The following is a 72,089-nucleotide window of genomic DNA, read 5'->3' on the forward strand; positions in this document are numbered from 1 at the left end:
TTAATAATCCTGAAGCTTGTCCTTTCGACCTTGATCATAGTTCAGTTTGTGCTGGACAGCTCCCTAAGACAGTGGTACCCACTTCCAGTATCCTTCATAAGAAAGCCATTACTTTATGTATTTCATTATGGCTGAACTATTGACTTCTGATTCTCATGCCTTTCCAAAAGCTTAGTTAGTATGGTTATGCTAGATATTTATGCCCGCTTCCTATCTCTTCAGCTCAGGTGTGTGCTTAATTGGCTGGCTTCAATAAAGTATCGGAAGATAGCATTTTCCATAAAAAAGAAGATCGGAACAAGAGATCATGATGTGAAGATGGACAGAAGGAAGCTCAGAGGAAATATCAGAAAATGCTAAACTTTCAAAAGGGAAACTTTGATAAAATGAGAAAAATTGTTAGAAAAAAACTGAAAGGAGCAGCTACAAAAGTAAAAAATGTCCAAGAGGCGTGGTCATTGTTAAAAAATACCATTCTAGAAGCACAGTCCAGATGTATTCCACACATTAAGAAAGGTGGAAAGAAGGCAAAACAATTACCGGCATGGTTAAAAGGGGGGGGGGGGGGGGGGTGTGTGAAAGAAGCTATTTTAGCCAAAAGATCTTCATTCAAAAATTGGAAGAAGGATCCAACAGAAGAAAATAGGATAAAGCATAACATTGGCAAGTTAAATGTAAGACATTGATAAGACAGGCTAAGAGACAATTTGAAAAGAAGTTGGCTGTAGAGGCAAAAACTCACAGTAAAAACTTTTTTTTAAATATATCCGAAGCAGAAAGCTTCGGATATATTTGATCGAGGGGTTAAAGGGGCACTTAGAGAAGATAAGGCCATTGCGGAAAGATTAAATGATTTCTTTGCTTCGGTGTTTACTGAAGAGGATGTTGGGGAGGTACTCGTAATGGAGAAGGTTTTCATGGGTAATGATTCAGATGGACTGAATCAAATCATGGTGAACCTAGAAGATGTGGTAGGCCTGATTGACAAACCGAAGAGTAGTAAATCACCTGGACCGGATGGTATACACCCCAGAGTTCTGAAGGAACTAAAAAATGAAATTTCAGACCTATTAGTAAAAATTTGTAACTTATCATTAAAATCATCCATTGTACCTGAAGACTGGAGGATAGCAAATGTAACCCCAATATTTAAAAAGGACTCCAGGGGCGATCCGGGAAACTACAGACCAGTTAGCCTGACTTCAGTGCCAGGAAAAATAGTGGAAAATGTTCTAAACATCAAAATCACAGAACATATAGAAAGACATGGTTTAATGGAACAAAGTGAGCATGGCTTTACCCAGGGCAAGTCTTGCCTCACAAATCTGCTTTCCTTTTTTGAAGGAGTTAATAAACATGTGGATAAAGGTGAACCGGTAGATGTAGTATACTTGGATTTTTAGAAGGCGTTTGACAAAGTTCCTCATGAGAGGCTTCTAGGAAAAGTAAAAAGTCATGGGATAGGTGGCGATGTCCTTTCGTGGATTGCAAACTGGCTAAAAGACAGGAAACAGAGAGTAGGATTAAATGGACAATTTTCTCAGTGGAAGGGAGTGGACAGTGGAGTGCCTCAGGGATCTGCATTGGGACCCTTACTTTTCAATATATTTATAAATGATCTGGAAAAAAATACGACGAGTGAGATAATCAAATTTGCAGATGACACAAAATTGTTCAGAGTAGTTAAATCACAAGCAGATTGTGATAATTTGCAGGAAGACCTTGTGAGACTGGAAAATTGGGCATCCAAATGGCAGATGAAATTTAATGTGGATAAGTGCAAGGTGATGCATATAGGGAAAAATAACCCATTCTATAATTACACAATGTTGGGTTCCATATTAGGTGCTACAACCCAAGAAAGAGATCTAGGTGTCATAGTGGATAACACATTGAAATCGTCGGTTCAGTGTGCTGCGGCAGTCAAAAAAGCAAACAGAATGTTGGGAATTATTAGAAAGGGAATGGTGAATAAAACGGAAAATGTCATAATGCCTCTGTATCGCTCCATGGTGAGACCGCACCTTGAATACTGTGCACAATTCTGGTCGCCGCATCTCAAAAAAGATATAATTGCGATGGAGAAGGTACAGAGAAGGGCTACCAAAATGATAAGGGGAATGGAACAACTCCCCTATGAGGAAAGACTAAAGAGGTTAGGACTTTTCAGCTTGGAGAAGAGACGACTGAGGGGGGATATGATAGAGGTGTTTAAAATCATGAGAGGTCTAGAACGGGTAGATGTGAATCGGTTATTTACTCTTTCGGATAGTAGAAAGACTAGGGGACACTCCATGAAGTTAGCATGGGGCACATTTAAAACTAATCGGAGAAAGTTCTTTTTTACTCAATGCACAATTAAACCCTGGAATTTGTTGCCAGAGGATGTGGTTAGTGCAGTTAGTATAGCTGTGTTTAAAAAAGGATTGGATAAGTTCTTGGAGGAGAAGTCCATTACCTGCTATTAAGTTCACTTAGAGAATAGCCACTGCCATTAGCAATGGTTACATGGAATAGACTTAGTTTTTGGGTACTTGCCAGGTTCTTGTGGCCTGGATTGGCCACTGTTGGAAACAGGATGCTGGGCTTGATGGACCCTTGGTCTGACCCAGTATGGCATTTTCTTATGCTCTTATGCTTCTTTATTAGAATCACCTACCAGCAGAAGTGGCAGTCACCAAATCAGTGATGGGAAAGCGTACTTGGGAGAAATTTAGAGGTAATTGGCGAGGACAGAAGGGAGGGAGATGAAAAGAGATTGTATGGAGTCTGCAGTGGCGCAGTAGAGAGGGGCAACTAGGAAGATCGGGTGGCCCAAGTGGTCCTTATCGGCTGACAAGCTCGGAAAAGTAGACTATGGCAATAAATCAAGATTATAAACCTCTAGTACTACAGAAATGATTAGGAGGAGTAGTAGTAGTAGTACTATAGGGTCAATTTTCAATAAGCCACCTAAGAGACAAAGTCCATACAGTTTTTTCAGCCCACATAAACCAACCTCATAGTCAAACACAAAGTACACACAGGGATGATAACTTTCATACTGGCACTCGTGCACACATTTGCGCGCATACGTCAGCCCACGCCCAGTTTTGCGGTCCTTTTATAACATATATGCACATATTATAAAACAGCCTGCCCAAGAGCACCCGGGTGCCAGATTTTAATTGGGCGCACACATGTGCACGCAAATCCCACTTCTACTGTGTAAATCAGGGAATTTTAAAAGGGGTGCGCCCTGATGCCATTCCCAGTTTTAGCAATTCGTCTCCAGTTCGCCCAGTTAACAGATAAGTCCTCCAACCCCACCCTGGTTTGATAGCCATCACCCCCCACCCCCACCCCCAGTTAGCCCCAACTCTTAAAACCCTACAGATCTTTCTAGTTTTTTAAAATTTTATAACTTACACGGAATCCATAGTAGAAGTAAAGTTACACAGCAGAGGACCTCGATGCACGTCAGATCGCTTAAGCATTTACTTGTACATCCCAGCTTCATGCCCCGAAGTGCCCATGCCCTGCCCAGACCATGCCCACACCCCACCCCTTTTTGAAAACTTCTGAGATGGCATTTGCGCACGTCTGGGCGGCTTTTAAATTCAGCTCGGTGCGCCCAAGCCTGACTTATTCATGCATTCCCTGATTGACGTGCGTGCAAGGCTTTTAAAATGTACCTTACAGTTTGTGTTTGCAGATTGGGTTGTTATATGAATAGAAAGTATGGGCCTGATTTTCAAAAAGATTTACATGCTTAAAACTGGGTTTTACACGTGTAAATGCACTTTTCCCGTGTAAGGGGGCTTTTGAAAACTGCTACAACATATGCCATTGAATTATTGATAGGTTTTACCCGCATTACATGCGCTTAACACAAGTAACTAACTTTTGAAAATAGCTATGATAGTTTGTTACATTTGCATGTGTAACTCCGTTGAAAATGTACCTGTTTGTGCATATTTTAAGTCATTTCAAATAAAAGCATAAGAAATGAATGTTAGCTATACACATGCATTTTTTAAACACTAGGATGGTAACTCTGAAACAGGCATGTGGATGCATGTGCTAATATTTCCATCTGTAACTCTTTGAAAATTCACCCCATCCTTTTGAATGTGTGTAAGTATGCACATATGTGCAAATCTCATTTCCACGAAAGCCTTCACTCAATCCTGGTAAACTTACACAGATACAGGACGTATCCTGGGTGGGCAATTTTACAACAGGCCATTTCCCTGGGTAAAGCACCCTTGCACCTGTGGCAATCCCTTTTAAAATTACTCTCTCTTATTTTCAAAAAGTATATACGTAACCAGAACGCCCATAGCGTGCAGACCTTATGGTATTGTTTTCAAATAGGTACGGTTACACACGTCCATAGGGAGGGGAATCTGCAAACAGCTGCACAGTGGTACATTGTAACATGCAGACTTTGCCAGGTATTTTCAAAACAATCCTACATGTGTTAATTGACTTTGAAAATATTTGGGTAATTGGCGGAGTATGCACTGACATTCATGCATGTAAAGTTATGTTTCCTCTTCAGAGGGCATAGCTTACCTGCATAGATTTTAAAATAAAAAAAAAATATTTATTTTTTTATTTATTTATTTACTTTTATATACCGGTGTTCGATTTTACATATCACATCGGTTTACATTTAAACAAAATTTGCAGGAACTTATGCGTTACCTTTGTCAAATACATTAAACATTTAAATATGCACACAAATGCTATCTCTATCCCAGCTCCACTCTCTGAACCTTTTGTTGCCCTGGAGGTGGACTCTTGGCCTGGTACAGGATTGGCACGGCCCTCTGGTCGGACCCAGAGAGCGCCTACCACCAGGAGACAAAGCACACAAGGAGACAGAGGCTAGCTGGAGCTTCACCAATAACTGTCCAGGGTTTCCGCAGGTTGAGCCCTTGGGTACCCGGACTGCCTGGACTTAGGTGGGCCTCGCAGGGTCTCCCGGAGAGATAGCGGAGAGGTGTGCCCACCACGAGCAAGGGTGCGTGGCTAATGCAAAGTGGATGAGCTAGACTTGAACCGGAAGCTCCGGAGCCTCAGGAAGGTAACAGTTCAGGGAGGTCCTCCGAGCGAGGCAGGCAGCACCTATGGGTCTAGTCAAGTGAGAGCTGCGGTTGGTTTCCAAGCAGGTAGGCCCAATGGTAACAGGAGGCCAGAAGAGCATGTCCGAGTGAAGCACAAGGGTCAGAGCCAGAGTATCAGTCCAGGAGAGGTCAGCCAATGCAGGGGTCAAAACCAGAATCAGCCCTGGCGTAGTCAAGGCAAGTGGAGGTCAGTTCCAGGCGGCAGACAGAGAATGGTCAGGCAGGCAGTGGTCAGTTCCAGGTGGCAGGCAAGAGAATGGTCAGGCAGGCAGTGGTCAGTTCCAAGTGGCAGGCAAGAGAATGGTCAGGCAGGCAGTGGTCGGTTCCAGGTGGCATGCAAGAGAATAGTCAGGCAGGCAGAGGTCAGTACCAAGAGTCAGTCCAGAGAGGTACTACCTGGGAAGGATACAGGAACACAAAGAGCCACTTGGAATGGAGGACACAGGAACACAGAGACGCTGGAACAGGAGACACTGGAACACGAAGGCAAATTCATTACACCAACAGTGTTGACCTGATGCAGTGCTCGGTGGGCGTCCTGCCAGACCAAGACTCCAGCTACCGCGGGAAGGAGCCAATGGACGGAACGGTACTCCGGAAATGGACAGCCAGGGTCGAGATCCGGGGCGAGCAATCGATAGGCAGGAATGACCCGATTGCCAAGGCGAGGTCCTTAGGAAAGGGCCTTGCCTTAAATAGTGCATCTACGTGATGTCATCGGGAGGCACCCCCACGGGTTTTCCCGCCATGGGCCCTTTAAAGGGCTGTATGTCAGCCGCGTGCACGCCTAGGGGCCTAGCCGAGGACACCGACACCGCAAAGCCCCGATGGGAGCTCCACCGTGGCGAACTGGGAGCCCGAGGACGCTGTGAACTGTCTGCGGTTGCGAGAGAGGGGTACCCGGAACTGGTTGACGGAAGCGCGAGGTGAGCAGGGCCGGCCGTGGTGCCAACGCGGCCGGGACACGCAACACCTTTCTGCCCAGTTCACCTAAACGTACACATTTTTATAGGCTCTCGGTCCTGGGTTATTTTAGTACACCTATTTTACGTGCATAAAAATGAGATTTTGGCTTTGAAAATGACCTCCTTAGCTGTATAATAACCTGAAACTGAAACACAATTTATGCAAGTATCTTGTGTTTGAAAATTGGCTTGTGGTGTATGGGTTTCAAAGTAGCCATATAACTTTGTGGTTTGGCACCCTACTGAAAGTTTACCGCACTGTATATAGTAGTGGGTCCAATTCTCTTCTTGTGGCTCTCCACCAGTTACCTGGGTCCTATGAGATCTATTTCCACACACAGACCCTCACTCTTTATGCCCCTCTCTCATCCACATTTTAGCTGACTTGCGCACATTTCCAAACTATTCCTCCGTTTCATGAGGAAACAGAATCAAACGCACTGGCAAAATCCAAGCGTGTCTTGTTAACACTACTTCCATTGTTTTTGTCCTTTCTAATGTTCTTGAAAATAAATGTGTACGTTAGTTTGGCAGGGCTGATGTGCTGAGCTCGGAATCCATGCTGAGAGTCTGTTATTCTTTCTCTTTCTTTGAGAAACACAGTTTATTCTCCTTTGATACTAAGTCCAACATTTTTCTCTGCACAAACCTTTGGCTAGCAGGCCATTAGGGATCTGGTTTAGTTCTTTTTGCTTTATTGAAACGGAGGCCGCACATTAATCATGAACCAACAGGCCTGCTGTAACACCTGCCTCTGAAATTAATCTCGGGGTGGATTTCATATCACCTCTGAAGGTTTCCTGAAAACCCCCCTCAGTGTGGCTCAGGGGTCTTGTCTGCATGTATCTTCCTTAAAAAAAGAAAGAAATATATATATATATCTCAATCAATGCTTCTTCTGCCTTACTCCTTGAATCTGACCTCACATCTGCCACCTCTCTTCCTAATCTTAATGGGCTTTTTCCATCTTTTTCCCTTTTCATTTCACATATCTGCAATCTCCCTCCTAGCACAGTCACCATACTGTCTGTGCCTGTCCCACCTGTGCACGGAAACTGGAACCAGAGCTTACCTGGTTTGAAGTAGAGAGGCGTTTGCCTTCTACACAAGTGTCAAAAGAGGTTTTCACTCCAAGTTTAACAACCCTTGAGGTAACCGATCTCTATCCCTGCACCCTTAATCCTTCTTCAGCTGAAACACTCTTGTTTCACCCCTTATGGCATCCCCAAGTCTAAATTTCAATATACCCAAAATGTCAATATTTGTCTTGATTCCTTACTCAGAGCAATGATCACATTTCTCCTATGCTCACACAACATCATTAGCTCATTGGCTTTTTCAGGATCTCGTATGAAATTATCCTGATGAGATTTGATTTTTCATTTTTTTCTTCCATTATGTGCCTTTCGGCAAAACACTTGATACATCAGACTCTCAAGTCTTCAAAATTCTCCCTTTGATCATTCCCACTTCTGTCTCTAAACATTCACTATTCCTCCTATAGCCCCCTTTACTCCTCAAGCTCTTGTCACCTTACCATTCCTTCCCGTGACCTTGCACTGGTGGAGGAAGAGAATTTTCCCCTCTATTCCTAACATCTGGAACAGCCTCCTAATCTCTTTCAGGTGGCTGTTTCTCTTTTCAAATTTGTTTATTCATTCACAGATTTTTGTACGGCATCCGGATAATAAAACAGGGACACAAATAAAAGTCAGACACTGTAACCAGGACCAAAGAGTAAAGGGAATCAGGTACTGAGGTAAAGGGATGAATTCTGTTTGAAGAAATGAATTTTTAGTTCAGAGCAGAAGATCGCCAAGGGTGCATTCCCATGGACATCGGGAGGAAGTTTATTCCCATGTAGGGTAGTAAGATGGCCCCAAAACAGAAAGCAGCCAGTCTGACTCCTGGGGTGGCCAAGATTTAAAGCCAGGAGAGCGAGATGATGTTTAGTGGTAGGTGAAACCAAATAGGTAATGAGGGTTAAGCCAGGGAAAGGTGGGTGCTCGGAGGCTGTGCTGTGCGCCGCCACCCGGAGAGCTTGGGTTTAATTCATAGGCCAGAGCGGGGCTAGGGACCCTACAGATGCAGCATTCACAGCCCTTGGTGGCAGGAAGGCTTCCCCGACCAACGCACAACGGTGATGCTCACTAGTCGGACATGAGGCCCATGGGTTGCTGGGTTCCTGAAGGAGCCCTGGTGCGCGGCCCCGGCTGGGCTGTTTCTGGAAAGGCTAGGTAAGGTGATTGGAAGGGCAGCATAAAATGGGGGATATCACAAATGAAGGTCTTCTCTATGTATTTCCCTGACAAGCAAAGCGGCTGGAAGATATTCCTCACCTCAATGCTCTCAATAGCCCACCACCTCCCTCACCCCTCTCCCCATACCCCTCAACCTCTCTCGTTCTCATCATCTGCTTTCTCTTATTTTGCCATGTTGGACTGCACGTTTACTCCCAGCTCAGCTTCACTCTAACTTCCTTGGCCCCTGCCTTTCTTTACTTATTTTGTCCTAGTTGTTGTCCCCTTAGCTTCTCTAATTCCTGTTTCTTTCAATTTGGGAGCCCCTGATTTCCCCAATTCCTGCTACAGCTCAAGTCAACCCTACCTCTTGACATTCAGCTCTGGGTTCTGCAGCAGGCGAGCCTTTTGGGCCTCCTGGGACCACTTTCAGTACCTGTTACATTATTATTTTACCATCTGCCTGCTTTCTTTTTAAAAAGGTTCGACAACCTAGTTGTAGGTGTTGCCGTTTTATTGTACTAAATTAATACATCTTTCGCGACTTATCCTCCCTTCCTCCGGTCAGAAATTTGTGAGATAATTATTGAGTTTTCAGTGTTGTCCACCAGAGCAGTTGTCAATACTTGAAGATGTGCTGTGTTTACAGTGAATGCCACCAGTGCCAGTTACTTCTCTGGTCTTGGAGCAGAGATAACAAAGATAGAAAGAAGGTGAGGGAGACATAGAAAAGGGAGAGGTTCCCAGCATGAGAAAAGAACTGGGAGGCAAGGAGGTGAGTCTTGAGCTAATCTATCCTTTAAGATGACAGGACACTGCTCTGGGGAAGCTCACACTACTATAGTTTCAGCTGGCACTGACAGGGCACTGCTCTGGGGAAGCTCACACTACTATAGTTTCAGCTGTCACTGACAGGGCACTGCTCTGGGGAAGCTCACACTACTATAGTTTCAGCTGTCACTGATAGGGCACTGCTCTGGGGAAGCTCACACTACTATAGTTTCAGCTGGCACTGACAGGGCACTGCTCTGGGGAAGCTCACACTACTATAGTTTCAGCTGTCACTGACAGGACACTGCTCTGGGGAAGCTCACACTACTATAGTTTCAGCTGGCACTGACAGGGCACTGCTCTGGGGAAGCTCACACTACTATAGTTTCAGCTGTCACTGACAGGGCACTGCTCTGGGAAGCTCACACTATTATAGTTTCAGCTGTCACTGACAGGGCACTGCTCTGGGGAAGCTCACACTACTATAGTTTCAGCTGTCACTGACAGGGCACTGCTCTGGGGAAGCTCACACTAGTAGAGTCTCAGCTGGCACTGACAGGGCACTGCTCTGAGGAAGCTCACACTACTATAGTTTCAGCTGGCACTGACAGGGCACTGCTCTGGGGAAGCTCACACTACTATAGTTTCAGCTGTCACTGACAGGGCACTGCTCTGGGGAAGCTCACACTAGTGGAGTCTCAGCTGGCACTGACAGGGCACTGCTCTGGGGAAGCTCACACTAGTAGAGTCTCAGCTGGCACTGACAGGGCACTGCTCTGGGGAAGCTCACACTACTATAGTCTCAGCTGGTACTGAAGGGCACTGCTGGGGAGAAGCTCACATTAATTGTTTCAGCTGGCACTGACAGGGCACTGCTCTGAGGAAGCTCACACTACTATAGTTTCAGCTGGCACTGACAGGGCACTGCTCTGAGGAAGCTCACACTACTATAGTTTCAGCTGGCACTGAGGGCACTGCTCTGAGGAAGCTCACACTACTATAGTTTCAGCTGGCACGGACAGGGCACTGCTGGGGAGAAGCTCACATTAATTGTCTCAGCTGGCATGGACAGGGCACTGCTGGGGAGAAGCTCACACTTCTGGCGTGCTGGTGGACAGGTCCCCAGTCTCTTCACAGCATGCTAGAAGCTTGGAGCAGAAACCTTACAAGAACTATGTGATGTCTTTGGCTGCTTTCTTTTCCCAGGCTCATAAAGAAAAAAGGAAGAAAGAGGAGAAAAGGACATAAAGTAAAGATGACATGAATAATGCACAAAGGCAGCGAGAGCGTGAGAAAAGGGAGGAGCGCTGAGAATCCAGAGAGTGCGAGGGAGAAGTGAGGCAGCCAGAGCCCATCCGAAGCATGAACGGTCCAAACACCCAACATGGAAACAGAGAAACGGACGGCAGATCAGGACCCCAGGGCACCTCCACTCTGCCCAGTGCATCTCAGGAAGGGGCCTTCTGTGCTTATTTCCTCTTTTTTCTTCTGGGTGGGTGTGACAGGCCAGCAGCTTCCAGCTCAGCTCGGAACCAGGGCTGGGATCTGGCAGCGTGAGTCTTCATTCTCAGCCCCTCCGGGGATTTATGCCCTATTTTATATCCTCTCCCCCCGACTCACTAAACCCAGAAGCATTTAGCCAAATAAAAAGTTATCCAGCTATATGAATATTTGGGCACTTAGCTAGTTAACTTATCCGGCTAACTCAGATATTTGGCTGGCTCTGGTTGGCCTGTACACCTGTCCTAAACTTTATCCAGCTATCTTTAAGACAGTTGGATATATCCAGCGGCGCAGCTGACCATACATCCTAAGTTAGCCAGATAAGTTTAACCAGCTAACTAGCCAAACCACACAGCGGCTGAATATGGACCGCGAAGTGTCGCCATTGCATGAGGACTGCTACTCCTTAACCTCAGGGACTGTGAGCACTGCTTCTGCACAGGGCCTGGCTAGCTTTTTTGCTGCCCTGGGCGAACAAGTAGTGTACTGTCCCGTCCCCCCCCCCGTCCCCCCCGTGATTTATTCATCTCCCTCCAGTAATCTAAACTTTAAAATCTGACATTCCTCCCTACCCGGGTCCACCCCCTCTCCTCTGGAACTCATGGCCAATGCATGAGTATTAGATGCCCTAGCACCCCCCTCCCCCTCTCTGCCCTCTACAAACACACAATTACAAATTATGGATCTATAATAGCAGATTTTGCATTAAAATAACATTCAGTGTACGATCTTCTGAGGTGAAAATATCCTTACAACAATCTGTATATTATATTTACATGCAAAAATACCCAAATGTTATTAGGCCTATTGTAATACATGTTGAATGTGGGCTTGACCCTCAGAAAGCCAAGAGTAAACAATTACAATATAGCAAACCTTCCATGCCAAAACAGTACTAACTGCTAGCATTCAAACAAATATTGATCTTGCCTATAAAATAGTGACACTGCAAATATAACGCCAGCTCCTAAAATACCAATATACCTCCTATTAGGAAAACGAAACAAGCCAGGCTGCTATACAACCCTACACAGAAGCTACACACCAGCAGAATACCTTACCTGGGTCACACATGCAAAACACTGACAGTCCCTCACCAAATACAGAATAAAGAGACCATAAAGTAGAAATGGAAATGTGCAGACAAAAACTCAACTGGACATCGCAAAAAGCCAGACTCTTTTTAAGTGCAACAATCCAAAAACAGAAACCACCATTCCTCATAAAACATCAAATAATAAAATCAAGACGTATAAAATATCAATCATAATAGTAAAACCATATTAATAACAAAAAGAAATATTTCAAGACAGCTGAAGAATAAACATCCAGTATTTAAAAACTCATTTAAATTGTTTTTTTTTCAAATTTCCCAAACACCAGTAAAATATTTCCAAACAGCAGACACATCGATCACCCAATAATTAAAACTAATGAGATTCCCCTACTCACAAGCCATCAGTGCAAGGCATCAGTGGAACCGAGGGAAACCTTAGCAGCTGCGTTTTGGTTGTGGGGTTCTGGTGAGGAGGAAAAGGAGGCTAGGGACTTTCTTGTGATAGAGAGAAGACCTATGGAGAAACAGGGGACCTACAAGAGAGTGCCAACATCAACCCAGCCCTTCCGTCAGCCATCTTGGCAGCGTGCAGCTCAGCAGGGACACGAGACTGGGGCTCATAACTACAGAAACGTGGCCATTGCCCTGCATTGGTGGAGAGCAGCTGTTTTTACAGGAAAAACTTTCATACTTTTATATAGTGTCCCAGCGGGTATTTTCTCAGGACTGTGTTTTTCTCTGTGGTCTAGAAGCGTGGTGGTAGTGGTTTTGGTGCGAGCTCTCCTGACTCTCTGCGGCAATTTTCAAATAGCAACCTCTGCGCTGCACAATCCACAGTGTAAAACTCACCAGGGAAAGTTTTCAGTCTGACCAGCAGAGATTTCCGGCGATGACGAGTAGAGAGCTGGAAATGTAGAGATAGAGCTCCACGGCCCCGCTCCCACACCCTGAGAAATAAAAATCAAAAAAATAAAAAATAAAACACAATTTTTACGCTGCCTGAGTTTTACCTTTCAGTTGCTGTACTAACAGTTGGTTGGTTGCCGACAGTCTCGTTGGGCCGAAGCCGAGCTGGGGGACCGGGATAACGGACGTTCTCGCCTCTCAGTCTGAAGAGTCTGGTGCCAGAGTTTCTCTAAAGTGGAGGTGAGGAAAAGCCTCTGAGGCGGGTGATCGCTCCCCCTCTCGACTGGATTTCAGCGCCCGCTTGTTGCCCGCTCCCCCCCCCCCCCACTTCTTTGCCCCACGGTGTGGGCATTGGGGCATGCGAAACCGCGACGCTCGTTGCGCACCCGATCGAAGCTGCCGACGGCCACGTGTGGTCAAAATGGTGGAGGCTCCTGTGGGGGAAAAAGTGCTCACCTCCTTCACGGAAGACGCTCTGCAACAGCTCTCCCAGAGAGTTACAGAGGCCTTGGAAGCCCGATTGGATGGCCGGCTTATCAAACTGCAAACTTCTATGGAGGATATTAAGGCGGGCCTAGAGGGTCATTCCAAGCGGCTGGAACTGGTGGACACCACCCTGTCGGATCATAGTGACCGCTTGGTTGCGGTGGAGCAGCGGGTGATGGCCCTGAGAGCTCAACAGCGTGAGCTTCTCGCCAAAATGGAGGAGTAGGAGGACCGCGGGCGGCGCAACAACATAAAGATTGTCAGTTTGCCTGAGACGGTAAAAGAAGGTGAGCTAAGGGACTTTGTAGAGAAATGGCTCCCCGCCAAAGTGGGCTTAGCTTTGGAAGCTGAGAAACTACAATGTGAGCGAGTGCACCGGTTGGGACTTTTGCGAGAAGGAAATGGCAGGCCGCGACCGGTTATGGCACGTATCTTGAACTGGAAACATAAAACCCAACTGTTGCGGGCCTATTGACAACATGCTACTTTGGAGTATCAGAGCTGCAGAATCTTGTTGTTCAATGATTTCTCAGCTAGTACCGCAGAACAACGAAAAGTGCTAGCGCCTGCCTGTACGGAACTCCACAAACGAGGTATCAAGTTTGCACTACTCTACCCGGCGAAGCTGCGTATACAGCACGACAACAAAGTCCTATTCCTCACTTCTAAGGAAGAGGCGGATCGTTTTATCTCGAATCTGCCAAGAAGTGGAGAAGAGTGTGGCTGAACTGTATACTTTGCTGACATTTAGTATGTGGACTGGGTATGGGCCTAGTTCAAACGGCTACAGTTGTTCTTCAAGTAGACAGTTCAGTGGATCGAGCTTTTCGCTATCATAGGCATGTTATGCCCTTTGTTTCTACATCCTTGCAAAGTGGAGCCTCTCATAAGACACTGATGCCTTCCAGGAGTGGCGATATTCTTCCAAATTAATAGCACTATAATCTGTGCTTGTTATGAGACCTCTTTTGAGACTTTTGGATTTCCATCTGTGCTCTTATGCCCTGGGGAGCGCCAGCTGGTAAAGCCTAGAGCGGATTCTTTGGGGAGCTGGTGCAGGGGCTGGTTGCTCTTTTGGTTGGGGTTTTGTGAGTTGTTTTGGTTACGATGTAGCCAACAGCAATTTTCGGGGAGGGAGCAGGGCTGGAGGGAGGTGACCTCTAGCCCAGTTGTTCTTTATGGGGCTGGGGGAGGACCTTACCTCTCTTGGAGTGGTGGTGGTAGGTAATGCAGATAAGGAGGGATGGGAGGTGGATGATTGGATTGCTTGTTGGTATGTCTGGTATGTATGTTTTTGGGGGAAGGGGGGGAGGGGAAGAGGGCATGGGGAACCTCCACGGGGTGTGGTTGCTCATCTCTGTTGGAGTGCTACTGGATAAGGTACAGAAATTCTGAGGCCCAGGCTGGGGGGCCTTGGAGGATGGTAAGCATTTGTTTCAATGTTAAGTGTTCTCTAATAACTCTATGTAATGGCGTCGGTTAAGATAGTCTCTTTGAATGTGGATAGCCTCCACTCCCCAATTAAACGGAAAAAGATATTCAATATGTTTAAGCATATGCACACACAAGTGGCAGTTTTGCAAGAAACACATTTGGCAGATACAGAACATATTAAGTTGCAGCGAGAGTGGGTGGGTCAGTGCTACTATTCCTCTTTTACTCCCAGAAGCGAGGGGTGGCCATCCTCATTCATAAAAACTTGCCATTTCATTGTGAGCAATTCTGCAAGACTCTGAGGGGAGGTATGTTATTGTGGTGGGTCAACTACATCAACAGAAGTTGGCGCTTTGCAATGTTTATGCCCCTAATGTATATTCTCCTACCTTTTTTAACTCCTAACTGATTTTTCCGATTGTCGATTTGTCGTGGGCGGTGATTTTAATTTGGTTGCTAACAAGCAGCTAGACAATCGCCCCCCTAAGCTGACTTCGACAAGGGATCAGCAGATGGGGATCAATCTGTTGTGCCACGAATTGCAACTTTTGGATGTCTGGTGGGTGTTACATCCTGACGATGCAGAGTATACATTTTTTTCTAACCCACATCAGACATACTCGCGGCTTGATTATCTTTTGGTATCGGACCAGTGTTTTCCCACTGTGACTGATGCTTCTATTGGAACGATTTCTATTTCTGACCATGCTCCGGTGACAGTGACATTGCAATGTGGCATACCTGCTCTCTCCCCATTCTCGTGGTGGTTGCATCCTGATTTATATTTAGACAAAGAATTTCATAAATATTTGCAAGGGTGCTGGAAAGAATATTTAGAATTGAATGTTACCCCAGATGTCTCCCCTGCGACGGTGTGGGAGGCGGGAAAAACAGTCATGAGGGGCGCTATTATCGCCTATGTAGCCAAACGTAACAAAAGATGCAATGCCGAAATATTGCGACTAACCGCTGTCCTAAAAATGCGCAGAGGCAGCACATGGTGGGGATGACGGCTGATGCCGAAGCCCACGTGGATAGAACCCGGGAAGCCTTAAATACCTTAATATACCAGCGGGTAACTAAATCGCTCCGATACTATCGCTACCAGCTATATAAACATGGTGACCGAGCCAGTCGCCTTATGTCACACATTATATGCCCTCGAGGAACCCGTGCAGCTGTAGTCGGTATCCGAGATAGCCGGGGAATGTATCAGACTGCACCTGCAGATATTGCGGCCCGATTTCTCGAATATTACGCAGCCCTGTATGGCCCTAAACCTATGAACTTGGAAGCTGCAGAAGTCCTTTTTCGTGACATCTCGTTGCCCCAAATGTCCAGAGAGCATGTGTTGGCCTTAAATTCCCCCATAACTGAGCAGGAAGTCTACTCTGTGATTCAGACACTTAAATTGGGTAAAGCAGCGGGTCAGGATGGGTTGGGATCTGAGTTTTACAAAATTCTGAAATTTACTGTCTTATCCCCTCTACAAAAGTATTATACTGGGATGTTGTTGGATACACATATTGCGGCCTCTTCTAATCAATCGACTATCTTTGTTCTTCCTGAACCGGGTAAAGACCCCCTGGAAGTGGGCTCTTATTGTCCAATATCTTTACTTAATGTAGATATAAAAATTTTGGCTGCTGTTTTGGCGTCCCGATTGAATCAGGTTCTGCCCTCTCTTATTCATGAGGATCAAACGGGTTTTGTAAAGGGGCGGCAGGGGGTAAGAAATGTTAGGCGTCTTCTGGCTGCGTTAAGTTATAAGCCAAAGGCAGAAGCACTGATCCTAAGCCTGGACGCCGAAAAGGCTTTTGACTCCCTCTCCTGGGAGTATATGTTTTGGGCACTGCAGAAATATAACCTCTCTGGAGATTTCCTTACATGGCTCCAGACTCTTTATAGTAATCCCAGCGCCACTATTTTACTTAATGGGTTGCCTACGGACTCCTTCCAGCTCTATTGTGGGGTCAGGCAGGGCTGCCCCCTTTCCCCACTGTTGTTCATATTGGCCTTAGAACCCTTGGCTATGGTCCTGCGAATGACATCACAAGTTACTGGGATTAGTGTGAACGGGCAGATGATATTCTACTTTTTGTGGGGAAGCCCCGTACGAGTGTCCCTGTTATTATTAATTTATTTGAACAATTTCGCTTAGAGGCGGGTTTAAAAATAAATTTCGCTAAGTCGGAAGCCTTGGCCCTCAGTGACTACCTGCCTGCTACTTGGAATGGCCCCTTTCCATTTAGGTGGGCTCCTGACAAGTTGAGGTATTTGGGCATCTGGGTTCCGAGACGACTGGACATGTTGTATGACTTGAATATTTCCCCCTGTATAACACGCTTGGAGGAGCAGCTGAGAGTGTGGACCCCTGTTGCTGTTCGGCCGTTGTGCATTGATAAAAATGGTGCTTGTTCCCAAGCTTTTATATCTCTTTCACATGCTTCCCTGTTGGCTGAGGGCAGGAGACCTTAGGCACCTGCGAGCTCTTATTCACAACTTCCTTTGGAAAGGACGGCGAGCCCGCATGGCTTATACTATTTTGGAAGGCCCCCGGGAGCAGGGCGGGTTAAATTTGCCTGACTTTCGGTTATATAATGTGGCCTGCCAGATGCGGTTCATAGGCGAATGGCTCATGGGAACCTATCACTGCTGTGCGCAGGGGATGTTGGAGAGCATGTCGCGCCTAGCTCCCCTCTCAGTATCATCCAACGGCGCCCTGGGCTAAGAAGTACCCTTGCATTTCCCACGGCCCTATTGACACCATGTGTTCGGGCCTGGAGATGGTTGCGCCGCCGTGCAGGTCTACCGGGGGTGGCCTCTCTTTTGCTACCTTTTCTTGGTAATGCTGGTTTTCTGCCAGGGACTGAGAGTAGGGGTGTCTACCAGTTATGAGCAAATTGTGGGGTGGTGTTTGCTTTTCACTTATTTGACCCTATTTCTCATGTATTAGTGGACTATGATACTTTGGCTCGTACTTATCAATTACTGGCAAAGCAATTTTTCGCCTACCTACAGGTTCGTCACTACTTGCAATCCTTCTCCTGGAACTCTGGGGCGTTAGCAGCGGAATCAGTCTTCGCCACAAAATTGTTTGATACTGCTTGTGTGGCTAATACAATTACCGGATGGAAAAAGCTAGGGCAACAGTTTCGTAAAGCTACCTGTTTGGACTCCTTGGCATCCCGCTGGTCGATTATGATGGATCTAGAGATCACCTCAGCACATTTGAAAACCTGCTTTAAGGCGCTTTATATGTGGTTACCTGACTTGGGATTACGGGAAGTTCAATTTAAAATTCTCCATTGCTTTTATTATGACGCTGTGCGAAGGTATAAAATGAAGTTGGCTCCTACTTCCTTGTGCAGCAAATGTGGAGTAGCGGATGGGGTGTTATACCACCGCTTGTTTACCTGTTCCAAGCTGACAACCTTCTGGGGCTCTGTGTTACAGACGATCAATAAATGCACAGATGTGCCTATACCTGTTGCTGGACGTATTTTGTTGGCTAGCTCCATACGGGAGGCACTCCTGGTAGTGGTTCTAAACGGAAATTTGAGCGTCTTGCTATTATGCTCACATGTCGGACCATACTGGCGGATTGAACTGATCCGGTGACGACACCTACTTTTGCAGCTTGGACAAACAGAATGGTATTACTACTACAAATGGAGTTTATGGACTTTCTCAGTGACACGCGGAAACCAGACAAATTATACTGTGCTTGTTGGCAAGCCTATTATGCGTTACTTCCTAAAGATGTGCAAGTTGGGTTGATTACCACTGGTTATAAACTTACCTGGTCTTAAATGGAGGTTCCTGGGACGGGGGGGAGGTTATGAATGGTGAGTGACTGGGGTATGACTGTAGATGCAATTGTGGGGTGGTGCTATGGAAGGGGGGGGGGACAAGAAAATGAAAACACTGGCAAAGGAGTACGCATGCTGAAGGATCTCTAGTTGTTTTTGTATTGGTACTGTTGGGTATGCTTTGCATGTCAGCTATCGTCTTGATACTGTGTTCCTGATTTCTGTGTTTGTAAGTTGTGCTCCTGGCAATAAAAATTATTTTGAAAAAAAAAAAACTAATGAGGATTTAAAAAAAAATTCCCACTCTCCATATCTGGGGATTAGTGGTGGAGGGAGGGCAACCAAACTTTCTCCTCTCTCTCTCATATATGCACACACACTTTCACTCTCTCATACATATTCATGCTCACATGCTCATGCGTCCTCTCGCAGATGCACATACTCCCTCTCTCCCACTCGTGTGCGTGCACAAACACACACATTCTGTCACACACACACACACACATGCTGTCTCACACATACGTGCTTCACCTTTTCTTTTCTTCCAATTGCTCCCCTGGGAGCTCTGGGCCCGTCTCTTCACTTTGGCCTCTATCGGGTCAGGATCACAAGGTGGCCTACACTCCACTTGAGCTGCTGGTGGGATGTGGTCCACCAGCAGCCTCTTCTCTACTTAGGCCATCGGTAGACAGATGGGATTCACCAAGCGGACCATGGCCTCACTATTTCAGCTCTTTCTTTTACTTCTCATCCCCTTACCCTACCACCTCAGCTCTTCCTCCCCTTTCCCTCACTGTCTTTCCTTTCCCCCACTTTTCACCTTCTCTCCCTCCCCTTCCCACACTCAGTTCTTCCCTCATTTCTGTCCCTCTAGAAATTCTCCTTCTCACCCCTTACTAGCACAGATAATTCCTCTTTCTCACCTTATATCCTCATTACCTCAGCTTTTTCCCCTCCCTCCCTCCATCCCTTGCTCTTTCCTCTCCTTCCTATGTTTTCATCACTTTCTTCCTTCCCCTACCTTCTCACCCAGTCACTCCCAGGCTCTTCCTCCACCCCACTCCAAGAGCTGGGACTCCGTAGCACAGTTTATTAGTGTCGCGCTTCTCGCTCATGCCGCACGAGCCGGCAGGAGAAGCAGCATTTGAGTGACATCATTTTCTACTGTTGCAGAGCCAGTCTCGCGCTAGGAGCTGTGAAATCTTGCTGCTCCTCTCGCGAGACTGACCCTGCAGCAGCAGGATAGGACGTCAATCAAATGCTGCCACTGCTCCTGTTGCCAGTTTGCGCAGAACATGTGCTTTTTTTTTTTTGTCCCCTACATCGGATCAGGCAGGGGGTTTGGCAAGCCTCCAATGCATCCCGTGCCTTTTTTTCTTCAGCTGCCTGCAGGGTGGCGTCCTCCGGGTGGCCCTGCAGCCTCCGCTCCCTTTTGGTCGCCGGTGGACCCAGGCCGCCGCCTCTTCGGAGTCGCCGCCCTGTGTGAGTGCACGGCTTGCACAGTGAGTTGCGCCGGCCCTGCTTCTGCAGCATCCCCAGATCCAGCAGAAAATCTGACCTTAAAACTGAACCCAAGTCCTCTGCACTGCCATTGGGTCGGCCCCTTTCCATCCTTTTTGTTGTTATTTTTGTCTTCGCCACCTCCCCCTGCGTGGCTTTTCCAAACTTCCACAAGCCTCTCCGTATAGTGGTATTTCCTGATGTTACTACCCCTGAGCCTGCGCCCCCTTGGAGCTTCATGTCGTGACTCTATGTTCTAAAACTTCATTACCAACGGAAAAGGTTTGCTTCTTGTGCCTTCTTTATACCTTTGAGGTATTTGAATGCCTCTGCGACATTGCTCTGTCTCTCTTCTCCTCTAGGGTTGATGTAACCCAGCGATTAAGAAGTGTGTGCCCCAGAAACACCTCTAAAACAAGGTCCCCAGGGGTATCCAGGATGTAATTCTGGCAGTTAGTTAGAAAGATCTAGAGTCTTTCCTCTGAGAGACAGAGGTAGATAGTCAAAGAGCCACCAAGTGCAAAAGTTGACCAGTTAATTTAAACCAGCTAACTTTGGATATTCAGACGTAGCTAACCGGCTGGATTTAGTTAAATCTAAGCGTACAAAACTTGTGCAGTTAGATTTAAGGCAGCCATTTGTGTGGCCGCACTTAGGGGAACATATTTAAACAGTGCTAAATATCGCCCCAGACAGACGTCGACCTGCCTCTTTTTTTTTTGTCCAGCTAAATCTGAGGGCACAATGATTTTGAATGGGCAGATTTTAGCTGGAAGGGGCAGGGAGGGAGAGGGGCAATTCTTAACCAGTTAGTGTAAGATGGTTTGGGCCTTACTGTAATGTTGAATTACATCTATCTCTAACCTTAACCATTTTCCAGCAAGGGGAGGATCTGGGAGGTTTGTATCTAGGAAGTGAATGAAAGGAAAGTGTTTCTGCCAAAGGGGATGGGTTACAGAGGAGGTATTTAGGGTGCTTCCATGAGCAAAAGGGAGGAGTTCAGAGAAGGATTTCTGAGGCTGAGGAGTTTGAAAGTCTTGGAGATCGGCCTTTAAGGACTTCAGGGCTAGATAGGTCTAAAAGTTGGTTCTGGCTGGAGGAGCAAAGGAAGCTCTTTTAGTAGGAACAAAAGGCCACCTTGGAGGTAAAGGATCCCTCAGTCAACAGGGACGCCTTTCTGCCATGGGAAGTCCACAGCTAGAATTGTGACTACAAGAGGAGAGATTTTTCCAGCCTTCACCGAGGCCTAGTGGAAATAAGGGCTCATGGTGGGGCCTGATTGGGAGAAATTCTTTCGGATTGTGTTCAAGTATTATATGAAGAAGGCGAGTGAATAATATTGTGAAATACATTTGTAAATTGTCTGAGAAGCTGTTTCTGATCTTAAGCACTGGCTTGTGCTATTTTAGCCTTCATCTTTTTTTGCCTCTTTGGACTTTGCATTTTTCGACTTGAAATAAATTTCTCTTTCTTCTATTTGGGAACAAAAATCTGGGTGTGGATTTCCATTTTTTGTTTTCAGTGTGCGTGACTTCCATTGATCACCACAGCAGAAACTATTCCCTACTGGAAGAACCCTGCAGGTAGGTTTTCCCATCCCTGCAGTGCCCGAAGGTGACTCCCTGCAACGTGGGGAGGGCAGCATTAAAGCAATTAAAGCTGATTTTAACCACATAAATCTTTGGAATACAGACCCCAGAAAAAGCCTACAGCATGTAAAAGAGAAGAAGATGGCATGGAGAGAGGGTCAGGACCAACTGAGTCCCTGGCAGGGCTTCTAGGGAGTCCGAGCTCCAGACTAGAAAAAGATGTCTCAAGTCCATGAGTAAACAGAACCAGAATCTAGGAATGTGCTGTCATTTTAAAACGAAAGGGAAACCACAACAACAACAATTCGTATTTCCTTATTTATTTATATTTTTATATTCCGCTTTTCAGACTTCAAAGTGTACATCAAAGCGGATTACATTCAGGTACTATAGGTATTTATGTGTTCTTTCCAATCTGAAATGACACAAAACCCAACAATATTTTCTTGAGTTTGCATTCTTGTTGTTCCAGACCTGGCCTTGCTATCTTAATGGGCCATCAAGCCAAAGAGACTGCGCGGATCCTTCCTCCACCCAACAAGACTGCACAAGACTGTAGAACGTTAGCATTGCTCTTGGTCTGCACCTACTCTGGCATATTATTATGTGTCGCCCCCCCCCCCCCCCGAAGGAAGCCCCATCATAGGGCAGATAACTCCACACTCCCACAGTAATTTGCACCCCCTTGCAGGCCCCCAGCTCCAAACTGTGAGCCTTCATTTACAACTCTTAGGGGGATTTCTGCCCCATTTTATGTGTAAATGTTTTTATTGAGTTAACACTGAAAAGTTACATGAACAAATTGCCCAGTATTTATCAATACAATCCAGGCATATTACAACAGTTGATAAACAAAGCATCACAATGTTCCTCTTAGTAAATTCTATCATCAAGAGGTATTATTAACCAGATGTTTCTGCCCTATTTTATATTCCCTCCCCATAACCCACTTAGCCCAGGTCACTGCAGAGACAGGTTATGACCCCTTCTCCCCCAACTATAATATCACTGTATCAGAAAAGTACTGGGATCACGACCTTGAGAGAATTGTAGAGAATGAAAAAGCTGTGATCATCTGGAACATTCCTATTCCAATGGATAAAAAGCTTGATGCGAGAAAATTGGGAATTGTCATAAAGGAGAAAACTGCAAGAATGTCATTGTTGAAAGAATTGACTATGCTGTGGACTGTATGGAGACAGTGAAGAGTCTGAGGTAACAAATGATGCAATCAGAAACCAAGAAAATGTTACTCAACCCCACTCATAAAAAGATAAATAACACCTTCAGAAAAAAGATAGAAATTGATGTACTTGCAGAAACTATAAATAACAAACTAAACTAAATCAAGCAAATGCCTCCTACATTTGACTCTTGGAATCACTGTTATGCACCCCGTCCGCGCCCGGCCCTGCTCACCTCTCTGGTTCCATGGCAGGTCCCGGGTCGGCCTCCCTAGTGGTAGCGAGCTCTTCCAGGTTTTGGTGTCCTGCGACGGCAGTCGCCGGGTCTGCCACTATGCACCAGGTCTCACGCTGGAGCTTGGTGTCCTCAGTGGCGTTGGCCAAGCCCCTACGCGAGCGCACGTGCAGACCACCCGGCCTCTTGTAGGGCCATGGGTGGGTCCTAGCTCCGCAGTGCGCCCTGATTGATTCCCTGATATAAGAAAGTCCCTGCCTGTACTTCCTTGCCTTGGCAATCGGGTTTGTTCCTTGCTAGATTGTCACTGCATCTGAACCTTGTTCCAGTCTTGTTCCAGTCTTGTTCCAGGATCCTTCTGTTCCAGCCTTGTTCCAGCCTTGTTCCTGCATCCTAGTATTCCAGCGTCCTTCTGTTCCTGTGTTCGTCTATCCGTCTCCTCAGGTAGTACCCCCGGATTGTTTCACTGGTACTGACCTCTGCTTGCTCCTTGACATGCCTGCCTGCCGCCTGCCTTCTGACCTCAGCCTGCTCCTAGACTCGTCTGCCTGCTGCCTGCCTTCTGATCTCGGCCTGCCTGTGACCTCGTCTGACCTCCGGAACCTGACCCCTGCTTTGTTGACCACTCCTCGGACTGACCCTCGGATTCTGACCCCTGCCTGCTTGACCATGTCTCCAAATTCTGGCTCTGTTCCTAGCCTTGTCATCACCTACGCTGTTCTAGTCCTCCTTGCTCCATCTGACCTCCAGTCTCGAACCTGACCGCTCTCCTCTTCTGTCTGTGGGCACGCTTGTCTACCATCTCTCCAGGAGACCCTGCGAGGCCCACCTAAGTCCAAGCGGCCTGGGTCCCTACGGGCTCCTCCCAGGGGGACCTCGGGCTTCCAGTGGTGAAGCTCATCCTAGCCTCTGTCTCCTCCAGTGCTCCGCCCCCAGGGTGCAGGTGCTTCCTGGTCCCTACCAGGGAGCTGTTCTCCACTGCCACAGGACAAGGATCCACCCCCGAGTGCAACAAAAACTATCCAAAATGAAAGGAATTCTGCTAAAAAAAGAAGCATGGTACAATGAACAGTTAAGAGGCACCAAACAGACTCTGAGAAAATATGAGAAAAAATGGAGGAAATGCCCATCTGCTGCATCCCTAGAAAATACCAGGAACTAATCAATAAAGGAAAATAGGATTACTATGCAAAACAAATTCATGGGGTTATATTTAACTCCAAACTGCTCTTTGATGTAAAACACCTAATAAAGGACACTTCATCATCCATATCTAGAAACTATTACTTCTCCAAGAACGCTTGCAACGAATATGCCACATCTCTGCTAGATAAAATTAATAGATTGAAAACACAATTCCCCCTTTGCATGGTCACAAAAGAACTTGAAGAAACAAATAGTCTGAATAACTGGACTGAATTCAACAATATATCAAATCTTGAAATTAGTAAAATCATAACTAAAATCAAACCTGCTACTCATCTATGTGACCCAATTCCAGCTAGTTCATTAAAACAATTAAACAATTAAATAACGCCAACTATTGCAACCATTATCAATCTTTCGCTCTCAGATGGATTTGTCCCAGATAAGGCAAAACAAGGAGTGATAAAAACAACCTTTAAATATAAATCTGGGAGAATTGATGATTGGGATAACTATCGTCCAATTTCCAACCTGTCTTTCCTCGCAAAAGTTCTTGAAAAAGCAGAGTTATCACAACGTGAAAACCATTTAGAAGACCATGATATTCCATACCCAAACCAATTCAGATTTAGGAAAAATCGCTCAACTGAAACCATACTCATTTCTTTAATGGACTCTGTCCTAAGAGGATTTGATAATGAAGAATCCTACCTCCTTGTACTAATCAACTTAACAGCCAAATTCAATACTGTAGACCATACCCTCCTATGCCACCAGCTAAGCAAAATTGGAGTCAACGGTATTGTTAACAAATGGTTCTCTTCCTTTTTATCTAATAGGACATTCCAAATTAAACTCAGCAACCACATATCAGATACATATCAATTTGATACAGGTGTCCCACAAGGCTCTGCACTATCGGCAACACTGTTCAACATTTATATGCTCCCTCTGTGCTAATTACTAATGGGACTAGGAATCACCTTCTTCTTATATGCTGATGACTTTCAGTTTTACATCCCATTCACCAAATCATTCGGAAAAACAGCATCAACACTTTCAAAATATATGAAAGCTATACAGCAAGAACTACCCCATCTCAAACTAACATTGAACAACAAAAAAACTGAAATAATCTGGCTCAGCAGAAACTCTTCCCTAGTTAAACCTCCTATTATATACCTGGATAATATTAACATCACCCCCTCAAACCAAGTACGGGATCTAGGTATACAGACTGACAAAAACCTTACAATGAAAATGCACATAAATAAATTAATTAAAACAGGATACGCCAAGCTGCGTATTCTACATAGGCTGAACCCTTACTAACTTTCGTGGACTTTCGCACTGTGTTACAAACACTAATCTTCTCAAAAATAGACTATTGCAACTACCTATTACTCGGCCTTCTGACAGGGCTAATAAAACCTTTACCGTTATTACAGAATGCCGCAGCAAGACTTCTGTTGGGAATAAGGAAATTTGACCACATTGCCCCATCTCTGATATCACTGCACTGGCTGCCAGTACAGTTCAGAATCCATTAAAAAGCATTAACACTAATTTTCAATATTATCCACTCAAGTAACCCCTGCCTGATTGGTATGTCTCTACAACCATACACACTACAATGAACACTCAGATCACAAAATAAAGCATTATTGATTGTTCTAACAATGCGTCATCTGTCACAAATAAGAGAAGGTGTATTTTCCAAAGTGGGCCCAAAGATGTGGAATTCCCTACCTGAGACATTATGTTTGATACAAAATAGAAAGAGTTTCAAACATGAACTAAAAACCTAGCTATGCAGAAATGCGTTATGACCTAACATAAAAAACTCCAGAAGACATAGAACCACAAAGATATTGCTAGAAGAATAAGTAACAAGCAATGAAAGAAATAAAGCATGCTAAGACAACTCACTGATAATATATGAATACCACTGAAATAGAACTTAACTATTACATTCTGCTATCCTAGTCTATTAGTCATTATGTACGAGGAATTCTAAGCAGATGTAGATATATATCAGTCTTGATGTGTTGACCTATATATATGTATGTTACTATTGTAAACCATTGTGATCTTCATTAAGAACGACAGTATATAAAATGTATAAAGAAAGAAAGAAAGAAAGAAAGAAAGAAAGAAAGAAAGAAAGTGTGGCAGAAAGATACAGAAATTGTCCCAGTTGTATTGGGTGCCGCTGGCCTGATTAAAAAGAACTTCCAGCCATGTTTAGATATGTTAATTTACGTATGTTGCCTGACTATATTACACCATGTGAACTCCAGAAGCCAGCACTTTTTGGCACAATGAAAGTATTAAGAAGGGCATTAGCAGTAAGTTTGAGAGACCAAGAACCTACTCTGGGCATATGAGTGAAGTTCATTCCTGTCAAGGTATGTGCAAAATTAACCCGTTTGGAGACATTACCCCAAAGGATGGCTGGGAAACCTTGTATCGCCAAAGCTGTCACCATTGTTACAGCTTCTGCCGCTGTCCAGATATCCTGATCCAGAGTGAGGAACCAGTTTAGTGTGAAAGTTGTCTGCAGGTCAGTTCCCTCAGGAAACAGATGGTGGAAATGAGAGAGGAAACTGCATGACTGAGAAGAATCCGGAAGAAAGCAAATTTGCTTACCTGTAAACAGGGTTCTCCATAGCTAACAGGATGAATTAGCCATATTGTGTGAGATGACGTCATCCGATGGCATGGGCTCAGTGCTCAGCAAAAGACTTCACGGCACGTGCCAGAGTTTCCGCACGTGCACCTTAGTCTATTCCAGAGCTGGAGCTTTGGTGAGACCGTTGATTCTCCAGGGAGTGTTGCAGTCGGATACTGCAGGCAAGGTAGTGGACCCTTGGGCCGGCCCACCTAGGATGACAGGGTAGGCCGGGAGGCGGAGCCAGAGGCTGGTGGTGTTCACCCGGGAACCAGGAACCCCCCAGGAGGAGCCCGTAGGGTCCTGGAACCTTGGTTCTTGGGGAATAGGCTCTATGTCCAGTGGCAGGAAGGGCTTAAGCCGGGAGTGTAGTATAGGAAGTCCAAAAGTATAAGATAGTCCGTGGACCGGCTGTACAGGCCGAGGGCCAGCTGATGACAGGGCAGCGGGTGGCAGCGGGAACTGTAACTAACTGGATACTGAAGCAGAGTCTGTAGAAAGCTGGAACTGAAGCAGGCTGGAGACTGGACTGGAGTCTGTAGCAGGCTGTGGACTGAAGCAGGCTGGAGACTGGACTGGAGTCTGTAGCAGGCTGTGGACTGAAGCAGGCTGTAGACTGGAATGGAGTCTGTAGCAGGCTGAAGCGAAGTCGGGAACGAGCCGAGGTCAGAGGCAGGCGGCAGGCTGAAGCGAAGTCGGAACGAACCAAGGTCAGAGGCAGGCGGCAGGCTGAAGCGAAGTCAAAGGCAGTCCAAAGGTCAAGTCAGGAACGAGGAACAGACGAAGCGCAACTCAGAACTACTAGGCAGTAGTGAACCTCGTTGCAAGGCAAGGAGAAGGAGACCGGACGCCGGTTATATCGGGCTTAGGGCGTGGCGTCATTAGCAGAGGTGGGGCCAGACTTCCGGGAGCTGTGCGCACAAAGTGGGCGTCCTCGCGCACGCGCGAGGCAGCGGGGAGACGGGCAAGCAATGGCAGCCGCCACGTGGAGCAAGCGGCGCCGCCGGGGTCCCAGCCATGCGGAACGCGGCGTTTCCAGCAGCGGAGGTAGGCACTGTTCAGACCTAGTGAAGGGGAAGCGGCAGAGACCGCAACAGGGAGATGGACAGGTATTAAATGTGGCTAGTTCATTCTGCTATCTATGGAGAACCCTGTTTACAAGTAAGCAGGGGGAATTCCAAGCTGAGGACTGCATTGCACAGTGATTACTTAAACACAATCTCCGGACGCACCGGTGCAGAGATAGAGTTGCATAGAGTGGAGGCAGTGCATATTCATTGTGGATATCCTGGAAACCTGACTGGCTTGGTGTGTCCCAAGGACTGAGGTGAGAGACCCTGAGCTACTGAGCAACAGTGCATATAACAGGAGGAGGAATAGCCTAGTGGTTAGAGCAGTGGGCTAAGAACCAGGAGACCAGCGTTCGAGTCGTTCCTTGTGACCTTGGGCAAGTCACTTTACCCTCCATTGCCTCAGGTACAAAAACTTAGATTGTAAGCCCTCTGGGGATGTGATATCTCAGATCGAATGTTGGTATATAAAAATAATAAATAAATACATATACAGTCCACTAGCCAACTGGTCACAGTTCATTTGGACAACTGCCCTTCCCCAAATTGTTGGGATCAAAGCACCCAAACAGTTGAGAAGCTTGATAGTAAGGCTGAGTCCTCTGTAAGTAATACACCAGGGTTCTCTTACAGGGCTGCTTTAAGCACTTCTAGGGCACAGGGCAAACCTCTGTGGATGGACATACTGACTGCCACCCTCCTGCACCTCCCCCAGTCTTACTACACCCGCTCCTTCCCTCATCCCATACCTGATACAGTCAGCCCACTGCTGTGCTGCAGCTTTCTTCGCCTGATGGAAAGGCAGCTGCATGCTGCTGCTGGCCCTTACTGGCCAACCCAACCATACCTTTACCCTTTTTTTTCAGCCTATACAGACCGATGCCTTATGCCACAATCACATGGGTCCATGCAGACCAGAAGAAGTTAGAGGTCTGCTTGCATCTTCCTCCTCCTGGCCTGCATGGACCGACACAAACCCAACTCCACCTTTTTCTGGCCCATGCAGGCTAATGCTAGCATACCTCTGTCGTCTTTTGACCTGCATGGGCCCATACAATGCAACAGAATTGCATGCACTGCCTCCAATGCATACAGGTTTCTCTCATGCAATATTGATGGCAGATATCCTGAAAATCTGATTGGCTGGGGGTCCACCCCACAACAAGTTTGGGAGTTACTAACCTAGATGAGCCTTCAATTCTTGCATCTTCCCTGCCAATTACAGTTTCAGACCCACAGGCCCACTTCCTCCGAGATTTTGATAATCAAGCTCAACAATCATGATGACCCCCCCACCACCAATCCTCCCAGAACAACCTTATAAAAACATATAAACAGGGGTGTGTTTAATTTTTTTTTATTGATAGAAAATATTTGGAATATGCCTCACTGAAATATTCATGACAATTTCAGTCCTATGTATGGAAACAGAAGCAAGGCAATTACCAAACAGTAAAAACATGCATATCTTGAAATCCAGTCCACAAATGGCGGGAGGGATAAAATACATAAAAATACCCAACTAAGTACAAATAGGAAGGGAACGCTAACCTCTAATGATGCCAGCTGGGTCTAAGGCTGATGCAGCCTCAGGTACCATTTACAAACCAGAAGCCAGTAAGGGCCAGGAGTGACTGGGGATTGCTCCTGTCCCATTCTATATCAGAGACCCCTGAGGAAGCCATTTATTTTGAGGTGGGGGGGGGGGGGGGTGGCACTTGCCACCACATAGCGATGCCTATGATTGTGAGGGATGAGATGGGACAATAGCACTTTGAGCTAATCACTTGGCAGCAGAGAAAGAAATCCTCTGACTGGGACAGTCCACATGTAGACAAAGACTGTGCCTGCTTTTTACCCACAGGATTTGTGCCCATCCTCATAGAAAATGGAGGCGCGGTCACTTGCTCCGGCTTTTCTGAAGACAGAATTTTGCTAGAAAAGTCCACGCGAAGGTTTGCATAAAAAGCCCATCTGCATGGGTCCTCTTCTCCTCCCAGTCTAAATGCTGGCCCTGGGAATGTCTCCTCTTACTGCAGCTAAAAGCAGATGTGTGTAAAACAACGCGTAAAGTTTTAGCCGCATTGGGGTTCGGGCAATTTTCAGACATCTGATTAAAATGCTGGTATAAGTCACTTGGAAAACGTGATCTCCCCATTCAAAGCAAGTTTCCTTCTAGCAGCACGACACTGAAGTAATGGTTTATGAGCCCTGGACTTAATGAATTTGGACACGCATTCTCCTGTCACCCTAAAGCACGTGGACCCCCTCAAATCCGTAATAAAAACAGGAGTCAATGCTGACACTGAAGCCCTCTCGTCTTCTGTGTGATGAGCTACTGACAGAGAGCCAAGGCGAGGCTTAGGGACGGTACCAGCAACCAGTCAGCAGCACGTGGGCTGCCCCTGCAGATTCTGCGAAGCTTTTCCTCCATGAATATCTGACCACATATCAGCAGCTCCCGAGGCAGCTCAAGAGGCAGCTGCTTCTAATCAGCTTCCTCCCAGCTTCTCAGAAAGTGGCATGTCCCGTGTTTTCAGGGCTGCACTGGTGCACGAAAACTTCATAGTAGAAAGAAACCCATCCAAAGGACGATGGAAAAAGACTCAGCGATGGACCTCTGATTTCAATTATGTTAATGGAATGCTTTGGCACTCACTAATTCATATTCTTGTAAAAATGTTGATATTCCACCCACACATCATAAAACACAGCTCGGTCCAGGTCCTAAACAAAGAGTCATCTATTAAGTGGGTGCCAGCACAGGCTCACTGCACCCAGAATAGCAATCAGGGCTCTAGACACCCAGTGCAGGGCCCTGCTCCAGTCCAACACAGCTCGCAAGAGCAGACTGACAGCAACACAAAAATATTCCAAATCAGGAGAAATCACAGCAGAGGAAGGAGTTGTTTTCCTAAAATAAAAGATGAACTTTTCTGAGATTAATGAACTGCAATTACAAATGGGAAATCAGATTATAGATAAAGAAGACAGAAAGATTACAAATAAATGGATCTCTCCCTCCCCTGAAAAAGCATGGACCCTGCCACTCTGGTAACACAGTATGTATTCCTCTCATGGGACAGAACCTTCACACTGACTTCACAAGCGGACACGGTGTGTCTCCCTCCAGTGGGACAGAACCTTCACACTGACATCACAGACGGACACATTGTGCCTGTCTCCAATGGGACAGAACCTTCACGCTGACATCACAGACGGACACATTGTGCCTGTCTCCAATGGGACAGAACCTTCACGCTGACATCATAGACGGCCACATTGTGCCTGTCTCCAATGGGACAGAACCTTCACGCTGACATCACAGACGGACACATTGTGCCTGTCTCCAATGGGACAGAACCTTCACGCTGACATCATAGACGGCCACATTGTGCCTGTCTCCAATGGGACAGAACCTTCACGCTGACATCATAGACAGACACATTGTGCCTGTCTCCAATGGGACAGAACCTTCACGCTGACATCATAGACGGCCACATTGTGCCTGTCTCCAATGGGACAGAACCTTCACGCTGACATCATAGACAGACCCATTGTGCCTGTCTCCAGTGGGACAGAACCTTCACGCTGACATCATAGACAGACACATTGTGCCTGTCTCCAATGGGACAGAACCTTCATGCTGACATCATAGAGGGCCACATTGTGCCTGTCTCCAATGGGACAGAACCTTCACGCTGACATCATAGACGGCCACATTGTGCCTGTCTCCAATGGGACAGAACCTTCACGCTGACATCATAGACGGACACATTGTGCCTGTCTCCAATGGGACAGAACCTTCACGCTGACATCATAGACGACCACATTGTGCCTGTCTCCAATGGGACAGAACCTTCACGCTGACATCATAGACGGCCACATTGTGCCTGTCTCCAATGGGACAGAACCTTCACGCTGACATCACAGACGGACACATTGTGCCTGTCTCCAATGGGACAGAACCTTCACGCTGACATCATAGACGGCCACATTGTGCCTGTCTCCAATGGGACAGAACCTTCACGCTGACATCATAGACAGACACATTGTGCCTGTCTCCAATGGGACAGAACCTTCACGCTGACATCATAGACGGCCACATTGTGCCTGTCTCCAATGGGACAGAACCTTCACGCTGACATCATAGACAGACCCATTGTGCCTGTCTCCAGTGGGACAGAACCTTCACGCTGACATCATAGACAGACACATTGTGCCTGTCTCCAATGGGACAGAACCTTCACGCTGACATCATAGAGGGCCACATTGTGCCTGTCTCCAATGGGACAGAACCTTCACGCTGACATCATAGACGGCCACATTGTGCCTGTCTCCAATGGGACAGAACCTTCACGCTGACATCATAGACGGACACATTGTGCCTGTCTCCAATGGGACAGAACCTTCACGCTGACATCATAGACGACCACATTGTGCCTGTCTCCAATGGGACAGAACCTTCACGCTGACATCATAGACGGCCACATTGTGCCTGTCTCCAATGGGACAGAACCTTCACGCTGACATCATAGACGACCACATTGTGCCTGTCTCCAATGGGCCAGAACCTTCACGCTGACATCATAGACGGCCACATTGTGCCTGTCTCCAATGGGACAGAACCTTCACGCTGACATCATAGACGGCCACATTGTGCCTGTCTCCAATGGGACAGAACCTTCACGCTGACATCATAGACGGCCACATTGTGCCTGTCTCCAATGAGACAGAACCTTCACGCTGACATCATAGACGGCCACATTGTGCCTGTCTCCAATGGGACAGAACCTTCACGCTGACATCATAGACGGCCACATTGTGCCTGTCTCCAATGGGACAGAACTTTCACGCTGACATCATAGACGGCCACATTGTGCTGTCTCCAATGGGACAGAACCTTCAAGCTGACATCATAGACAGCCACATTTACGCTGACATCACAAGTAAAAAACAAGGGCGATTTTCAAATGACTTTATCCAGGTAACTTAGCCATTACCTAGGTACAATTAGTGGCTGAAAATTGCCTCCTCCACCTCCCTTCGATAAAAATACAAGCTCCAATCTCAGAGACAACAGCACACTCAGCCAGGGCTCAAATAATAACTCTATCTCTTAGCAGCAAAACAAACAAAAGGATTTCTCTAATCCAGAAACAAAATAGACATCCAATCTGCATATCACGATCAGCAGATGTTTACTCATTCAGGAACACTGAGTTCATCAAGTTGAAAATTATCCCAGAAAGGAAAATTGGATCCTGCAAATGGCTGTGTCCATATTTCCTTCTAAGATTCCTTGAGGAGAAACTAGGTATTAGTGCCTAGGAGTTGTATCTTAGGGTTCCATCATCCATGGCATGGCAAGGCAAGTAAGGCCACTTCTGAACTGTGAAAACCAGAAGCCTTCTTGGAAACTTAACAGAATCCCATAATAGATCCTGTTCCTTTGAGTCCCAAAAGCAGCCTCTTTTAGAAGACTCCTCCTCAATGGAGAAAACACCAGGGATGCAACCCCTCTAGAGGTTATCGATTACTCCACCTCCATGTAAAGGTAAAGTGACATACAACCTAGCACTACAGAACCATCCATCCTTAGAAAATGAAGGTGGAGGTTAGGAAGTAGAGGCCACATACACATTTTACATCAAAATAATCAAGGAGCCCTGGGTCTAAGTGGAACTTGGGTCATAATAGGATAGTACTTTCATCTCTGACATCACAAGCAGACACAGTGTGTGTCCTTTTCATGGGACAAAAGCTTCAGTCTTTGACAACAGAGCCAGACATAGCATGACCCATCCAATAGGACAACACTATCAGAAGCCAGTTTTCAAAGGCATTCAACCGGATGAAATGGCCTGACTTAAAATTGTCCTCCAATTTGGCTAAAAGTATGCATGTGTACCTTGAGCTGCATTAAAAAGAGGCGTTCCTATGGCAATGTTTAGGCCAAGGGAGGAAATAAATGCGTGTGCAATCAATTTTCAAGCACATAGGCACTATTTTGCTCTCTCTCCCCCCCTCAGTGCCAGCAGATCCCACTCTGCAAGCTGTGTGAACTTCCACAGGGCAGGGACTCAGAAGTGGTGGAGGCAGTACACAGCAGACCAAGCTTAAGAAGAGGCCCAGCACCACCAAAGAAGAGGAAGTCCTATGGTTCAACAAAGAAAAAGAAAGACCGTGGAGCTGCTGGTGGAGTCCAATCTGTCAGTGGTTGAAGAAGAAAGGTTGCGGGGGCCATTGGTGAAGCCCCCCCTACCGGCAGCCGAAGAAGAGGAACCACTGCCTGGCCACTGTTGGCGTCCAACCTGCCGGTGGCCAAAAAATAAAAGAAGCTGAAGGCTGCCGGTGGAGCCCAATCCGCTGATAGCTGAAGAAAAAGAAAAGCTGCCAGCAGAGCTCAACCCATCGACAGCTGAAAGAATAGAGAGACCTCGCAGCCGCCAATGGATCCCAACCCACCGGTGGCCAAAAGAGAAGAGAGGCTGCACAGCCACCAACGGCTAGCAGACGCAGTGCTAGCTAAGCTCAACCTTGCTCCCTCTGTGGCCCAAAAGGAAAGGACCCACCAGAGGCTGAAGGAGAGGCCTCAGGGCCACAGGCAGCCAAAGAAAGTTAGAGGCTCATCTGCCTATAGAATTCAAGCAGCTCACAGCCAAAAAAGAGGAGAGACCAGTCTGAATGAGAAAACAAGTATGTGTACCTGTGTGAGAGAGAATTAACGTGTGAGGGTGAATATGTGTATGTGTGCGTGCGTGTATGTGTGAGACAGAATGTGTGTGTGTGTGTATGTGAGAGAGATAGAGCTTGAATATGTGAGAGCTTGTGTCTACAAGAGAATGAACGAGTGAAGAATGAACATGTGTGTGTGTGTGAGACAGCATGTATGTGTGAGAGCATGTATATGTGAGTAAGAGAATGAACGTGTGTGTGTGTGTGTGTGTGTGTGTGTGTGATGGACTGGCCGGCTGGAGTCAGCACCCCCACAGAGGCAGTACAGGGCTTCAGACCAGGACTGGAGCTGGTCTTCTGCCTAGCCAACCCGCTTCCCCACAGGTTGAACCCTTGGGTTCTGGGGGCTGGTAGGACTTGTCTTCTGTATAACATCAGGGCATGGACTGGAAGCTGGGTACAGGCTGGGAGCTAAGGCCAGGCGCAGGCTGACGAGGCAGGGCTGGCTGGACAAGGCAAGGCAGGCTGGAAGCTGAGGGCAGGCACAGGCTGGAAGCTGGATACAGATACTGGCTGAGGACTGGAAACAGGTAGTGGCTGGGAGGGATATAGATACTGGCTGAGGGCTGGAGCCAGGTACTGAGGGCAGGCAGGGGCTGGACACAGACAAGACTGAACTAGGGACAAGGGCAAGGACTGGGAAACAGACAAGGGCTGAACTGGATTGAACAAGGACAGGTCTAGACTAGATAAGGACAAGACTGACTAGACAGATAACAGGAAACAAGAAAGCCCAACAGAGCACAAGACTGGGCAAAGAAATCCTAGTAGACTCAGAGTCCATAAGGTAAGATAGAAAAGCCCAAGAGGGTACAGAGCATGGCAGGGATACCTGAGAGGACACAGAGCAAGGCCAGAAGGCCTGGAAGGGCCCAGGGCAAGGCAAGAGACCAAGAGAGGCCACAGAGCAAGAAGAGAGGTCAAATAAATGCCTCAAAGCAAGGCAGAAGGCCTGGAGGGCACAAGGCTAGGCAAGGAAGGCAACAAGGCAATGTAGGAGGCCTGGGTAGGCCGCAAGGCAAGACAAGATAACCATAAAAGTGTGGCCAGGTCAGAAAGAACATAAGAACATAAGAAAATGCCATACTGGGTCAGACCAAGGGTCCATCAAGCCCAGCATCCTGTTTCCAACAGTGGCCAATCCAGGCCATAAGAACCTGGCAAGTACCCAAACAAGGGTCCCAATACAGATCCCTGAGGCACTCCACTGTTCACTCCCTTCCACTGAGAAAATTGCCCATTTAATCCTACTCTCTGTTTCCTGTCTTTTAGCCAGTTTGCAATCCACGAAAGGACATCGCCACCTATCCCATGACTTTTTACTTTTCCTAGAAGCCTCTCATGAGGAACTTTGTCAAACGCCTTCTGAAAATCCAAGTATACTATATCTACCGGTTCACCTTTATCCACATGTTTATTAACTCCTTCAAAAAAGTGAAGCAGATTTGTGAGGCAAGACTTGCCCTGGGTAAAGCCATGCTGACTTTGCTGAGATGAACCATTGAAGAGGCACTGAGCAGGCTGGGAAAAGTAGGGCTGAGGCTTGGGAGTAGTAGTATCAGTGAGGAAGTAACTGCAAGGTAGTGCGCAAGGCTCGCTGAGGGCTCCTGGAGGAGGGAAGACCGTGCAGCAAGCTTAAGCTTGGTACAGCAAGACAGCACAGCAGGTGAAACTGTGACAATATGAAAGAGAGAGGAGAAGGTTTGTGCGCCCAGCTTCACTAATCCACAATTAGATGTTATTCTATTTGTTAGCTGTTTGAAATATTTATTCTTTTTATTAGAATGGTATTATTACTGATTTATATTTCTTGATTTTATTGTTTGATGTTGTATAAGGAATGTTAATGTTTCTGTTTTTATATTGTTGCACTGCATGCTATGTTTGGCTTATTGAGGTTTCCAGTTCAATTTCTGCTTGCACTTTTATGTTTATACTTTATGGTCTCTTTATTCTGTATTTGGTGAGGGTCTGTCTGTATTCTGCATATGTAATCGAGATGAGGTAGTCTGCTAGCATGTAGTTTCTGTGTAGGGATGCACAGCAGATTGGCTTATTTTCCTAATAAGAACATAAGAAATTGCCATGCTGGATCAGACCAAGGGTCCATCAAGCCCAGCATCCTGTTTCCAACAGAGGCAAAACCAGGTCACAAGAACCTGGCAATTACCCAAACACCAAGAAGATCCCATGCTACTCATGCAATTAATAGCAGTGGCTATTCCCTAAGGGGTGGATTTTCAGAGCCCTGCTCGCGTAAATCCGCCCAAAACCGGGCGGATTTACGCGAGCAGGGCCCTGCGCGCTGGGAAGCCTATTTTACATAGGCCTCCCGGCGCGCGCAGAGCCCCGGGACTCGCGTAAGTCCCGGGGTTCTCCGAGGGGGGCGTGTCGGGGGGCGGGCCCGGTCGTCGCAGCGTTTCGGGGGCGTGTCAGCAGCGTTTTGGGGGCGGGTACGGGGGCATGGCTACGGCCCGGGGCGGTCCGGGGGCGTGGCCGTGCCCTCCGTACTCGCCCCCAGGTCACGGCCCGGCGCGCAGGAGGCCCGCTCGCGCGCGGGGATTTACGCCTCCCGACAAAGGTAAGGGGGGGTTTTAGACAGGGCCGGGTGGGTGGGTTAGGTAGGGGAAGGGAGGGGAAGGTGAGGGGAGGGCAAAGGAAAGTTCCCTCCGAGGCCGCTCCGATTTCGGAGCGGCCTTGGAGGGAACGGGGGTAGGCTGCGCGGCTCGGCGCGCGCCGGCTATACAAAATCCATAGCCTTGCGCGCGCCGATCCAGGTTTTTAGCAGATACGCGCGGCTCCGCGCGTATCTACTAAAATCCAGCGTACTTTTGTTTGCGCCTGGAGCGCAAACAAAAGTAGGCTATTCGCGCGCCTTTTAAAATCCGCCCCTAAGTAAACTTGATTAATAACAGGTAATGGACTTCTCCTCCAAGAACTTATCCAAACCTTTTTTGAACCCAGCTACACTAACTGCACTAACCACGTCCTCTGGCAACAATAGGAGGTGTCTTGGTGTTTTAGGGCCTGGTATAATTTTTGCAGTGTTGCCTTTTCATCAGGAGGATTGTTGCTGTTTGAGTGCTGGCAGTTAGTACTCTTTTGGTATGGGAGATTTACTATATTGTAATTGTAATTTGATTTACTCATGGCTTTCTGAGGGCCTAACCCACACCCAAAAGCATTACAATAGGCCTAATACCATATGGGTTCCAAGTGCTATTTTTTCTTTTTTTAGTGCTTTCTGGTTGGCACCCAGGGCCGGCGCGTCCATTAAGCAAACGTTGGCGGTCGCCTAGGTCGCCGAGCTGTAGGGGGCGCCAAAGAGCAGCCATGTAGTGCCACAGGTGGGGCCTATCCCGCTCGCGGCAAAGAGAAATAGAGACTGTGTGCTGCTTGCGCACAGTCGGCCCCGAAACAGGTGGTGGGGGGGGGTGGGGGCGCGACCAGGGGCAGCGCAAGGGTCTCCTAGGGTGCCCAATACCCTTGCACCAGCCCTGTTGGCACCATAGCCATGCGTGTACAAATAATATTACAGGTTGTAAGTGATATTTTCACCTCAGAAGACTATGTACTTTGAATGTCCGTTTCCATGTACAATCTGTTATTATAAATGCATAACTTTTAATTGTGTGTGGTGAAGCTGGGGGCTGTGAGGGCAGCACAGGGCTGTAAGGTTCAGCTAGGTGTCTGAGGCCTTTGCACCAGCCCTGGCGTAAAATATCCTGGGATGCAGTTCAAAGTCTCCGGCCACGCCATATTTGGAGAGCAGATTACTACAATTCTCCATGGGACAGTCCACAAGATAACATCCCCCCCCCTGCAAATGTACTGTTGGCGCTACCGGGAAGAAATGTCCCAGAAACACCTACCACTCTGGTTGCCTAACTCTGCCTCACCACACCTGTAAACTACGTTCAGACACAAAATATTATTGTTGGGGAAGCATGAGAAGCTTGGGAATGGCGCCATTAAAATCCACGGGATGAGGGGATGGGGCAGCACAGTAATTGATTGAACTGGGCAGCAAAACAGGTAGCACGGGGCCCTGCACCGCCCCTCCCCACAAACAGTTAAGTGTAAAACATGCAGACGCCTTTGACATGTGCGCTTTGCCCCATGACGGTTCTCAAAGCGAAACGAAGCGGGCGGTTTCTCTTTGAAACAATTCCTAAGGTGCGTGCATTAGGAGGGCCCGTGTACTCTGCGGCTGTGCAGGCTATTGGACAACCTCTCTTTCTGTCTCTGACTTCGCAGGAAGACAGAATGGGCTTGGTTTGTTCCCCCCCCCCCCCCCAACAGTGTTCAGCTGGCTTGGCTGGTGTTTGCCACGTTCATAAGCTGGGCTGGGCTGGGCCGGGCCGGTAGAGAAAGCTTCAGCTCAGCATCATTCTCTTTCATAAAAGCTAAAATATTCTTGAGATTGCTTATGATCTGTGTGATCATCAATTTATTATGGAATGTATGGAGTGATTTTTAGATGCAACAAAAAATCTTTATAAATGTGATACGCTACGTGATTATAGTTGTCTACCTAGGGTCAAAACTGAGCCTCTTCATCTTGATATGGAGGGTTGAGGGTTTTTTTCAGTTTGTTGACAAATAGCAGCATTTGACTATGCTGCCATTAGTTAAATACAGGTCTAGGTATATTTGCAGGTTAGTCCCCCCTTATTTTTGGAATGGATGTTTATTTTTGTCATGTGGACTTCTCTTTTTTTTTTTTTTTTTTGTCATGGTCCATTTTTTTCCCCTTGCAAAGTCTGTGAATTTGACTGGACAGTGGCTAAATGTGGACCTCTGGAAGTCCATATTCAGCTGCTGTGCAGCCTTACTAGTTAGCCGGATAAACTTAGGCAGCTAACTAGTGCGGTATATTCAGCAGCACTGCATCGCTGCTGAATACACCCAGCTAGTTTAAAGTCAGTCAGATAAGAATATCCGGCTAACTTTAGGACAGTCCTGTGGGCCAACCACAGATAGTTGGATAAATTAACCAGCTAACTCTGAACTACTTCTCCGGCTAACTCCTCCCTGTTATGCCCACTCCCCATCATCGACTTGCCTGGCTAAATACTTTATTACTTAGCCAGATAAGTGACTTATCCTGCTAAGTGGTGCCCATACAATGTTTATAAGGCAACTTATGCCCCTAACTCATGTTCTGTGTGCACAACTCTTAGGAGCACAACTTTTATGTGCAGAATCTTGTTTTCTGCACACAATGCACATAAACTATGGTTTATACTCCTAAATCATGCTTTGTGCACATTCACCATGTTTTGTGCACCTAAAGCTTGGTTTTGTGTGCATAAATCATGTTTTATAAGCATAAGCCATAGTTTGTGTACATTAATCATGATTTCTGCACGCTATTCACTTTTTTGCACACATTTCTAGGGTCATGCACTTTTTAAAACTCCTGATGCATTTGCATACGATTAGATTTACTGCATCGGGAGTTCTTTTTTTTTTAACGTGCAAAAAAAGAAAGTGTATGCTGAAGTTCAATGCACACTGTTTACGCATGTCTTATTACATCGAGGCCTGAGCTGGCTAGTGCTGAAAATGCACGCTAGCTGGTTAAGCCCTACAGCCACCCACACCTTTGGGAACGCCCACATTTTAAGCAGCTAAATATAGACACCCAGTGAGCGCAGGCAGCCATATTCAGACACACTGCAGGGGTATGTTTTAAGAGCCTCGGGTCTAGCGGGCTAATGCCAGAAGCGTGCGTCCGTCCCATTGGACCCGCACCTTCTTCTCTGACACCACAGGCAGACACAACAATCCTTGCAATTCAAAGATCGTTCCATCTGCACGCCAGAGGTTGGCTAGAAGCGTCAAACTGGCAGACAGAACATTACACAGTCTGTGGGGAGCATAAAATATGCACGTCTCTTCGTATAAGAAAAAAAAAAAGCAAGCTTTGGCATGCGCATTTAGAAAACATGTTTACAACATTATTATCTTCTGGAAAGAAATTGTGTCAAAGGTTAATTAACATCATGGCTCATAAAAACCCAGACAAAGATGCTTTATCACGTCTCCTTTCCCTGCAGAGCAGTCTGGGAGAGCTTCCATCCTCTGATGCTAAAACACATTATAAGGCTGAAGAGTGCCATTGGCCAATCAGATAGCTCCATTTCTTACCATGAGTCACTCTTAGACACATAACAATATCTTGTGTACAGCTCCCTAGCAGGGCTTCATGAATATGTCTGCAGGGGCAGCAGCGCCTGCCCTGCGTCAGCTGGCAAGTCACACTCCATACTGGGCACTATAGCAACTTATAGAAGTGGGCTCCTAAAGTTGCCAGCTAGATTCCCCCCCTCCTGCATTTGCTGTGTCTAGACGTATGCCCCTGGCAGCTCTCAAAAGGCCAGGAGGTTTGCAGTGAGGACCTGGGGAGGACAGCAGGAACTCTCATGTCCTCCCACACCTTCCTTCAGGGCAGGGGTAGAGCATCAGCTGGCCTATGCCTCAGAAAGGCTGGAGGAGGGAGATCCCTGCCTCGGAGCCTGGAGGAGGATAACAGGGGCTCAGTTGTGCTACAGTATCCCTGCCTCAAAGAGACTGGAGATGGAGGGCAGGGGCTCAGCAATGTTACAGTGTCCCTGCCTCAGAGAGAGAGAGAAAATGGAGAGAGCAGGAGCTAAGAAGCGCTGCAGTGTTCCTCTGTGCCCTGCAGCGCAGGCATCTTCACCCAGATATTAGATGCATCACTCTCATTTTTGTCAGCTTCTCACAAAGATCATTCACATCTCATTTGATATCTAGCCAAGTCCCTTCCCAAAGGTCAGACGTATCATTCTTTACCTTCACCTGTTTCTTTCAAAGATCAGATATGTAACCCCCCTTTTCAAGGGAGATGGCCACCTTCCCACTCCTGCAGGGCCCTGTTTCACTCGCACAGGGTGAGGAACAAAAAAAAAATACATACTCGGCCCCATGGAATGAGGGCAGGAATGCTCCTGCGAGGCCAACCAGGAGAGTTCACAAGGCACAAAAACGAAAAGTCCACACCAAAAGTATGCTCCAAACAGGATAAAGCTTACTGAAAAAAATTGGCAAAGTCTCAAACAATACAGAATCCAAAGTCTAACAAATACAGGGAAAGTGTCCACAGACTCGGTCCCAAACAATGCAGAAAGGCAGACACAAAAAAAACTGAGAGTCACTCACACAGGCACTGCTTAAGTCTACTCAGTTCTAAGGCACCCCAAGGAGCCCAGAGAGAACAGTTCCCCAGTACTCACTCAGCAGGATGGCCCAGGACAGTTCTTCCCTCTTGCCTCTCTAGTGGTTGCAAATTTCCAGGTTCTCCCCACTTCTTTCAGAAATGTTCTCCCTTTACCATACACCTCTGCTGGAATACCAGGATAGCAACACCGTCCTTTGATGCCCTACCAGACTCTAGGGAACACCAAACACTTTCTTCAGTTCCTCTCAGCAGACTCCTCAGAAGCTCCTCAAGCTAAGTCCCAAAGACTCCTGTCAAACTCCTCTGACAAACTCCTCAAGACTCCACCCCAGTGCTCGTTGGAGCACCATTTATACTCGCAGATACTGCCTGCCCTTCCCTTTAGGGGGAAGAACCCTCATCGTTAACACCTACATCCCTTTGAAACCCCCCCCCCCCCCCCATTACTGGAAAATTCTTAATGTTAAAAAAACAGCACACCATTCACCTGATGGTAAGGCCTAAGCTGCCTTACGACACATGACCTTTGAACTTTACTGGAATCTTCTCCCAAAGGTGTAATATGTCAGCTTTAACTTTCACCAGTTCCTCTTCTAAAGGTCAGAGGCATCATCTCTAATCTTCACCACTTCTTCACTTACAGTCCATGCAGAGTAACTTTACTAAGATCTTGAACCATGTCTGTAATAATATTAACGTTAATTGTCAAAGTGATTTCTTGTCTCGAGCCTTTTCTGTGAGGACTCTCTCGCTACTTTTAATCAATGGGCAGGCAATTCGAAAGAAAAATCCCGATATTGGTGGATCTCCTTAGAGACGAATTGCCTGATGTCTTATGTATCACTGAGTCTTGGCTTCTCCAATCTGATTCGGTTTTAGTAGGACAGATTTGACTCTAATATTAATGTTCTACTGATGCTCTTGAATGTGTCCGCTGCATTTGACATGGTGGATCATGGTGTTGGGATGTTCGGCTTCTTTGGGTGTTTCTTCATTTTGGGTTTTTTTATCATACCTTTCTTCTCGCTCTTTCTGGGTCCTGATAAGCGATGAACCTCAAGGCTCATCTTTGCTATGCTCTTCAGCATTTATCTTTTGCCCCTCTGCGTTGTCCTCAGAAAGCTTGGTGTATCATTTCGTATGCATGCTGATGACATACAGTTCCTCTTCCCTGTAACATCTACCCTTGCAGAAGTCTTTGTTAAGCTCTCAAACTGTATGACTGAAATCGATAACTGGTTCTCTTTAAAGAGGTTAAGCCCTGAACATCAAGGAAACTGAGATCCTGCTCACAGCCAAGTCTGAAGTGGCTGGCTTTCCCCCATCTTTCAGCTTTGATGGTCGGACTATCCCTGTTTTCTTGCATGTTCAGGACTTAGGTATAATTGTGGATTCCTCTCTCACACTTCGGCAACACATTAATTCTTTAATCAAATCTTCCTTTTTTAAAATGCATAATGCTTCATTCTGTGAAGCCTTGTTTTTTTTGCTCTTCTGATTTCCTTACTGATGCCCAAGCGTTAGGTCTCCCATCTTTGGACTATTGTACTTCTCTTTACCTAGGCTTACTTGCAGCCTCTATTAAATTAACCTTGCATTGTGTAGCTATAATTTGGGTTGTTCTTCCCTATAAGCATCACTTTGCATTCGTCCACATTAAATATCATCTGCCATTTGGATGCCCAGTCTCCCAGTCTCACAAGATCCTCTTGCAATTTCTCACAGTCCTCTTGTGAGTTAATAACTTTTTTAATCAGCAGCAAATTTGATCACCTCATTCCTTGTTCCCTTCTCTAGATCTCCTTTCTTCTCTGTCAGTTCACTGCTGTCCCTCCCTTGGCTGGGCAGCATCTTATCCTGACCTCTCAAGGCAGGAGTGATGAGCCTCCTTAGGCAGAAACAGGTTCCCAAGAAAGCAAAACTCTCAGACAAGAAACAGCTCTTCTCAAAAACTGCTCTTTCACTCTCACAAGACAATCCCTTCCAGACTGTGGACTGCCAGCCAGGGCAGTCTCTTCTCCTGGTTCCAGGCTGAGGACCCAATAGAGAGAATCCCTCCAGCTACTCCCCTTTTCCCCCAAACTCTAAGAAAAGTACAATTTTTCCTGTATCAGGCTGCCTAATAAACAGGGAACACTCCTTCAAACTCTCCTATTTCTCAAAACTGCAACTCAAAAAAATCACACTACACATAAACCGACGGCTTTTATGGGAAACTGCTGACCAGTCCAGACAAACCTCTGTGTAGGTGGTTGCAGAGATGGTTGGCAAACTACTCAACTCTACAAAATCCTATCCTAAGCTCAGTTAGGAGGGAAAATGGCTAGTGGAGACCTAGAGGACTCTACAAATATACAAGAGTCTGTTCTCTCTGAACCAAAGATGAAAGGACGGACTTTGGATTTTCCACTATGCTTCAAGACTGAGAAATGCAAGCATTGCAAAAATGTGCTTAGGTTATACAACCTTATTTGGCAGTGTCATCAGACAGTCTACCTTCAGCCTTTCCCTGAAACAAAGAACTTGGATATTGATTGGACACCGATTATCTTTAAGCATTCCTGAAACATACAGATATCTCTATGCAAAGATGAACTATTCACTTTTATTAAAAACCAGTGGAAATCTTTCTATCAAAGCTATCCTGGGCCCTCATCCATATGTATTGACTTTTGGCAGTAACCACTGTGCTACTTTACAAACTGTAAAAGTGCATCTAACCATCTTGAATAACTAAAGCAATTGCTATATATTTGTGTAACACTTAATCAATATGTTTAATGGATAAAATCCTTCTTAAGGATTACGAAATCTAGACAAATCAAAAAGGTTCATTATTTTCAGTCTAATCCAATAAAAATTATACTGTAAGAAACAAACCCTAAGGGAGTAATTTTCAAAAGGATTTACACACTTAAAATTGGGTTTTACATGTGTAAATGCTCTTTACGTGTGTAAGTGAGCTTTTGAAAATTGCTACAATATAAGCCATTGAATTGTCAATAGGTTTTACATGTGTAAATGAACTTTATGCATGTAAATGGGCTTTTGAAAATTGCTATGTTTACTGTGTTTAGTTCTGGAGATCACACTTCTGAAAGGAAGGGGCTAATAAACATGTGGATAAAGGTGAACTGGTAGATGTAGTACATTTGGATTTTCAGAAGGTGTTTAACAAATTCCCTCATGAGAGGCTTCTAAGAAAACTAAAAAGTCATCGGATAGGAGGTGATGTACTTTTGTGGATTACAAACTGGTTAAAAGACAGGAAGCAGAGTAGGATTAAATGGTTAATTTTCTGAGTGGAAAAAGGTAAATGTTACGCGTGCCTTCCACGGCAGACCCGCGGTACGGCCCCCTCACCTTTCTACAGTGACTCCAGCTTCTGGTTCCTCCTCGCTGGTGGCGGTGGGCCGTCAGCTCCATCCTCGGGCCTCCCCCGGTGCCTCCGGCCCTGCCACAGTCCCCGGCGTTCCCAGTCTTGCTACCGCTTCTCATCGGGCCTCTCTGCGTGGCCCGAGGAGAGACGGTGCTACTCGCGCCGCGCTCGCACCATTGATCCTTAAGTAGGGACCGTGGCAGGAACCTAGCCGCAGCCCCGGATGATGACGTCAATTCAGCTACAGTATTTAAGTTCAAGCTCCGCTCCCTAGCATTGCCTTTGCAACAGGTCTCCTTGTTGTTCGAGTACTCGTTGCCTCCCAGAGATTCGTCTCATCCCAGCTTTCCTGTTCCTCGTTGTTCCTGGTTCCTGTCTCCTCGTTCCTACCTTGCTTCATTCCTCGGATTGACTACATGGACTTTGACTTTGCTTCGCCTGACCACGCCATTGACTCTCTCCAGCCCAGACCTCTGCTTCGCCTGACTACGCTATGGCCTATCTCCAGAACCAGACTTATGCTTCGCCTGATCACGATTGCCTATCTCCAGACCCAAACCTCTGCTTAGCCTGACTACGCTACTGCCTATCTCCAGAACCAGACTTATGCTTCGCCTGATCACGATTGCCTATCTCCAGACCCAAACCTCTGCTTAGCCTGACTACGCTACTGCCTATCTCCAGAACCAGACTTCTGCTTCACCTGACTATGCTACTGCCTATCTTCAGACCCAGACCTCTGCTTCGCCTGACTATGCTACTGCCTATCTCCAGAACCAGACTTATGCTTCGCCTGATCACGATTGCCTATCTCCAGACCCAAACCTCTGCTTAGCCTGACTACGCTACTGCCTATCTCCAGAACCAGACTTCTGCTTCGCCTGACTATGCTACTGACTATCTTCAGACCCAGACCTCTGCTTCGCCTGACTATGCTACTGCCTATCTCCAGAACCAGACTTCTGCTTCGTCTGACTATGCTACTGACTATCTTCAGACCCAGACCTCTGCTTCGCCTGACTATGCCTCTGCCTATCTCCAGAACCAGACTTCTGCTTCGCCTGACTATGCTACTATCTTCAGACCCAGACCTCTGCTTCGCCTGACTACGCTACTGCCTATCTCCAGAACCAGACTTCTGCTTCACCTGACTATGCTACTGCCTATCTTCAGACCCAGACCTCTGCTTCGCCTGACTATGCTACTGCCTATCTCCAGAACCAGACTTATGCTTCGCCTGATCACGATTGCCTATCTCCAGACCCAAACCTCTGCTTAGCCTGACTACGCTACTGCCTATCTCCAGAACCAGACTTCTGCTTCGCCTGACTATGCTACTGACTATCTTCAGACCCAGACCTCTGCTTCGCCTGACTATGCTACTGCCTATCTCCAGAACCAGACTTCTGCTTCGCCTGACTATGCTACTGACTATCTTCAGACCCAGACCTCTGCTTCGCCTGACTATGCTACTGCCTATCTCCAGAACCAGACTTCTGCTTCGCCTGACTATGCTACTATCTTCAGACCCAGACCTCTGCTTCGCCTGACTATGCTACTGCCTATCTCCAGAACCAGACTTCTGCTTCACCTGATCACGATTGCCTATCTCCAGACCCAAACCTCTGCTTAGCCTGACTACGCTATTGCCTATCTCCAGACCCAGACCTCTGCTTCGCCTGACTACGCTTTTGACTATATCCGTGATCAGACCTCTGCCTTGCCTGACTACGCTCTTGACTATCTCAGCAATCAGACCTCTGCCTTGCCTGACTACGCTCTTAACTATCTCCGTGATCAGACCTCAGCCTTGCTTGCCACTGCCTTCGGATTTCCGCAGGCCCTGACTCAAGCCTGCTCTTGGATGCCTCTCCAGCATACTCCTTGGACGGGGTTTCTTCAGGCTTCGGCCTGCTTTTGCTTGAGCATCTTCTATCTGCCTCCGTTCCATTGGTGCCCAAGTTTCCAGGACATTACCCACTGTACCATCTCTCACCTGCTGTCTCTGGGCTGAACCAACTCTTACTTCGACTACACACAGAGGCCCACCTAAGTCCTGCCGGCCCCGGCATCCAAAGGCTCAACTCACGGGAACGAGGGCTGTATAGGTGAAGCTCCAGTGGCCTCTATCAGCCCATTCCACCTGCCAATGGTGGGGACCCGTAGGTCCTTACCCCACCTCGGCCCAAGGGTCCACCTCCGACGCAACAGTAAACAGTGGAGTGCCTCAGGGATCTGTACTTGGACCGGTGCTTTTCAATATATTTATAAATGACTTGGAAAGGAATACGACTAGTGAGGTTATCAAATTTGCAGATGATACAAAATTATTCAGAGTAGTTAAATCACAGGCGGATTGTTTAAATTGCAGGAGGACCTTGCGAGACTGGAAGATTGGGCATCCAAATGGCAGATGAAATTTAATGTGGACAAATGCAAGGTGTCGCATATAGGGAAAAATAACCCATGCACAAGTTACACGATGTTAGGTTCCATATTAGGCACTACCACCCAGGAAAAAGATCTAGGCATCATAGTGGATAATACATTGAAATTGTCGGCTCAGAGTGCTGCAGCAGTCAAAAAAGCAAACAGAATGTTGGGAATTATTAGAAAGGGAATGGTGAATAAAACAGAAAATGTCATAATGCCTCTGTATCGCCCCATGGTGAGACTACACCTTGAGTACTGTTTATAGTTCTGGTCACCGCATCTCAAAAAAGATATAGTTACACTGGAGAAGGTACAGGAAGGGTAACCAAAATGATAAAAGGGATGAAACAGCTCCCCTATGATGAAAGGCTAAAGAGGTTAGGCTGTTCAGCTTGAAGAAGAGGGGGGGTATGATAGAGGTCTTTAAAATCATGAGTGGTCTAGAAGATGTTCAAGGCACGGAGAGCGTCCAAACGCAAGAGGGGCAAGGTCTCTGAGGTTCCCTCCTCCCGTAAGCGTCCCAAGTCCCCGCCGGTGGGGGGGCATACTAAGTCTAAGCGCCCTCTCAGATCCATGGCAGGTCCGGATTATTCGTCTTTGTCGGATCTATCTGATGGAGAAGACCCTTCTCCGCAAGACCTTCAGGGGGTAGACGCAGGCCAGGATGGTCAGCCCCTAGTGCCTGAGCAGGGAGGTGCTTCTGCGGTGGACGGTGATGATCCCAAGGTGGCACGCTTGTTCTGGAGAGATGAATTGGGTCCGCTTATCCCGAATATTCTGGAAGAGCTTGGAATTGAAGTCCCGCAGGAGGATTCATGTATGGGAGTGGTGGATCCCATGATGTTAGTTCTAAGATGTCCGGCTCGCTCTTTTCCCTTTCATATGTCGGTAACTGACCTCTTGTTCCGGGAGTGGGACACTCCGGATCTAGGTTTGAAAGTCAGCCACGCTATGGATAAGTTGTATAGAACTGGTAGATATAAATCGGTTATTTACACTTTCGGATAATAGAAGGACTAGGGGGTGCTCCATGAAGTTAGCAAGTAGCACAATTAAAACTAATAGTAGAAAATTCACACAACACACAATTAAGCTCTGGAATTTGTTGCCAAAGGATGTGGTTAGTGCAGTTAGTGGATGGGTTTAAAAAAGATTTGGATAAGTTCTTGGAGGAGAAGTCCATTAACTGCTATTAATCAAGTTGATTTAGGGAAGGCCTCTGCTACTACTGGCATCGGTAGCATGGGATCTTCTTAGTGTTTGGGTAATTGCCAGGTTCTTGTAGCCTGGTTTGGCCACTTTTGGAAACAGGATGCTGGGCTTGATGGATCCTTGGTCTAACCCAGTATGGCATGTTCTTATGTTCTTAAGGATATATACAGAGTACATTCACTTCAAAGACAGGCTGCCAATATAATGGAGATCCTGTGCCATAAGCTCTATGAAATAAAGACTTAGAGACCAATGTTCAAATAAATTTGAATGCCTAAATTTAGGAACCTATTTCCAGCCAAACTTAGAAACCTAAGTTTTCAGCTGAAAATTCACCTAAATTTAGGAACCTAAAATGTAGGAGATCCATATTCAGAAGCATTTAGATAGATAATTTGGAATTTATCTGACTAAATTAATAGCTGGACACTTAGCCGGCTAATAAGTTAGCTGGTTAGAATTTAGCCAATTAAGGGGCAATTTGGGGCGTAACTGGTAAGAGTTGAGTTAGCCAGCTAAATTATATGGCTAATTCTGATATTCAAAGCAGGGCCAGTTCTTCCATTATGAAAACTAGGCAGTTGCCTAGAGTGCCAAGATTTGGGGGCTGGCAAAATCCTGCCAGTTAGAGGTCCAGAGGGATGCTGAACCAGAGCCTATACTGCCAAAGACCTGGAGCCATTGCTGTGGGTAGGAGGGAGTACTGTGTTGGAACTGCTGTCAATAGATAAATTGAGGGGAAGAGGGGACTAACCAAAGGTTTGCCTAGGGCATCAAATAGGCTTGCACCGGCCCTGACTCCAAGTTAACCTTAGACTTACATTTATCATCTTGCTATAAATATTTCACCTGTGATGAGAGAGAGAGAAAGAGAGAAACTCTTTATAAGGTTCTCATATAATTAAACTATTCCACTGTAAGAGGGGCAACTAGGGGTGAGGTTTTGGTGGTGGGCAAGGTTTTTTTTTGGGGGGGGGACAGTTTTACATGCACAGTCAGAGGTACAAAAGCACAGTATACATCCATGAAGTTTTGATGTGAATTGGAATGATGAAAGATACACAAAGATGAGATTTGTATATTGTACTCTCAACCTAGCTGAGAGAACAGCTAGGTAGAGAGTGCATCAAACTAGGTTGAGAATCCATTGTACAAATCTCATCTTTGTGTACCTTTCATCACTCTAAATCACATCAAATCTTCACTGATGTGTACTCTACTGTTTGTACCTCTGACTGTGCATTTAAAAGTGCTCCCAAAACCTAGGCCACCACCAAAACCTCACCCCGAGTTATTAGTTACCCCTCTTACAGTAGTATAAAAAGTTGACTAATATGTGTGCCTCCCCAGAGGCGCTCTCTTTCTCTCTCTCTCACCCCTCCCCTCCCCTCCCTCCTCTCCTGCCTGAAACGGGATGTGCGATTTTTAGTGCAAATCCCATTTTGGGCATAATGCACAGCATAACACTAGGAAAAAAGATGTGGTTATTTCTGGTGTTAAAACCCACGATAACATACGTTACACTATCGCACGCAATGCTAAGCACCCTTCATTTTAATTACCTCCACCCTAACTCCACACAAACTCCTCCCATTTGGGAAACATTTTAAAATTTGCATATGCATCTCATGATGCGTTATTTATTGTGGGCGTTATCGCGCGCATTACGGCCCTAATGCCCACGATAAGGCCCTAATGAAAATTGACCCTGTTAGCCAGATAAGTTTATCTGACTAATTTTGCTTTCTGGACTGGACATCTAGGAGACTATATTTTGACCTGCTAGTCATTTGTCTAGATTTAGGATCCTAAGTTAGGTGCCTAGTGCTGAAAATCACTGCTAAGCTCCTAATGTTTTTTCTTGTCCTAACTCTGCCCCTGTAGCCACCTACTTTTTAGGTCCTAAATTTAGGGACTCAGCCCTAGTAAATTTTCAAAACTGACCAATTTAGAGGCTTAACTCCAAAGGTTAGACACCTAAACCCTTTGAAAATGTATCTTATAAGATCCTATATATGTATAGCATAGAGAAGAAGAGGGTGATATAATAGACACATTAAAATACTTCAAAGGTATAACATAGACAAAGAAACCTCTTTCAGGGTAACAAAATCTAAACAGCGCCCCCCTGTAGCAGAGACCTTCTCCTGCTGTCGTGACTGAGGCTGCTGGGGTGCTAAAAGTGCCGTGTTGCAAGGCCTCTAGATGGAACCTCACAGGGTGGGCTGTTCGATGCCCTCTTCCCTACTGGGTCTCCTGCACAGGAATGGGGTCCAGAACCCACCCAGCAAAGTCTCCCAGGAGCAGAGAGGGGAAGCAGGGAGAAATTTAGGGAAACCGTCCTGAGGGAGGATGTTACCTGAAGGACCTTGGAAATAAACAACTGATGATAAACAAGTTTGACAAGTTTATTTTTACTAAAAAGAAAATGATTAGAGGCAATCTTGTAGTAAACAATACAAGCACTCAAGTTCTGAAGGGTGTATCTCTGGAATAATACTTCCAAAAAATTTTTTTGTCAACCATAGACAAGTAAACAACAATTAGAAATTGTAAATGCTTTCCAAATTTTGCTTTTCTGGTAGTTCAAAAACAATATTAACAATTCTATTCTCGAGGAGATCCAAGATGGCTGCACAGAGCGTGTAGGAGCCGAGACAGGTCCTGCTTTCTCGAGATTTTTTTCCTACAATCAATTTCTCATGCCTCCGAAAAGGAAGGGGAAGACAAGGGTTTATCCCTCAACACCCCCACCATCTTCGGTTATGCAGCAGGAAATAATTCGGTTTCTTACCTCGCAAGCTTCAATTGTACCAGCGGTCGAGGAACCCTTGGAGCATGGAACTGAGGGAGAAGTTCCAGCTCCGGAGGAGACAACGCTGAGCCCAGAACTCAGGTCAGTCCCTCAACAATGCTCCGGGCTGATGTTTCTACATGGCGCGAAAAAAGAGGAACTCCCTCCCGGTTTGCTGGCAGAGAAGCCATCTGAATCTCTAGCTCCTCGGGTTGCTGCTGAGCAAGAGTTTGCATCGGGAGAGCTGAATGACGCGGAGACATCTAATGCCACAGCAGCAGCAGGGGCAGTAGGGGTAAGTCCAACGGGTAATACCCTGCAATTACTGACTGAGACAAACCCCAAAGTTGTGCCCCTAAGGATTCCTGAACGCCCGGAGGTTGTTACAATGGCGGCTCTATGGGACTTGATGGTGGGGGTAGCGACAACTTTGAACAATTTAAACTCCAAGGTTGAATATCTCGCTTCTCAAAACAGTCGAAATTCAAATGAAATTCAACAGAAAGTTGACGTACTAACTAAACAAGTTTCGGACCTACAACAGAAAGAGCATGAAAATGTTGTTTTTAAGGCTGTAGCTGCGAAAGATAGACAATATATCACTAGAAGAGTGGAAGCACTTGAAAACTCTAATAGACACCTAAATATAAGAGTTTTAAATTTTCCACGTATATTGGGAGAAATCCCATATGTTTCCATTAAAAGGTTTTTGCAAGAAGTCCTAGGATTTGAGGAAGGCAGTTTACCTGAAGTTAACAAATGTTATTTTTTACCTAAAACATTTGTAAACTCTAATAGGTTAAACTTGCAAGAAAATCTAACAGAAATCCTAGAGAGCTCAGACCTAGAGTTAGATAGAGCCACCCTTCTAGTTTCTTTGTTAACTTCAGTAGATATGCAAAGTATCATGAGAGCTTACTTTAGGAAATTTCCAATTACCTTTATGAATGCAAATATAAAGATTTTTCCTGACCTCTCACCAATAACACAAGAACGGTGTAGAAAATTTTTAGCTCTACGCCCTGAGATAGTTACCCTTGGTTATAATTTCATGTTAAAGTTTCCATGTAAGTGTGTGTTGAAGAGGGGGGCAGAAATGAATGTTTTCTTTACTGTTGAGCAAGTGAGAGAATTTCTTCAAACTAAATCCCCCATTACTTCATCCCCCATAACTTAGAGATATTTTGAAGCCTAGATGTGCAGTATTTTTCTTTTTATTTATTTTCATTGGGTTACTCCCTTTATATCGGATCTTCAATATTTGGTTATAACTATATTGATTTATGGATAATTGGAGAACATATGTCAATTCATGTATCCTTTTTTCTTTTGGACAGATCTATGATTTTTATGTATTGCTCAGGAAATTGATGTTTAGATCTCCCTGTTTAACATATTTGCAAATTATGGTTTGTAAAAATCTAAAATTGATAAATAAAGAATGAAAAAAAACAAAAACAATTCTATTCTCTTGCTTCCAAGAACCTTCTGCTGGATTCAACTCCAAGTCAGTTAAATATTACTTTTATTCTTTTGTGTGTTGGTCTTCACTTTACTTTGTTTAACCTTTTGACTTTTGTTTTTACTGTCCACTTTCAGTGTTGTCTGTCCCTTTGTGTTACTTTCCTATTGAGCTCAATTAGATTCTGCTAACTTGCTAGTCTGGTCAGACCTAAGGTGTGATTTTTTTTTTTTTTTTTGGAGGTGTATGCACACAGTTATCTGGGATCTAAGCTCAGTCCATTGTGATACAATCTCTGATGTGATGGTCTCTGGCACAACTGTCTCCTCCAGGTGATGGGTCCTAAGGTCGCTGGCGTCCGGTCCTCTGTTGGTGGACTTACTACCTAACTATACCAAATCAAAAACAAAGACTACCTCTCTGGCACCATGTTATCTTCCGCAAACTAAAGGTCTTTCTGCTGCGGGTGTCTAACAGCTTGGTGAAACTGTTTTATCTATCAAAAGAAAATAAATGATAATCAGGAAGGCCCTGGCTTTATTATTAGGGGAACAGCAGATAGTGGACACACAAAATCCCATTCCCCTCTAATTAGAACAGGCAAAAACAATTACCACGCTCCTGTTCAATTGTTTCTGCTATTAACTACTCTGTCCCTTCTTTTTAACTTCAGGGCACAGGAATCTCTCTGGGATCTAGAATCAAATCTTCTTTTTCTTTCTTTCAAATTTCCCAGGGACACAGGAACTCAGTAACAGCAGGGTTACTGGTCTCTGGCTATTCCCCTTAGGGTGCAGGCTAGGTTCACTACAAATACTTTTTGGGCTTGGCAGAGCTGACCAACAGCAGTCCTGTTCTCTGCTAAAACCTTCTGCCCTCTGCTTACTTCCCCAAATCCTTGCTTCACTGATGTCAGTATAAAGTAGTGCCACTTTTTAAACTCTTTATTTTCCTTGGAACTGCCACTCTCGGCCTTCCTGGTAACAGGGCAGATATGTTAGCCACTTCTATTTAATTTTCCTTATATTTTAAAAATTAGCTGCGGGTCCAGGATCCAAGATGGCGGCACGCTAGAGGCAGTGTTCAGCAGCTATTTCCTCGATCTTACTTCGTTCTTTTTTACCTGCGTGATGCCTTTCAAATGGAAGGGTAGGGTGAGGGTTTTTCCCCTCGAAGTCCTCTTCCCTTCAACTCAGCAGATGATTACGAATTTTATCGCCTCACTGGCTGAGGAGCCTGATGGTGCCTGCATGGAAGGAGCATTGCTGGCATCTGCAGTGGAGGTGTCCCTTAGCCCGCTTGAAGGCTTCCCCTGGCACAGCGATCTCCTTTGTCTCTCAATGTTGCGGCCCCCAGCTATGACATTGCTGGTGCGACCGTGTTGGAGGGGGTTTGTGTGTGGCATTGGAGATGGAATCGCAGGGAGAGGAACTGTCTTCAGATGGCCATGGGAGAGAGTTTTTTCCATCTACTCAGCCCATGCCTGTGAGATATTCTGCCCCGGCTGCGCTGGGTATGACGTTGACAGTGTCCCGCCCCCACCCCTGGATTTGGCTAGGGGTGAGGATTTACCAACTAGCAGTAGGATTTGTGTGGCCCCTGCTGGACCCGAGGTGGTGACACTGGATTCATTATGGGAGTTGATGGCTGGTTTTGGTAACTCTTTAAGTGCTTGCTCTTCAAAGATTGATTCTCTTTCCTTAACAGTGGAGCAGACAGGGGACAAACGTGATGGCAATGTGGTATCTCTTACCACAAAAATAACTGAAAGTAGATTTCAAAGATATTCAAGCTCTTCAACTTGCTTTAGTGAAGGACCGAAATTCCTTGTCAAGAAGAATTGAGCAATTGAAAAACTATTCAAGGCATTTGAATCTTCGTTTATTAAATTTCCACAAGATTTTTGGAGAAATTTCTGATATTATTAAAAAGAGAAATATTTCCTTGAAGTTCTAAAATTTGACTCTGAGCATTTGCCTTCTATTAGTAAATTATCTATCCTTTCTACAACTACTGCAGGTAATGCTAATGTTCAATTTCAGCCTGCTTTTCCTAATTTGACCAATATTTTAGAGAGTTCTTCACCTGAAATTTTGGATGTGCTATTTTGCTGGTTACATTTATGTCCTCTCCAGATGTTAGCAATGTTATCCATAGACACTTTAGAAACAAATCCTCACTTTTTTATGGTCAATTGGTCTAAATACTTCCTGATATCTCACATGTAACACAAGAAAGAAGATCATTTCTTTCATATCGGCAGGAGGCTATTTCTTTAGGTTGTATTTCAAATGCACAGTTGATTCTTTGTATGAATATGAAAATTCATAAATAAAAAGTTTAAAAAAATAGCTATATTGTCCAAAAACAAGGTTCTAGGGGCTAGTCACCTTATTTTTTAGTGCTCATAGGCTATGCTAATTACTGACTAAAGCCAGGAGTCTAGCCCCCATGCTTTTGAGTTGTACAATACACATGAAGGAAGCCTGCAGGGAAACCTGGAATAGACTTCTGCTTAGACTGGAGTCCCAGCACAGGGGCTTTCCCTGGTCACATAAACACACCAAACCAGCCTTGCATAAGTGATGGGGGTTAACACTGGTCACCCCAACACTCAGTCTGGTCTAAACATTAATTTTAAAACTATTTTTCCTGGGAGCTACATGGGCTTGCTTACCGGGATTCATCTTTCTCTCTAGGACTCTCTCTCTCTGAGCTGCAGAGGCTATCCCAGCATCCCTTGCTGCTGTCCCTGCTATGCTCTGTGCTCCCATGTGCCTCTATCACTCCCAGGGAGTGGGGGGGCTGCAGTAGCTTGTCACTGAGGGGCTGTAGGAGCTTGTCTTGCTGCAGGAGCTTGATAAGTGCCCTCTGCTGTGTGTCCTTTTCCCCTAATGCCTTTATTTTAATCTTAGTTTTGTTTTACTTTGATCTCTTTTCTTTTACTTTTGTGCCTCCCCTGCGGTGCTGATATAATCTGGCCCCTTTAAGAGTCCAGGCTATGACATCATGGTGACACTAAGCAGCAGCTCCTTTGCTCTGGGCTTTAAACATCTGATGGTTGGGGGGTGGGAGAGAATACCAAAACAAAAGAGCAGCATGCTGTCTCTGCCAAGCCCTGCCTAGCACTGCTTTCTGCAGCGCAGGTAACTTTTAGTTAATAATTTGTTTTAACCTGTTCACAGAAAGTTCTAGAACAAGAGGTCAGACTTGGGATCCATCTTGAAAAATATTTCTTCATGGAAAGTGTGATGGATGTAGACAACAGCCTCCCAGGGAGATGGTGGAGAGAAAAACAGTAACAGAATTCTGGAAAGCCTGGGATGACCACAGAGGATCCTTAGCTGCAAAGCCAAAGATCAGTTAGGTTCTGCGTCATTATTACAACAGGAAAGGAAAGGGGCAGACCAGCTGGGCCCTGCAGCCATTATCTGCCGTGGTGCTTTATGCACCTATATTTATCCTATCTTGGAGCTGTGAGACCGACCCAATCCTTTCATACTGATGATTTCCTTGATCTTAGACTCAGGCAGGCACGAGACTTCTTACACTTACGTTGAGGTTCAGATGATAGATTGTTCCTTAATGTTGACACTGTGACCTGAAAGTTTGGCTGAACCATAAATCCCCAGTTGCTCACGTTCTGCTCCCACCACCCCTACGCTGCATTCTTTTGGCTGCAGATTACATCTTAATATTATTTTTAGTTTGGCTTTCTAAGCACTGGGGGGGGGGGGGGGGGGGGGGGAGTAGATGAAGCGACTGCATGCCACGAGTCTCCGGTGACTTCTTGCAATAATATTTGTCTATGGGATTCGGCTCAGAATAACTTTACTTTGAGATAATCTCTACTAATGTCTCCCCTGACAATGACAGTAAACACTCGACAATTAGTCATATGGCAGTCACTTGGCATGATATAAAAGAGGAAAAGAGGCACTTTGCTTTAGTAACGGAATATCTTGATCAAGAACAGAGCACTCCAGCGTTCTTGGAGGGGGTGGAGAGAGAATGCACAATAAAGGAGGCCATGTGGCAAATACACCTCCTCATTTCCTCTTCTCCATAAAAGCTGTCTCAAGAAAATGTGTTTTCTTTCTCTCCAGGTGTAATGTCTAGAATCCTGTTTCTAAGCACCAGCTGCACAGTGGCAGGTAGAGGGTAGCAGCTGGGTCAAGGGCTCATGCTTTATGTAAGAGTGGGAGCATGCACTCCTGGTTCCAAAGTCATGCTGAAATTAGTGTAGTTGTGCAAGATCATGGTAAATTCCAACATGCTGTGTAGTGCAAAGTCTGAAAATGTTTAAGAAAGTGGGCAACATCATTAACATTCCCTTGCAAAGAGTTTGAAATCATTCCATTTCCTAGCACCCAGACAGATGAATGCAGCACCAGTGGGTTATGCACCTCCACCAGCAGATGGCGACGGAGCAAACTGATGTCACAGTATATATCAGTGATGGCCAACCTTTTGAGCTCAGTGTGTCAAAATTCATAAAAAAACCGAGCATAACTCGGGTGGTGTGTCACTTCTAGAAAAATCCATAATTTTGTGATATTTGTAGCTCTAATCAACAAAGTTATAATTTTAATATATATACTGTATTTATTAATAAAGCAAAAACAAATAATTCTTTACCTTACCTGCTTAGTGACTTTTTTGTTGCTGAATTTCATTGGCTAAATCTTCAATTGAAGGTTGGTATTTCGTACACTTCAAGTCCAAGCAAGCGTTACAAACTTCATCTGTCAGTCGGTTTCTTTTATTGGCTCCCATTCATGTTCACAACACTCCCTCCCCATCTCCCAGGCATGCACACATTCATTCTCACACACACAGACCCCCAGGCAGGCACCCATGCATTCACACACATACACCCCCAGGCAGAGTCCCATTCAAACACATTCACACACTAAAGGTAGACCCCCCCCTCTCTTTCTTTTGCCAGCAACCTCAGAACCTCTCTCATTCCTCTGCTGCCACTGTCACTGATGCCGCGTGGCTATTGCGGAGGTGCCGATTGCTGCTACTGACACTGAAGTCCATTCTGCTGCCTCCTCTGTGCAGGCCCCGTGGGCTTCCACTTTCTCCATGCTGATCTCGTACATTGTGAGATCCTTTGAGAAAGTGCTATTCTTGCACATTCCCAAAGAGTACATGTGCCAATCACTAAAAAGTACTTTTTTTTTTTTTTTTGCCTTTGCTGTCTGATCTTAGTTTTCTAATTGGTTGGTCACAGGCTTTTTTTTCACCTTCCCTTTCTTATTTTTTTGCCAATTCCTTTTATATTGTCTTTTTTTCTGTTTCTTTTTTCTCCATCTTCTTCCCTCAAACACACAGTCAGGTTCTCATTCTCACATGCATTTCTCTTTCTCACACACACAGGCTCTCACTGGCACATGCTCTCTCTCATACAATCATTCATATACACAGGCTCTCACTGGCACATGCTCTCTCTCATACAATCATTCATACACACAGGTTCTCACTGGCACATGCTCTCTCATACAATCATTCATATACACAGGCTCTCACCTGCACATGCTCTCTCATACAATCATTCATATACACAGGCTCTCACTGGCACATGCTCTCTCTCATACAATCATTCATACACACAGGCTCTCACTGGCACATGCTCTCTCATACAATCATTCATATACACAGGCTCTCACTGGCACATGCTCTCTCTCATACAATCATTCATATACACAGGCTCTCACTGGCACATGCTCTCTCTCTCATACAATCATTCATATACACAGGCTCTCACTGGCACATGCTCTCTCTCATACAATCATTCATACACACAGGCTCTCACTGGCACATGCTCTCTCATACAATCATTCATACACACAGGCTCTCACTGGCACATGCTCTCTCTCATACAATCATTCATACACACAGGCTCTCACTGGCACATGCTCTCTCATACAATCATTCATATACACAGGCTCTCACTGGCACATGCTCTCTCTCTCTCTCACACACACACACACACACACACACACAGGCTCTCACATGCTGTCTCTGCAAACATTCAGGTCCTCTCTCTCAACTCACCTCATACACGCACTCTACGGGCCCTCAGCCTCTCTCTCACCTCTGGGCCTCCTCTTTGCGGGTCGCCGCAGGATGGGCTCTGCAGCGGCCCTGATCTTCTCGGGCCGCGGCAGCCCTGCTACCGGGCCTCTTCCTCTTCTTGGGCCGCTGCGACTTGGGATTCGCAGCGACCCGCGGCGGCTCCTCCTCTTCTGCACGCGCTGATTCGCTTCCTCCTTCCTGCCCACGCGGCTCCGGCAACGTTTACTTCCGGGGCCGCACAGGCAGGAAGGAGGAGCATCAGCGCGTTGTCTTGAGCCTCATCGCTGCGACGCATGAGCCTCCCTGCGCCCGGGGGCATTGGTGGAGGGTAGGGGGAAACTAAAAAACACATTTAAAGGCTCGGCGCAGCTGAAAAAGAAAAGGCTCGGCGCAGCGCGTGTCAGCCAAAACGGCGCAGCACGTGTCAGCCAAAACGGCTCGGCGTGTCACCTCTGACACGCGTGTCATAGGTTAGCCATCACTGGTATATATACTCCTGAAATGACATCAGCCTGCCAATATTCTCCATCTCCAGCAGATGGTGGACATGCGTTTCCCTACTGGGGATTGCTACAAATTGTAGAGGAGAAATAATAGGAAATTTAATTTGCCCCACTCTCCTGCGGTGATACCAAATGGTCCCTCCCCCAGTTGAGAATTCCTGAGGTGATTTCCGTAGTCCCTCAGATGAGTGCCTTGGTCCAGTAGCTGGTTTCCAGCCAGCGTGGACTTAGCTGATTAAAACAGCTGAAAGGCAGCAGGTGCAGGAAGCCGAGCGTGGCGGTGACGGTATATGCCCTGTCCCACCGCAGCCGGAGACTGTACTCAGCCGGGAAAGGCTGAGCTCAGGTAAGGTTAAAAAAAAAAAAAGGAGAAAGATAGAGATAGAGTAGAAGGGTTGCTTGTAGGCCTTCCCCTTCCTCTGGTCTCCGTGCTTGGTGCGCCGTTCCGACGTCAGTTCCCACTCCCGTGGGAGGTCAAGGGACTTGAGCAGCCTGGCGGGTTAAGCAGCGCGGGTGGGCTACGCCCCACTGCTAGTGCTCCGTGTGGTAGACTGCGGTGGTGTTTTTTGCGTGCTTTTCTCTGCACGTTAGGCTGCTCTCTTCAGGACCGTTGGTGCGTGCAAGTGCAACTGGCTGTGTGTCCGAGTTGTGCACCCAGTTTCTTTTGGGCGTGCTGCCTGTGTGTACAATCTGGGACGCATTGTTTGTGCACTTAAATTTGGCACAGCAGAAGTGTGCCTAGTTTTGTGACGCCTAGCCTTGGGACGCCTAAATTGTGTGTACCTAAATTTTGCAGTGTGAATTCAGCTGGATGCACACCTTCAGTCACCTGTTAAGTGTACTGATGGTCTAATGGCGCCTATCGCTAAGAAACCTAAGCGCCTTTCCCTCTGTGCTGCCTGTCATATTCTGGCATCTCAGCCTGGAGTGCCCTCTAACTTATGCCAGCGCTGCTTAGAGGCTCAGGGAGAATTATCCTCCTCTGATTTTACTAAGCTTGGTTCTTCCTAGCCTGATGATGGCCTGGGTAAGGACATGTCAGGAGGGAAGCTTGACCTTGGAACTCCCTTGACTGGTTCGTCAGCGGGGGATGGCAGCTCAGTGGGCGCAGCACAGGTGCCTGCTGGTTTTAGCATGGCTCCTTCTGCCTTTTCTTGGGTAGAATATTTTTCAAGGATTGCAATCCTTTCCTCAGGCGCAGTCCTCAGCCCCGTCCAATCCTGTCAGGTCAGTATCACAGCACGGTGGCCTCTCACTCGTCTGGTACTTCTGTTAAGCGACGAAGTACACTTAGATTGGCAGCAGATCCTCCTGATCGGAATCTGGATGGCACTATAAGCTGACAATTAGTATCAAATTACTATTTCTGGAGCCTTCACTTTTATTATCCCTCACCTTCCTACAGTTGTTTATTGATACCTGTTTTATTGTTTGTTTTTACGTGACTTTTATTATTGTATTTTATTTGTAAACCATTTTGCACAACCTTTTAGTTGTAAAAGCGATATATAAATCCCGTTTAAATAAATAAATGATGATGAGGCCGATCCTGACTCTCTGGAGGATGGGGAAAATCCTCCGGGACTAGAACCGTATAGGACTATATTATGGTTCTTTCATAGAGATGAGCTATCACCTCTGATTTCCCAGACACTGAAGATGCTGGGAATACCTGGGGCAGATTCCATGTCTGAGCCAAAGAAAAATCCCATTTTTGTTGCTTTGCGTAAAGCCTCTTATTTTTTTCCCTGTTATGGAGGCCATTCAAGAATTGATTGATCTTGAGTGAGACGTCCCGGAGGCAAATTTCAAAGGGGGTTGGTCCTTAGAAGGCCTGCACCCCCTGGATCCAGTGCTGAGAGAGCGTCGGCGTTTTCCGAAAGTGGAGGCGCTTGCCTGTGCCTTCTCTAAGCAGACAACTATCCCCTTGGAGGGAGGAGTGGCCTTGAAGGATGTACATGATAGGATTAATTGAGGCCATCCTTAAGCAAGCATTTGAAGCAGTGGCGATGACCTTGCAGATCTCTTCTTGCTTACTTCTCTCCCAGGAGGTTGATGACTCTGGAGTGAATTCCAGGGCAGTTATGGAGCCAGCTGCCACCTTTTTAGCAGGCGCGGACTGTGATTTGGTCTGCACCTCAACCAGAGGGGGTGGCTTCGGTAAAGCGGACAGGCGTCAGTTATGGCTGAGAAATTGGTTGGCAGATGTGACCTCCAAGGCTAATCTTATGAAATTGCCCTTTAAAGGCTCACTCTTGTTTGGGAGTGAGTTGGAGAATCTGGTCAGTAAGTGGGACAAATCACCGGTTCCTCAGTTGCCAGAGGAGAAGAAGCAGACGCCGCATCCCTCTGGCATGAGGGGGTCGTACCAGGTGTTCCAAGCGTTTTCGACCCTACAGAGGAGTGACCTTTCGAGGACTCGACCTTTCAGTAAGTCTCAGTCCTTTCGTCCCAGATAGCTGAGGCGGGGCGTGGGCTTGGTTAGTGGAACTTCCCGAGCCTCCCAACGAAAGTTTGCCAACCCACCCCGGGAACAGGAGATAGGAGGGTGCCTCTCTCTCTTTTATCAGAGTTGGGTCGAAATCACATCAGTCAAGTGGGTCCTGTAGGTGATACGAGAGGGATATGCGCTGGAGTTTTGCAGTGTTCCTCAGGACGTGTTCATGGTGTCTCCCTGTTGCTCCCCGCAGAAGAAGCAGGCAGTGGAGTGTACACTGTCAAGGCTCCTCAGTCTGAGGGCTGTGGTTCCAGTGCCCACGTCTCAAGAAAAAAATGGGTTGATATTCCATTTATTTCGTTGTGTCCATGAAGGAGGGCCCCTTTCGTCCCATCCTGGATCTCAAAGGGGTCAACCGTCATTTACGAGTTACTCATTTTTGCATGAAAACATTGCACTCGGTGATAATGGCAGTGCAGTAGGGGGAATTTCTGACTTCCCTGGATCTGTCTGAGGCGTATCTCAATATTCCTGAACATACCCAGATCAGTCCAGACAAGTGGTTTTTATTCATCCCTGCCAGCAGATGGAGGTAGAGAACAAAACTTTGGGCACTGCCACATATTCGAGAGTGCCACCTGCAGTCCCTCAGTATTTCTCTGTCTCCAGCAGATGGTAGAGGTGCTAACCCTGCAGTCCTGACTGACTGGTTTTGTTGAGGAAGAACTTGCTCCCTGAGGTGGCAGGTTTCTGTAAAAGGGCCATCCCTCGGGTGGAGCCGGGCGAATGGGGGGTTGGATACCCCTGGCCAGTTCAGCCTGCAATCCCAGGACCCAGTGGTCTGGTTCCCTCGGAGTGACCCACAGCCCCTCCACCAGCTCAAGAAGGGGAGACTGCACCTTGAATACTGTGTACAGTTCTGGTCGCCGCATCTCAAAAAAGATATAGTTGCGATGGAGAAGGTACAGAGAAGGGCTACCAAAATGATAAAGGGGATGGAACAGCTCCCCTATGAGGAAAGGCTGAAGAGGTTAGGGCTGTTCAGCTTGGAGAAGAGACGGCTGAGGGGGGATATGATAGAGGTCTTTAAGAGTAGATGAGAATCGGTTATTTACACTTTCAAATAATAGAAGGACTAGGGGGCATTCCATGAAGTTAGCAAGTAGCACATTTAAGACTAATCGGAGAAAATTCATTTTCACTCAACGCACAATAAAGCTCTGGAATTTGTTGCCAGAGGATGTGGTTACTGCAGTTAGTGTAGCTGGGTTCAAAAAAGGTTTGGATAAGTTCTTGGAGGAGAAGTCCATTAACGGCTGTTAATCAAGTTTACTTAGGGAATAGTCAGTGCTATTAATTGCATCAGTAGCATGGGATCTTCTTAGTGTTTGGGTAATTGCCAGGTTTTTGTGGCCTGGTTTTGGCCTCTGTTGGAAACAGGATGCTGAGCTTGATGGACCCTTGGTCTGACCCAGCATGGTAATTTCTTATGTTCTTATGAAGTACCCTTGCTTTTTATTAACCCTCTTTTTATTGGGATAGGGGCCTTGAAGGCTCTGAGTAAAAAAAAAAAAAAAGGGTTTGCTGTTTTGCGGCAGAGGCAGTTCTAGCTTCAGCTGCGCTGCCGGTCAGGCAGTCGACTCGGCGGCAGTCGGGGGCGGGCCTGCTTGTGCTCGGGCGGAGTGGGAGTGCTGTCGGCGGAGTTAGGCCCTGGCTGGGGACATTTTCCTCCGGTTTGCATTGTCTTTGCCCTGCCTTTTGAATCGCGCGATTTTTGGCCATTTTTCTGCGGCCTGCTGAGCGTGCCAGCTGGAAACGTTTTCTGTAGGCTAGATGCTCTCTGCTGGGTCTAATGGCACCCGCGGCCGCATGGTGCGCCCCTCCCCCTCGCGATCCCAGCCATGTCACAGCATGTTTCGCAGCGGTATTGCTGGTGATTGTGTTTTAAAAAAAAAATTGCAGGAGGGATTGGAGGATGGCAGAAAAGCAGCTTGGGGAGGTTTGCTGAGCTTGTGGGAGTCGAGTGGCTCCTCTTAATGAGCTCCTCTGCACAGCATGTGCAGGAAGGGGGGAAGGGGCATCAGGGAAAATGTTAAAGTCCCAGAGCAGTGCAAGAACGGTGGCGGCGGTGCTAGGATCGCAGGAAGGAGTGGCTATGGCCGCGGAGGCGGAACCAGATAGGGGGGTGCCGCTCCGAGGTTTCTGGGGGCCCTTGCCGTCTCTTCTGTCTTCGAAGTTCCAGCAGAGGCTGGAGGATCGGGATGGTGCAGGTCCTAGCAGTCCCAAGTGCCCTACGGGTCCCCCGGGGGGGGGGGGGGTGTTTCGCCTGAATTTGTGCTGCTCATGCACGAAGCCTTCCTGGCTAAGCAGGAGGGGAAGCGCAGTATACAGGTTGACCCGACGGACTCGGCAAAGCGGAAGAAGACTTCAGCTAAGGGGTCCGCGGGACCGCACATCGTCCCCCGCGAGGGACGATCGGCACTCGGAGGAGTCATATGAGTCTCAGGAGGAGGTAGACATCTATTCGGAGGCCGATCCTGATGAGGACCAGATAAGGGACCAGTAGATGCGAAAACGGAGCCGGGAGCGGACCTCTGGAGGCTGAAGGCGATGATCCGTGAGTGATCTGTCTTTTTAGAAGAGAGGAGCTGCACTCACTTATCCCCCAGGTGATAGAGGAGTTGGGGGTTAAGCTCACTCTGGAGGATTCAGATGCAGAAGGGGTTAATCCGGTGCAAGATGGTATCAGGAGACCTCCTAGTGCCTTCCCGATTCGTAAGAAAATTCAGAAGTTGATTGACAGGGAGTGGAATTCCCCAGACTCAGGATTGCGAGTTGGCAGGGCCATGTTCCAGCTTTATCCACTGATGCAGGAGCATTTAGATGTTCTTAAGGTTCTGAAGGTGGATGCGGCGGTTTCGGCGGTCACCAAGAAGATGACCATCCCGGTACCTGGAGCATCCGCTCTGAAGGATGTTCAGGATTGGAAGCTGGAGGTGCACCTCAAGCGGACCTTTGAGATTCTGGGGTTAGGCCTGAGAGCGGCGGTCTGTGCCAGCCTCATGCAGAGGATCCAACACATGTTTGTGTTGGATCCAGAAGCCACAGGAACAGACTGCCTGTGGGATCCTGTCCCCGGCCTAGGCGGCTCGACTGGAAGCCGAGGTTGCTTATGGCACTGTTGCCTTATATGACCTAGTAGGAACCACGACTCGCAGTATGGTATTGCTGGTAGCGGCCCAACGTCATTTGTGGTTGCAAAATTGGTCAGCTGATCTTTCGTCGAAATCACAACTCTGTAATTTGCCCTTTCAGGGAAAGCTTTTGTTTGGTGAGGATCTGGATCATCTGATGAAGTTGCTAGGGGAGACGAAAGGAAATAGACTGCCGGAGGATCGGAAGTCGATCAGAAAGTCTTTCTCCTCTCGGCCTCGTTTTCGGGAGTCAAGGCATTTTCATCCGGCAAGATCCTCAGGGACCTTGGCACCTCGACAGGCTTCGCATAGGCAGCAGTCCTTTCAAGGGACTGTGCGGTCATCTAGAGGCGGAGCCACCCAGGGTGTGGGTGGCAGTAAGTCCTCCCAATGAGATCCGGCAGGTCCACTCTTCATCTCTGGTAATCGGGGGCAGGCTGGCCCGTTTTTACGGGGAGTGGACCAAAATAACATCCGACCGGTGGGTATTGAGCGTGGTGAGAAAAGGTTACTCCTTAGAATTTGCTCGCCTTCTCAGGCCAGCCTTTCTGGAGTCACGCTGTCTTTCCCGAAACAAGCAGGCAGCGGTACAGGAAACGCTTCAGCGGTTGTTAAGTCTGCAGGCGGTGCTGCCGGTGCCGGTTGCCGAACAGGGACAAGGCAGGTATTCCATCTAGTGAATGAAGAGTGGGTGGCTCGCGGGAATGACGGCTACTGCCTGGAGATAATACCCTTATTTAATAAACATACACACGGTTAATGTGACTCCAACATTGCTCTAAGCTTCAGCGGCAAGAGGAAATGTGGAAAAAAGGATTTGCATTCACAAAAAAGCCGGGAGTAGCTTGCTTGTTATGGCGGTTACTACCCCAATAAGCCTGATACTTCACTTTCAACAGCATAGCTCTCTGCTTCAATGGCAGGGGAGAAAGTCTGATACTTCACGCATATCCAGCATAGCTCTCTGCTTCAACGGCAGGGGAGAAAGTCTGATACTTCACTTTCAATGCATAACCAGCATAATTCTCTGCTTCAACGGCAGGGGGAATGAAGAAAAGTGGATCTATATACAGACAACAACCAACAAGGACTGAATTACATAGTCTGGGTAAACAAATAAGCATGGGTGTAGCTTGCTTATTGCAGCGGTTACTACCCCTAACTAATTAAGCTAGATATTTCACTTAGATGCAGTTCCAACACTGCTCTCTACATTAATGGTGGGGGTGGAAGGGAAATAGAACCAAAATGTTACTAAGAGCCAAGAGTAACAGATAAGTATGAGGTTCAGGCAGTAACATGGGCGTAAGTTAGATTGTTGTCTCCAGTCGACATTTACCGAGCTGTGACGTGGTCCTCCTTACACATCTTTTCCAGGTATTATCGTCTGGATGTGCAGGCCCGGGAGGACGCAGCCTTTGCATGAGCGGTTTTGACAGGACCATGGGCAGCCTCCTGCCGAATTCAGGAGTAGCTTGGGTACATCCCACTGGTCCTGAATTCATCTGTCTGGGTGCTAAGAAATGAGAAATTACTACTTACCTGATAATTTCCTTTTCCTTAAACCAGACAGCCCTTGGCTGCTGAATGATTGTGCTATGGTCCTCCTGCATGGTTACATGTTCCAGGGGTTACTAGTAAGTGTTAATCCAGTCCCTAGACTAGTGTTGATACATTCTTTGTCTGGGCTCAGTATTTCCTGTTGGCTGAGTACTAAAATGGTTATCTGTTATTAATCAAGTTTTTGCTAGTCTGTCCACAGTTGGCTTTTGAAGAGAATACTGGCAGGCTGATGTCACTGCAGAAGTATATATACTGTGACATCAGTTTGCGCCATCTCCATCTGCTGATAGAGGTGCATAACCCACCGGTCGTGAATTAATCTGTCTAGTTTAAGGAAAAGGAAATTATCAGGTAAGGGATCATTTCTTTTTCTTTTTTTTTTCTTTTTTATTTATCAGCATTTTCAATAATCACAAGCAAAAATGTTGTAGAGAAATTACAGCGCCAAAGAGAAAAAAAAAAAAAGAAAAGAAAAATAGTATTTCAGATTCATATACATCTGTAATTATATACAGCACTGTTTAAATAAAAGAAATATAGAGGCTCTGAAATCAGAGTGTGACAATACAAAGAAAAATTTCAAGAAAAAGGTTACTTAGTGAGATTTATCGAACATTGCATTTACCAAGCCAAGCTAGGTGTATATTAGGTACGTGAATCCAAGAACACCCTTAATTGGGAAGGGTAAAAAATATATAATTCTGATCTTGATATTTAACGAAACATTTACATGGGTAGCGCAGTAAAAACTGTGCCCCCATCTGTATCACTTCAGAACGCATAGTTAGAAATTTCTTTCTTCTAAACTGAGTAACTTTAGTTAGGTCTGGATAACACCAGACCTTTTGGCCATAAAATGAAACAAACCTATTACGAAAAAATTGCCTTAGAATATTATTTCGATCTAATAAAAATGCAAAAGATACTAGAAGAGGTCTTCCTCTAGCAACTAAAGTCTCTTGAGACATCTCGAGGACCTCAGAGATGTCCATAACCGGCAACTGATCCTCCGCTTCTTCACCAGTACTTTTTTCTGAAGGCAAGTAATAGGCCTTGGTAACCACTGGTCTGGCTGATTCTGGGATCTTGAAAACTTGAGAGATTATACATCTTAAACAATTCCATAGGAGAAATCAAATTAATAACAGGAAAGTTCAGAAATCTCAAGTAGTGGGAACGCAAAGAGTTCTCTATATTTTCCAGCTTTCTATTGTTTATCAAGTCAGTTTGTACCATATTGTGCTGCACCTTTTCCCTCCATTCGTTGCTCCGGGACTTCTCCTCTTATTTTGCTGAGATAACATATTCACATTTGTTATCGCTTGATTTTTTTTATTTCCAGTGTAATCTTAGATAGGGAAACGATAGAAGCTTCCAAGGATTTTATGGCTGCCCATATGGTTTCTAAATTCATCTCTGAGGGTGGTTGAATATTACCTTCCAATTCAGGCATTCTAGGAGTAACTTCACCTAACCCCATAGCGGTGCCTGTTCCATTTCCCATGGCTGGGAGCGATGGGCAAATCGCTGTTATTCCTACCGGTTCCTGCAGTCCAGATCCCCCTCCATTCTCCATACCTGGATCAGGTAGCGCAGGACCTTCATTCCCATGGATCTCATGCGGGGTTTCTTCAAACAGGGCAGCGTTCGAAGTCCCGCAGAGAACATCTGATGTATCCTCTCCCACCGCCCGCTCTCCTCTCGCTCCTCTGCATGGCGGTTCAGGCCATCTTGGAGCGCCGGGGCTTAGCGTGATGTCAAGGGTCAGAGGGGACGTTGTACACCCATCAGCCGTCCCCGCCACGACCAACTCTGCCGGTGTGTTCGTTACTGTCGATGAAAAGAAGCTCGCAATCCGCGGCTGTAAGCTCTCTACAGGAGAGGAGCTCAGAGCAGCTCCCCTCACTTTCGCCTTCCTCTTCATGTGAGGCATCTGGATCAGGGTAAATCAGAAATCAGGTAATCGGATCGGAGAGCTCCTACCGACACGTCTCACCAGGCGGCCATCTTGAGCCCCCTAAGGGATCGTTTCTGTAGGCAAAGGTACTACTTTATCATAGGAGTCCCCGAGAAAGTGCCCCTGAGCGCGGCGAGCCTATTTTGCATAGGCTCGGTGACGTGCGCAAACCCCAGAGCGCGCATATGTCCCAGGGCTTTGAAAAAGGGGCGGGAAGGGGTGGGGGTGGGGTGCTGGTCCAGGGGCAGGACCGAGGCCTCCGGCACAGGGCCAGCTTGTGGAGCTGGTTGTGACCTAGATGTTCTTGCTTGAAATGCCTGTCCCCTCTGAGGTGCTTGAGCTGGTCGTGTACGAGACACAAGAGGGAAATATCTGCGTGGCCGGTAGAATTGTTTCCTGGTGTCCCTACAGAGGGGAATATCTGTGGAGACAGTTGACAACTGACGCAGAGTCGCATGATTGGCCTTTTAACTGAGCCACTGCATTCTGGATCTTATCCCCAAACAGGTTGTCTCCTATACAGGGTAGATCTGCAAGTCTGTCTTGCACTTCCGGGTGTAGGTCTGATGCCTTGAGCCAGGCCCAGCGCCTAGCACTGATACCTGCTGCCGAGACTTTGGATGCTGTTTCAAAAGAATCGTAGGCAGCTCTGACTTCGTGTTTGCCTGCTTCTAATCCTTTTTGTAGGATGGAAGACAAGGCGTCTTGCTGTTGTTGTGGCAACGTCTCCACAATCTCCTGGACTTGTTTCCAGAGATTTCTATTGTATTGGGTCATGTATAACTGATATGTGGCTATTCGCAGTATCAACATGGACCCTTGGAAAACTCTTCGTCCCAATGCATCTAGTGCCTTCTGTTCCTTACCTGGAGGAGCAGAGGAATGTGGACATGATTGTTTAGCCTTTTTCTGAGCTGATTCCACAACTACAGAATGGTGTGGCAGCTGACTTTTCTGAAAACCTGGGGCTTGTTGGACCAGGTACGTAGCATCTGTCTTTTTGTTGACTGGAGGTTCAGTACCTGGATGGCCCACAGATGGTGCAAGAGGTCAAGAAGGACTTCCTGCACCAGTAATGCCATTATCTCCTTTGGAGCGTCTACAAATTGTAAGACCTCCAACATCTTGTGATGAGAATCTTCTTCTGTCACCAGTGGAAAAGGGACAGTCTCAGACATCTCTTTGACAAAATTGGCAAAGGAGAGGTCTTCCGGAGGTGATCTTCGCCTCTCTTCCGGGGGTGAAGGCTCCGAGAGCAACTCCTCAGAAGCTTGTGAAGAATCATCTGTAGATGCATCTCCCCATGGATCAAAGGGGCTTTCCTCATCCCCTGGAGGACTTCCTGATGGAGGAAGTATGCCAAATCCAAAAGGGCGTGAAGGCATCGATGGATGTGGCATTGGCACCATGGAAATCGGTGCCGGCATTGAGGGCACCGGGGCAAATGGGATGCGCTTGGGCACCGATAGCCCCGATGGACCTGGTATGGGTTCCGGCATCGGTGGTTCCTGTGGAGGGATCTGGCCGGGAACCAATTCTTCCTCCTCCGAGGAACCCGGTAGTGGTATCGGGACCTGCGGAGGCCTTGATGGACGACTCGGTGCCAGTGTGTCCGGTGGCACGGTCAGCAAAGCACCGATGAGCGTATTGAGGCGCTCGAGGAGCAGTGCAAACATCGAGGGAGCCGGTTCCAGTGCTGGTATGGGGGCCAGCACCGGTGGCGATTGGAAGCCTCATAGGGCATTCAGCACTGCCTCTTGGACCATGCAGTCCAATTCCTCCCGGGAAGCCGGCATGGGTGGCACAGCAATTGGGGTAGGAGGCAGGTTAGGTGACACCGGAGCTTCCAAGGGGGCCCATGGAAGCTCGGTGCCCGATACCGATATTGATGGGAAACGCCTAGGGGTCCCGGATCTAGAGGAGGATGGGGGCTCCTCTCCCCGGGCCCTCTTTGCAGGCGGCTCGATGGAAGTCGATGCCGCTGCGGTATCGGTACCAGCACCGGTTAGGGATACCCGTTGGTGCCAGTGGCGATGTTTCCCTTGGTGCTCGGTCCGGTCTTTCCCCGGCACTGAGGACAATGATATGATGTCCTTGATGGAGTCGGTGACAGACGGTCAACCCTGACCACGATGCTTCTGGTGAATCATCTCCGAGGTCAATGGACCCTCCACAGTCGGTGGCGCTTGAACTGGCATCGATGGAGCAGTGCGTTTCGTAGGAAATAACTGCTCCATTTTGTCCAGGTGAGCACAACGGCTTTTGGGGTCATTTATGCGCAACTAGGGCCTAGGCCCCTCGCACGAACGTCGTGCAAGGGGCCTAGGCACAAAACACAGACTTCATGTGGGTCCATTATGGACATAGTCCTCGGAAACTCGAAGCATTTTCTAAACCCGGTTGCCATGAAAAAAATTTGGTGGGCGTATGGTTGATGACCGTCGGGCACTGGAACAGTAAGCCACCGGGAACTGACCGCAAGTACCAGAAAAAGCACTTACTGAGCGCTGGAGGGAACGGCGCGTGATGGGGGATTTTTAAGAAGATAAACTTCAAATAGTTCCATGAGGAAAGTTGTGAGAAATTTCTCACAGAGCTCCTAAACTGCGAGGCAACTGCTGCGTGGAAAAAAAGAGACTGAAGGGGGACCCCTGGTGGCTATAGGGGTAGTGGCATGCTGGTCATGTTCAGTGTGCCAGTCAAAGTTCTAGAAACTTTGACAAAAGTGTTCCATGACAGGGCTGCATCTGATGATGTCACCCATATATGAGGTCTACCATCCTGCTTGTCCTGGGAGAAAGTGTATTAGATGTGGCCCCTTCACAGTATAACCAGGGAACCCTGTGTGATAATACCACTTTGTGCCTTTACGCCCTTGCCAACCAGCATAAGAAACCAGTTGTGTATGCTTTGTAAGCCATCTAGAGGTTTGTCCCTTGGAGACCTGGTGCAATTCTGCAAGAGGCAATGAGGGAGAAACTAACATGCTAACTAGCTCCTGCCCAGTATGTAACTTTCAACTTTCCAGCAGGTATGACTTTTAGACTTCAACCTAGAAGTTGTACAGAATTACCAGTTGCAAACCCAGCATGGCAAGTGCACAATTCAGGGATGTTGTGGTTGCCACTACCTGTAAAGCAGACCTCTCTATGGCTCCTTTTCAGCCTTTGGGTGTAGTTTTATAAAATAATGCATAAATTATCCAGGAAATACGTGCATAAGTCACACCAACTTTCAAAGCTGACTTACATGCATAAATCAATTTTAAAATGTATCCCATCAAATCTACTCACACAAATTATACCCTGTTGTCAGAATAGCGGCAGGAGCAGGTAAGAGAACACCTCACTTCTAGTTGGGCTTGGGGGGAGAGTCTGGGAACAAAGAAGTTGCAGATGGCTAAAGCGACAGACGATATACCTACCTCTGTACATATGTTCCTGATTTAT

The sequence above is a fragment of the Rhinatrema bivittatum genome, chromosome 8 (assembly GCF_901001135.1).
Source record: "Rhinatrema bivittatum chromosome 8, aRhiBiv1.1, whole genome shotgun sequence".
In the NCBI taxonomy this organism is placed as follows: Eukaryota; Metazoa; Chordata; class Amphibia; order Gymnophiona; family Rhinatrematidae; genus Rhinatrema; species Rhinatrema bivittatum.